Here is a 72089-nt window from a genome sequence, read left to right on the forward strand (position 1 = left end):
TATAGGGACTAAAAGTCAATATATTTTTTATAGGGACTAAAAGCCAAAATTGAGATATTTATAGGGACCAAAAACATATTTGACCCTTTAATTTATGACATTAAAATAGACAACATAAATAATCATACAAAAAAGAACAAGTCAAAAGGTTGATTTTTATATTTGTTATGATTTTTTGAAGTTGTGAAGAAAAGCAAAATAAATTAGTGATAAAAAAGAGGTTTTGTCCCTAGAAAGGTTTAAACCCACGCCACTGAACTCACCACACAAAACATACACCACTGGGCCAACGCGCCAGAAGTGATAGAAGAGTAAGCCCAATTCAATATGTTGTAAAACAAGCTAGAAAACTTTGAAAAATAAAAGAAATAAAAAGGTCTGGGGCAAGGGGGATTCGAATCCCAGACCTGAGGCATGAGAGAACTAAGTGCGTGCTGATGACCAAGTGAGCTAACGATGTATTCATTTTAAAACACGCTTCCATGTTATTATATTTTAAACTAATGCCCAGAATTCAAATTTCCCACAAAACAACTTCATCTTCTTCGTGAGGAACAACAACAACTTCACAATGACTAGGTTTCTCAACTTTGCCAAATCTTAACCAATTTTAACAAAACAAAAGTGCATTTTGATTCATTTTTCAACATGAAGCAACCACATAATTACAATAATTTAAACAGACTCAAACTAATGAATTTCTAGAAAATCAACAAGAACCCTAAAATTAAGTTTTCAAATTAAATTCTGGACACAAACAATTGAGCCCCAAAACCTTAGGGCTTTTATTCCCTACATGATTCTAAGCAGGTTGGTAACAAGTTTCAATCAAATTGATGCCTCTAACTAAGAGTTAAAAGTTCAAGTTCTTACCTCTAAAAGTGGAGGTCGTGACTTGGCTTAGAGTGATTACAGAAGTGCTTTCTTGATTTGAATAGCTTCAATGACCTCCAAGGAAGCTTTCTGGGAGCTTAGAATGGATTGATCACCTCTGCACCTTCAAACTCGATTTCACCTACAATCAAGAAAATTTATGCCTAGGAATCAATGTTCTAGGTGTTACAGAATTAGATTAAGCACTTGGATAGCTTCTATATGTGATATAGAAGATATCGGAAACAAAATGCCTCAAAATGCACGAGCCAAATGGAAAGTTCAAACTTTTGGTTCAAAGTGACTCTTTAATGGAGTTTGAAGCGAGATTTTGTGTGAGGAGTTTGGTAAGTATATGGAGGCTTTGTACATCTTCTATAAGGTATATATAAGAGGTTTCAAAGCCTGGTTTGGTAGGTTTGTGTTTAGTTTGAGTTTTGACAAGTTAAAAGCTTAGTGAGCTTTAATGGAGGTAAAAATGGTGATTTTTGGTTAGAGGGATTTTGGGAGGTTGTGGAAGTTATAGACAACTTCTAAATGATGTTTAGAAGTTGTTTGAAACCTTGTTTGACACCCATAATCTCTTGAACTCAAAATGACCTATAAAATGCAAAGATAGGAAAATGAGAATTTCAAGTGAGGTAGTAACTTGGAGAATTCTGGTGTCTTTGATGCCATGAGCAATGCTCTCTATTTATAGGCATAAATTAGGGTTTGTGGAGGGGAAAAATCAGAAGTTTGAGTTCACATGTGATACTTGTACCACATTGCTTGTTTATGAAGAAAAGAGAAAATTATGGTTTCAATGGTGAAGTACAATGCTTTAAGCATGCTTGGGAGGCTTTGATCTGATCTTAGAGAATTTGCTTCTTGGTTTTAACTTTCTTTTGCTGCAGAAGAGACATTGGGGAGGCTTAAGGAGAGTGGACTTTGCAAAAGCAATGCTTTTCTAAAATGGAAGTGGTGACATTTGTACATAAATGGCATAAAATTTCGATAATGCTTAGAACACATGGATCATAGCTCAAAAGAGTGTATAATCTTCTGAGTTTGGCCTCTTGAACAAGTTAGAAGGGCTGTACTTGGAGGATTCTTTCAGATTTGAACAGTTTTGTAAGTTAGTTCTTCATGTTCTTCATCATTCTTTAAATATTCATGGAGGCTTCTTTACAAAATCATATCTCCTAAATCAAGCCATAGATTTTCATGCTATTGCTCTCTTTGGAAAGCCCTTGCTACATAATTCAGTCCACTTGTTAAAAGTTTTCTCAAACTCCTTTGGGATCATGGAGAAAAATAGCCATAAAGTTAGGAAAAATCTAAGTGAAAACACTTAAAAGATTTCTAAGTTTTTTGGAACATAATCTTCAAAATTTCAAATCTCTCAAAATAATCATTTTTTGAAGAAATGTTCAATTTGATGAGTTGTTTATTTGATCAAGATCTACAACTTTCATGTTTAGAGATTTTTGAGTTTGTAGGCAAAATTTGGAGTTCCCAAAATTAGGTCAAATTCACTTAAAAACCCTAATTTTGACTTTTGTTGACTTTTTGATTCTTGATGAATTTCCTTGATTTTCTTTGGCCAAATGTCTTAAATAACCATATGATGATGATTTTAATCCTTAAAAGTTCATAGTTGATCATTTTTCTCAAAAGTCAATGGTTGACCCACACAGTTGAGTTTTTCCAAATGAACTGCAGTTTTGTGATTTCCAAATGAATCAAGGTCTCCTATTCAAATGAATGATATGAATGGATTATAATTTTGATTTGGATGCTATTGAATCATTTTTTGAGTCTTGGAGCCATGTCCTGAATAAAAGTCAACCTTCCAGTGTAATTAGGTCAAAACTCTAATTTGGGGCCTCAAGTGATCTTGAGAGTTCTTGATCTTGAATTGGGCTATCCTTGGACGTAGATATTGATGAGATAACCCTTTGAGTCATAGGAGAATTTTGAACTTCATTGTGGACCTCAAAACCCTAATTTGCTCAGTCACTTCTAGATCAGTCCCCTGTCTCAGAACACAAGCAACAAACAACAATTTTTTTGTATTTTTGGGTTAACAAATGATGTATGCATAATGATAATGATAATGATGATGATCCTAATATTTGGAATATGGTGGGATCTTAGTGGTAAGAAATTGGGGTAAAACACATTGAAATTACTCTTCTTCCTCCCTAAAACCAAATGGCGACGGCGGACGGCGACGACAGACTGAGTTTCTCAAGCTTCCTCCTCTCAAGAAAACGGTGTGGAGGAGAGTTTCATCATCTCAAACCAAACACATATGTGCGCCTCCGTGAATGCACCATAAAACGTATCACCTTGCTTTCCTTTCCACTCATTTCTCAAATCACCTCTCTGTTCTCTCGTGCGGCTCTCGTCTCAACTCACAATGCACATCTCTCTCCCTCTCCTCTCTATTATCACTTAAAAGAAATAAAGCACAAGTTAATGCAAGAAGATGAGGATATGGCTTACCTTCCAGAAGTACACTCTGGCGGTTCTTCGAATTTGATGGAGATGTTAAGAAAACAAGAGAGAATCCTCATCAACTGGTAAGTTTCGCTCGTTCATTCTTCGCCTTTATTCTTCTTCTTGTCTTTTGATTCGCGACTTGATTTCTGCTCCTGATTCGTGCGAACTTTTTTGCAATGATAATGTTTGAAATCACATATGCGAATAGTTAGGATGATAATGATTTTGTTGCGTGGAACGAAGATGATGATGTAACGGATTTTATGATGGTGATGAAGTTATTGTTACATGATGCAGCACGTTGAAGAATTATAAAGATTGATGAGGAATTTTGCAGGTTTCTTGAAGCGTTGTTACCAAAGATTGATAATGGAGAGTTGAAGAATTCGTTGTGTTGATGAAACAGTTGGTGATGTGTTAGGTTAATGCAGCGATTCTTTTGTAGATTCTGATTGAAGGATGAATTTGGTGATGATGTTTCTGCAGAATTGTTGAGAATGGAGAGAGTGGAGAATTTTGTTAAAGATGAAGAGAGATAGTTTTGAATGAAGTGTGTTGTGGAGATGTATTTTCTAGATCGATGATGACAAGAGGAATTCTGTTAGAGAGAAGTTTGTTACATGTTTCTGTTAGAGGTGAAATGATTTATGTTCCCTTTTTTCTGATCTCCCCTTCGTTTTTGTTATATCTTTCATGTTATATCAGAATTGTTATCTTGTTAGTGACCTTGGATCGGTTTTCTGTGTAGAGATTTTCGGTTTGGTTCTTATTTTTATGAATAATTTTATGGCGGCATGATGTGGTTTGGCTTATAATTGTGCAACTTGGTTTTGCTTTGAAGTGTGCACCTTTTCGGTCTCAACCGATTTGGTTTGTAGTGTACAGGGGAGTACTACAAAGAATAATCCAGGAAAGAAATGGATCACAAACGAACTCGATAAAAAAGGAACAGTGGCTATTATTGGTTAGACATGTGGGAGACATATAGGTGGAAGAGCCCTGGCCAGAAAAGTTCTTAAAGCAGACTATTATTAGTCGGACATGTTACGAGGCAGCGCATATTTCGTCGAGTGTTATAAGAAGTGTCAAATATATTCACCCATCATGCATACCCCCGCTCATCTGCTGAAGTCCATCATCTCTCCTTGGCCTTTCTTTCAATGGGGAGTTGAAATATTAGGCCCTTTTCCTCTGGCTCCAGAATAATGAAATTTCTTAATTATAGTTGTGGATTACTTCACAAAGTGAATTGAGGCAGAAGCAGTCCCCGAATCATGGCGGACAGGGTGCGGCACTTCTATTGGTGAAACATTATTTTCTGTTTTGGGCTCCTTCGGATTATCATCTTCCACAATGGTACTTAATTCGCCAGCGCTACAATTTTAGAGTTCTGCACAAATTTGGGCATCCAAAACAAATTCGCTTTGGTCGAACATCCACCGACGAACTAACAAGCCGAAGCTGCCAACAAGGTAGTACTAGGAAGAATGAGAAAGAAGCTAGACGAGGCCAAAGGTTTGTGGGCTGAAAAATTACATGAAGTCATTTGGTCATACCATACCACTCCAAATTCCACCACCAAGGAAACCCCCTTTAGGATGGTATACGATTCCGACGCTATGTTGTCGTTCGAAATCAATATGCCTACATGGAAAAGAGCTCATTACAATGAGGATGACAACCAAATCGACCTTCAAACCAATGCTGACTTACATGAGGAAGTTTGAGAAATGGCACGAATTTAGGAGTACACAGCAAAGCAAATGGCGTAACGACGTTTCAACACTAAAGTCAGACCCTGAGTGTTTAAGGGAGGAGACTTGGTCCTACTTAGAGTGATAGGCCCAATGAAATAAGGAAAACTGCAACCAAATTGAGAGGGCCTTTTCAGGTGAAGTAAGAACTATTACACTAAGCCTACAAGTTAGAACATTTGGACGGGACTGAAATTCCTATGACTTGTAACTCTGATAGCTTGTGATTTTATTACAATTGATTTTATGTTTTATTATGTAATAATGCACTTTCCATTATAATAAAGTAATAAAAACGAATGGAGGACACACTCTTTTCCCTTACAAGGGTAGGGATTTTAATGAGGCACCCCCGATCTGTTAGATAAATGTTACCGATTCTTAAGTCACAGTCGCCAAACTCATAGAAAGCTCCCTGGCCACATCAACGTTGGTAGAGGCGCTCTAAATGTCAGTCGCAAACTCATAGAGAGCTCTCTGAACTCGTCAACACGCATCAAAGCGCTCTGAAAGGCTATCGCAAACTCATAGAGAGCTTTTTGACCGTATCAACGCCTATCATAGCGCTCTGAATTCCCTCCGCAAACTCATAGAGAGCACTCGGGGTGCGTCAACGCCCATCAAAGCTCTCTGAACGTCCGTCGCAAACTCGTAGAGAGCTCTCCGACCACATCAACTCCCTCCAAAGTGCTTTGAATGCCCACCACGAACTCACAAGAGAGCACTTCGGTCAAACCACCACCCACTGAGGCAATCTAGACACCTGGAGAGGTCCTCAACCTCGTCAAATTGAACATTTTAACAATTCAGGGCAAGACCCGACACGCTACTCTTAGACTAAAGCCTTAAAAAGAAAATGATTGTTCTAAACTCCGCCATAAAGCCAATGGTAACATACTAGAATTTTTGGTGTTATGCAAATTCATTACATAAAGGCACGTCCAGCCTGAACCAGATCACAAAGAGGAACACACGACTCATAACATTCAAAATTTACACTTAAAAAGAGAAACTACACATTTCCAGGAGGTGTCTGCAATGAAGCCTCCTCAGTTAGGATCTTCTCACCAGCGTCTTTGGCAGGGGAAGGAGAGGGGTCATCCGCATTATCCAACTCCGAAGTAGTCTCCATCTCCATCTCAAACGACTTTGAAAAAGACAAGAGCTGACAAATCAAGAGTAGGATAAAGGAATTGGGCTTGACCTTTAGCTTTGTCAAAACTCTAGTCCCCAGCCAGAAGACTATCCATCAATGTTGCCTCCAACTTCCCAGTAAATTCTGCTACACCACAATCTCGATCTGTAAGCCGGTCCTTGAGATCCATGACAAGATGTTTAGAGTCTGAAAACTTCTAGTCCTCCTCCTGTTTCACCACCTTAAGTGTTTTAAAATCCTTTTCAACAGCGGTCAAACGCTCATTCGCAGACGCCACCAGCGCATCCCTTTAGTTCCTACGCCTCATGTACCTCATTGAACTTCATCTTTAGATTGACTTCGTTCTTTTCAGAAGAGTATGACACATCAAACACAGCTCGACACATCACAACAGTTTTCATCAGATTGGTGTCGATGTTCTTGATCAGCTGTTGAGCACCCACAAATTTCACCTTACTAACAGTCCCTTCCGCATTAAGGTGGTCGTACAAGAATCAAAACCCATCAAAAGAAAATCCTAGAAGTTAAACTCCAAGGGACGAGAAGTAGAATCAACAACCATGACGCCCACCGAGGAACCTCCTAACAACCCCTCAAGGCCATCATACGACTCTTTGGAGACGCATCAACGAACATTGCCTTCTCGTGATCAATTTTTTTCTTCAGGGGAGGAGGGCGAGAAGGAGCCCAGCAGAAATTGGGACGCTTTGAGTAGAAGTCTCTTCCACCCTGGCCTTTTCTTTTCCTAACCTCGAATGATAATTTTGGATGGTTCACTCCTTACCATATTGGCGGTCTCTCCTCGGAGCAATTTGGATTTAGCCATCAACAACATTCTTTCCTTCAAATTAATGGTCCCATTCTATCAGCAAAAATCTGAATGCATATTATCAGAGAAAAAATAGCAGGAAAATATCAACATAGACGAAAATAAAATTCCTTTACCATCATCACCCAAAGGCATCAAAATTTTCCACCACATCTTTTTCTATTTCGCGCAACTTGTCGGGGTCAAAACCTCTAATAGAAATGGGGTTTTGCGTCCAGCTGATGGGAAAACTGTATGACCCATTATCATTGTACAACACCTTGCGGAAATTTTCTCCACCTCTCACTCACATAAACTTATCTTTAAAATTATTGAAATTCGAAGAATACGCTTGACACAGGCCTCGACCATGGGTTCCCGCTAGGGATGGAAATGAGTTGAGTCGAGTTGAACTCGCCTCAGCTAAGTTTGATTCGTTAAGAATTGCCCGAGTTCGAGTTCGAGTTTATGACGGACTTTTTTTTCAGCTCAAACTCGACTCGTTAATAATTGGCCGAGTTTGAGTTTATCTCGAACTTTTTTCCAGGTCAAACTCGACTTGTTAGAAGTTCACGAACATCTCGATTCAGCTCGTTAGGTTTATTTTGTTAAGTTCAACTCGCTTATTTTACGGACTTAAAATAATTTTTTAAAGTCTATTTTTTTACATATAGATTTGACATTTTAAATTAATATTTTTATAAAAAAATATAGAAATAAAATAAAAGTTATAAGATTGGAATTTATACGATGTTAATTTTATTTGTAGAAATATTTAGCTAACTGAAAAATATAAATTATCAATTAAAACCGTTAGATTAAAATAAAATATGATACTAAGATTTAGAGAAAATATTTAAATCTACTCTTAAAGACAATATAATCTATCTCATATATAATCGAGTTGACTCATGAACCTAACGAGTCGAACTATGTATAGTTCAAGTTCAGCTCATTTAGTTAACGAACTTAGTTTTTAGCTCATACTCAGCTCATTTGGTTCATGAACCTAGTTAAACGATTTAATTTTTGAATAGAGTTTCGAACTATTTTTGAGTTAGTTTGGCTCATTGCCAGCCCTAGTTTCCGCCAAGGAAACCCATCCTTCGCTCAATGTACCTTTAGCCTCATAAAAGGTAAAGAAAACATCAAAAGTAGGAGTGATACTAAGGGCATCACACACTATCTCGATGGATCTGAAGAAGCCCCAACTATTAGGTTGAAGCTAAGAAGGAGCAACGTTCAAGACGATTAAGATTTCCGCCTCGAACATGGTAAACGACACCCCAACCCGGAAGACCCCGGGACATTCTCATAAAAATAGAAAAACTCATTAGGAGAGCCAGAGGGCGATACATACATACTTTTTCGTCGGGGGTGCACAATTCCAAAATCACATATTTTTCTTCACCGATATTCAAAATGTAACTGCCTTCTCTAAACACCTTAACACACTGATCACTCAAACAAACCGAGTCAATCTTAGTAACGGCCAATTTAAAGGAATCGCAGTTAGGCTCCATGATAACTTCAACTGAAACCTGAGGAAGAAGACACTGTGTCAATGTCGCTATAGAATGTAAGGTCGGTGAAATCTCCATACACCTCTCTATTTATAAAACCCCAATCAGTTCCAAGATAGTGGTAGGAGCCACAACCTTACCCCTTTCATCACACTTACGAATGACTACCATAATGACGCTAGAAAATAGAAATATGGAAGAAAACAAAATAAAGATGGTTTGAGGTTACCTGATGAAGTCGAGTATTCTTGGTAGCAAGAGTGAAGAGGTGGGAAGAGCAAAGACTAGAAGAAAACTTGGAAAAAGGAGCGTTCGCTTGGGAAGGAGAATGGAACAATAGGTGAACTTAAAGACGTTATAGGAGCTATATCAACAGTCCCTAAATCAATATGAGTAATGGCTGAAGCACACATTCCCCTAAGAAAGTCATCATTACTATGAAACGCTTCACACACCATCAATAAAGTCATCATTACTGTTGAAACATTTTAGAAAAGAGAAAGGTAGACACGCCAACAAACACGTGGCAGAGAGAGAAATGAAGATGTCAGTTGGGAAAGGAACTCGATTTATGTCCCTTCAAACAGACACGTTCCACGGACCGGGTCGAAACCGCCAGACAACTTAAATGTTTCGCCTTTCCCAGGCCTCATGCTTGGGAGGCTTATGTTCATCTGAGACGTGTGTCTTGAAGGAGACTTCCTGACCGCTGGACAACTTAAACGCTTCGCCCTTCACATGCCTTGTGCTTGGGGGGCTTATGTACATTCGAGACGTGTGTCTCGGAGGAAACATCCCGATCGCTGGACAACTTAAACGCTTGGGGGGGGGGGGGGGTTATGTACATCCGCGATTTGTATCTCAGATCCGCCCACCATTACCTGATCGCCCTACACATACATCACATACATGCTAATATCTCGCCCAACGTACCCAAGCCGCCCAATCGCTCTGTCTATTAGACCACCCTTCTTTGCAGGAAACACCCTCATCAAATAGAATTCTTTCCTTTATGGCCTTCCAGGCGACAAGGAAACCATGAAAATTAAGAGTTATGAATATGAGATAAATGTCATCTTTAGACATATTACTATAAGAGTAGCCTAGAGACGTTAGAAGATAAATAATGCACTAGTCATAAAGTTCATAGTATACTGCGGTTTCTTCCGACCAACTTCGAGGAAGTCATCCCATTATTCTTCAAGAACAATAGTATACAATAAAATAAGAGGTTTTAAATAACGGTCGTAATCGTATTTTGTTCGTATAAATGTTATTGTAATTTTGATCGGCATAAATATTATAACGATGATTCCGATCACCGTGGTGTAAATTAATCAAATTTATTCTTTACTATAAAATCAATAAATAACTATCAATATCGATAGTTTTTTATACCATTTTATCACGGCTGTTTTTGTTGCGATGACATTTTTAAAACAATAAGAATAAGAATGATTAATTATAAATTACAAATGTATGCAACGTGATAGCATCTTGGCTTTTATGAACATGGGTGGAATAGAATCTGTTGACCACGTTGCTTACGCAAGATGTCGTCACCAACAGTAGCTTGTGACGCAATAGCATAACTGCCGTTGACGCTAGAGTCGTCTTCCCTTTGTTTTTATATTTCCATCATTGCCCTTTCCTCTCTTCTCCCTCTCCTCTCTCTCCTCTCTTTCTTTCTCTCTCATCACCATGTACCAAGCAATTCCTTATAGACCATCTGTCTCCACAGTCACACGTGACCTTCCAATCAGCGGAGGAATCCACGACACCAACATAATCACAATGGTTTCAGAGAACGCAGTTATCATCATCGGCACACGCGGCTGTTGTCTCTGCCACGTCGTCAAGAGATTGCTACAAGGTCTCGGAGTCAACCCTCCGGTCTACGAGGTTGATCAAGACCGTGAAACTTCCGTCGTGGCTCAGCTGTCAACACACGCTTCCGCCGCAGAAACGGTTCAGTTTCCGGCGGTGTTTGTCGGTGGGAAGCTGCTTGGAGGACTGGAAAGAGTCATGGCTAGTCATATTTCAGGTGAACTGGTTCCGATATTGAAAGATGCTGGTGCTTTGTGGCTTTGACATGGTTCTTCTTAATTTTTTTTACTGATTTTGCTTGTTTTTTTTTTTTTTGGTGTTAATTATGAGTATTATAAGTTTCATTTTTAAGCATATTTTACTTGAGGGTTGGAAAAAGATAAGTACTATCTTTATGTTAAACATAAATCTGTATATCTTGTTTCAATTAGTTGATGGTGAGAACAAGTTAGAATTGGATTGAATCGGAAGATCATAAGATGAATCTATCTTTTCAAAGTTGAACAAGAAGAATGTCGCAGATTCAAATCAGATGAATCTATCTTTTTAAAGTTGAACAAAAAGAATGTCGCAGATTCAAATGATCCCCAGTATTTCTGATGTTTCTGTTATCAATCTGATTTAATTTTAACAGGATCAATTGGAAAGATATTGTCAGCTAATTAAATGTTGTTCTCAATTTTGTAGTACAAATTAAAAATATTAGCAATTGCGTACAAAAATAAGTATCAGCAATTAAATAAAATTATAAATTGCTATGAACTTATGTTTGGAAAATGTCTTCTCATGTCACTGAATGGAATGGTGCCATAATTTAAGTCCTACACGTTATCGTTGTTAGAAAACCTGGCCAAGTCAAATACACGCACATTTCACACGTGGTCCAATAACATATTGTAAATCATAATTACAAACAATATTTTTAGAATCGTATATAAAAATATATGTTTAAAATTGGACCAAACTTTGATTCTAAATATGTCAACATGGCGGAAATGGAGCCGATTTTCAGTATTGCTAATCTGTCTTCGCCTCCTAGTACCTCTATTGCTCCTTCTCAGCTTTTCCAATGACCCTTTTATAACTTTCATGTGCTACTGGCTCTACAAGTCCAATGAAGTCATCCCCATTAAGTCCCTCAAACACGATGTTTGAAAAAGGTGAAGTGATTAAATTATGTACACAATGATTTCTCTAAAGCCTACGACAAATGTTGTTTGGGGATAGGCTCTCAAGTGTTGATTTGCGAGACAAGACACGTGTGACATTAAATGCTCTATCTATCATGATGAGTTTGTTATGAGCTTTTGATATTACTGCATGCATTAAAATTGAGTCGTAGATGCGCTTTTTTCCTTAAATGTTGGTGCACACCTATGGTTGATTTGAATGAATAATTCAATTCGAAATATGTATTTTTCATTGGCTTTGTGATTCAAATCAAGAAAGTGTGATAAATCATATAACACTATCATGTGAATCACAAGAGTGTACTTGAATCATTATCAAACAAACTTATGAAAAACAACTATATATGATTTGAATCATGTGATTTCATGATTCGAACCAAAGGTATCAAATCATGAACTTAATCAAACAAGCGATTTCTATATTTAATTACCTTGATTCAAGACATTTTTCCTCTAATTCAAACCATAACTGCATGATATGACTTGAATCAATTGTTAAATTTCTCTAATATTTTGTGTCTTACCTCTATCACTTATATAAATCATTTTTGTCACTTTCTCAACAAAAAAAAAGAGTCATACAATGTCAATGATATGATACATAGTTATGTATTCAATCAGACTATATTTTTGCAAGTCTAGAAAATATTGAATGTTATATGAAAGCATGAGGTATCAAATTGTGTTACAAGATGATTTGTGCATATTTGGTATGTTTGTTTTAGGTTTTCTTTGCGGTGAAAACAACATGTGATGCTCTTTTTATTATATGCATGTTAATACTCTGTGAATTTTTGTTATAATTTGGGGTTAGAAAATGGGTGTTACAAGTGAACCATAAGTGTCACACATGAAGGCTCCAAGAAAAATTCTAAGATACTTAAAAAGATCGATAGAGTATGAAATTCTATTTCAACGAAACTTTGAAGACAAAGAAGCAAGAGTTACTTTTTTTTCAAATGTTGATTGGTGTGGAGATAAGAAAGATCGAAGAAGCACAATTGGATATTTTTTTCAAGTATTTGGTGCCCCAATTTCATGGTGTTCTAAGAAACAACATGTGATGGCATTATCATCGTGTGAAGCTGAATATATAGCAGGATCCTATGTTGCATGTCAAGCAATTTGGATCAGATCGGTACTTGAAGAAATGGAGGTCGAATTAAAGAAACCTCTTGTGTTGCAAATCGACAACTTGTCAACCATAAATTTGGTGAAGAATCCAGTTCTGCATGGAAGGAGTAAGCATATCGAAGCTAGATTTCACTTCTTGAGGTAAAAGGAAAATCGAGGTGAACTTGAAGTTAGACATTGTTCGAGTGAACCATAGTTGACCGACATTTTCACCAAAGGATTGAAGATTGACTATTTTAAGCATATGTTCGACAACTTGGGTTATAGGGGGTATGTTGATATATTATTGGAATATTATATATAATATCAAATATAATCAAATCTAATAATATCAAATATAATACAAGTTGTGTAAGCTCAAACACAATCAAAATTGTATATAAATAGTCATAGTCTGTATCATTATTTATACAATTCAAGTGAATAATACAATCTTTATTTCCTTTATTCTCTCTTTCCCTCCTCACTATTTGCAATTCAAGTGAATAATACAATCTTTATTTCCTTTATTCTCTCTTTCCCTCCTCACTATTTCCAGCCCAATCGAAAAGGGAGTTAACTGCCCTTAGGATACAATAAACAATTAACAAAGCAGTGTTTCGATAAGCCTCCAAGTGATTGTGCTGCTAAAGGATCTCCCTTCCCTTACATTTCCTAACAATCTATATCCAGTTGTCAATCTGCTTTTCTAGCCAAGAGGCAGATGTCTGATGGAATAGTGATTTTAAATGAAATTTTGGATTTATGCTAAGAGGCAGAAAAAGGATTGCTTGGTGGTTAAGGTAGACTTGAAAACGCTTACGACAATGTATTCTGGGATTATTTGTGGCCGATCCTGATAGTAGTATGACTTCTTTGGTTGAGATGCGTGAGTCTTCCTGGACTTGGAATATCGATTAACTCAAGCAATGGTGTGAGCTATCGACAATTCTGCAATCCATCTCCCCCAAAACTGATTTGCAGGATAATTTTGTGTGGTGGAAGGATACGACTGGTTTTTCACTCAGGAACAGCTACAATAGGTCGACTGAGTTATTCTGTATGTCAACATTTATTATTTATTTGGAAATTCAATTAAAGATACCAAGTTAAAATGCAATACTAACAAGGGACTAAAGAATAAGAAAAACACATGATGATGTTTATGGAAATAGATTTAGCAATTAGCATAAACAAAACCATTACTCAAAATTGTAAGTTGTTATCAATGATGCCTAATTTGTTTGAAAAACTTCTGCTACTAACATCCTCTACACCGACATTATAATTCGTTCAGTAAATCACAGAAATCAGCCATTACCTTACAAAACACTTTTACTGTTTAATCAAACTTTCCAATCAATTTTTGCGGGACGGTTTCGGCAGTAAGAATTGGATTTCCATTTCCTTGTTACACCATTAATCTGCTCTGCTCCTTCATCAAATCAGCACAACATCACTCTATTCTATTTCATTGTTAACTCCAATCAAACTCAACAAATTGCGGAGTAATAATGGCAGCAAAAAAATTTCTGTAATGGATCCTGCAATTGAAGATGTACACCATTTTAAAAGGAATAAATAATTAGAGTCCTTTTAAACGAAGTTTGAAATTTCGATGCCAACTTCTTTTCCAGAAATGTTTTATCACTACAGAAAAAAATACTGACACCAAAATGTACAAAATAAGATGTAGATAATAAGTTTAGTGAAATCACCATCCTCACCATGAAGAAGTGTGACACATGCATACTATATTACTTTAGAAGGGAAGTTTAAGAACTTACTCATTTGTACAAACCAAAGCCAAGATTGATTGGTATTCCATGCATAATCAACATGGGAGTAAGCCGCCATAATGTCTGCATTCGTAAGACAAAAGAAAATGATATTTTTAAAACTAGACATCTATATCCATTGTCCCAAAAAACAAAGAGATTCATGCTTGAATAATCATAACCTGAAATTGTTAAATAAAATGCTTGCTTTGATTCTGCAGTTTAATTGATGGAAGCGTCCATATGACCATGAACAACATACGGCAAACCAACTTCAAGCTTACTAAATCCATTTTCCGTTAACTTTAATGCCAGGGATGTGGGAAATTTGAGGGTATTTCATGCGGTGTTGTTCTTTCAGCAAAGGACATGCAGAGATATTAAGTTCTATTAAAGAGGCAGGCAGCCTTTCTCCCACTATATTCTCCAGCTTGGGACAGCAAAAAGTTGTAAATGTTTGCAGGGAAGTGAGGTGGAGAAGCCCCGTGCAATCCAACGTGTGCAAACTTGAATGGTTAAATATATGCAGGTAGGTAAGGGAGGGAGGCAGCAATGCATAACCCTTCTTTGGAAAGTACTCGACACCATCACATGGACCATGAATGGAAAGACTGGTAAGCATGTTCATTGAAGTTAGAGATGAGCTCGTCAGTAATTTTTCGCAATTCCCAATCAAAATTGTTCTAAAGCTAGGCGGCATACCCCCTTGAGGAAACATCTCCAATTTTGGACAATCAAGCATACTCACTCTTTCTAACTTTGGGAGAAGAGTATTTATGTGACAAGGCAGTGATTTTAAATTGGCACACTTGGAGACATACAATGATGTCAAGTTGGGTGCAGACAGTTGACAAAGCACGTGCATGAGATCACTGACGTGGAGGATTGATTGGCTGAGATGGGTTATGCCCTAACTGAAAGTTTGTTATGCTTAGTTAGTTAGTTACTCTTGTATATAAACCATGTAATGCCTTTGTAACAAACTAATGAATGCAATATTGATTTTCCCTTCCTTTCTTCTTAGTTTCTTCTCTGCTCTCACAGAGCTTTATTCTTCTCCATCAATGGAGTTTCTTGGCATTCATTCATCATTCACATTTACTTAGATGGTATCAGAGCAGGTTCTTCCTGCTCTGCTTTCGTTGCGCATATCTCATTCTTGAGAGGTGTTTTGTTCGTTCGCTGTATTTCCTTCTTCTTGCTATCTTTTCTTAGTTCTTTCGTTGTTGCGTTATCGCAGTTGTTCAATGACAAGAAACAATAACAACAACAATCAGGATCAACTTGATCCTTACTATATTCATCCATCGGAGAATCCATCGACGGTATGTGTATCACCGGCGTTGAGTGGAGATAACTACCATGCTTGGTCGATGAAGATGAGGCGTGCACTTGCTATGAAGAACAAGTTCAGATTTGTAGATGGATCTATAGAGATACCAAACGAAGACGATCTGAACTATGTTGCGTGGCAAAGATGCAACAATCTTGTTCATACGTGGATCATCAACTTCATAACACCTTCGATTGCTCAAAGCGTTGTGTTCATCGATAATGCCGTAGATATGTGGAATGATCTTAAGGATCGTTTCATGAGAGGAGATCGCATTCGTGTAGCACAACTCTATCAAGAAATATCAAATCTGAAGCAAGGTACGAAGAAAATTTCTGATTACTTTACTGAATTAAGGAGTCTATGGGAAGAACTTGATCAATATAGACCTATGCCAAATTGTACTTGTCGTATTGCATGTGGTTGTTTAGCTATGAGGAATAGCAGAGGCTTTAGAGCTGAAGATAGAATCATACAGTTCTTGATAGGATTGAATGAAGAGTATCATAGTGTTGTATCACAAGTGTTGTTGATGGATCCCCTACCACAAATCAACAAGGTTTTCTCCATGATCATGCAGCAAGAGAGGAAGATCTGTGGAATAACTTTTTCAACTGGTAATGTAGTGGAAGAGGGATCAGGAATGGTTAATGCTGTTGAGGGAGCAAAACAATTTGGTAGAGGTAGAGGTAGTGGAAGCTTCTCTTTAGGAAGAGGTAAAGGTAATGCAAAGGTGTGTACCTTTTGTGGAAAGACAGGGCATACCATTGACAATTGTTATAGAAAGCATGGTTATCCACCTAGTTTTGGTAGGGGTAACTCATCTACATCTTATGCTAATCAAGTTGAAGTTGAAGATTCAGAGGCAAAAGGAGGAGCTGTCACTTCTTCAGGTGAAAATGGCAACATGACATTGACCAAAGAGCAATATACCAATTTGATGGCACTCTTAGAGAAGAGTACAAGTTCTGTGAATCTTACTAAGGGAGGTAATCTCAATTCTTATGCCTATGTTGCTAGTTTCAATATTCGAAGTAATGTTGACTGGATTTTAGACACAGGGGCAACTCACCATATCAGTCATGATTTACAATGCTTTCTTAAATATGAGAAGATAGATCCTATGGTTGTTAACTTGCCTAATGGAAATTCCATAACATCTTCTATATGTGGTAGTGTGCAGCTGACTAATGAACTGACCATTGATAATGTTCTATACTTGCCTCAATTTGAAGTGAATCTTATATCTATTACAAATTTATGTAAGGAGCAAGACTGTGTTTTAAGATTTGAAACTGACAAGTGTATTATACAGGCAAGGAAGGATTTGAGGAAGATTGGTTCAGCTAAAGTCATTGATGGACTATATCATTTGGAAGCTGCCACTTGCAAAGTTCATAGAGATAAGGAGGCAGGCTTTGTTTCCAGTATTTTCACATGTAATAATAGAGCTGTAGAGTTAGCTCCTGCCATTTTGTGGCATCTAAGGCTAGGACACTTAGCTTCTGATAGAATGGAAAGTATGAGCAAGATGTATAGCTTTATTCCTAAGAGTGTACATACAGTTTGTGATGTGTGTCAATTGGCAAGACAGAAATGTTTACCATTTTCTATTAGCAATAACAATGCACATGATGTGTTTGATCTTATTCATCTTGATGTATGGGGTCCTTTTAGTACAATTTCTGTTCATGGCTTTAGATATTTCTTGACTATACTTGATGATCATAGTAGACATGTTTGGGTGATTATGTTAAAATCCAAATCTGAAGTATGTCAAAGGGTTCAAGAATTTGTAGCCATGGTTGAAACTCAGTTTGACAAGAAAGTTAAAATGGTGAGGAGTGATAATGGGACTGAGTTACATATGCCTGCCTATTATGCTTCTAAGGGAATTCTTCATCAAAGAAGCTGTGTGTATACACCACAGCAAAATGGAAGGGTAGAAAGAAGGCACCAACACATATTGAACATTAGTAGAGCACTCATGTTTCAATCTAAATTACCTAAGAAATATTGGTCTTATGTTGTCCTTCATGCAGTTTTCCTTATGAATCGAATCCCTACTAAGCTCCTGAAGAACAAGTCCTCTTATGAAGTTTTATATGGCACATTACCTGAGTTGAGCTCTCTTAAAGTGTTTGGATGCTTATGCTATGGATCCACACTGCCCACTAACAGACACAAATTTGACCCAAGAGCAAAGAAGTGTGCTTTCTTGGGATTCAAGCAAGGTATGAAGGGTTATGTGCTTCTAGATATCAACACTTTTGAGATTGTTATATCTAGAAATGTTAAATTTTTTGACATGGAGTTTCCTTTCATTGCTAAATCCAGTAGTAATGATTCTACTTGCATCTATTTTGACCAGTCTAGAAATCTGTCTGATTCTTCTATGTCTAAAGCTGTATTAGATGTTTCTCCAAGTGGATCAATGCTTTCTCCTCATTTCAATGATCAGAATGACTTCACTGAACATAATGAGTCTCCCACATTATCACCTTTCATTGAGACAGATTCTCATGATGATCCTAACTCTATCAACAAAGATTCCATTGACACTAGTCTGCCTACCTCTACTGATCAGGAATCATATCATTCCTCATTTCCCTCAAATTCTTCATCCAATGAACATAGGAGGTCTGCTCGTGTCTCTAAACCTCCTTCTCACTTAAAGGATTATGTTTGTAACTCTATTACTTCCTCCACTAGTCAATATCCTATTTCCAAATATCTCTCTTATTCTCAGCTATCTCCTTCTCATCAAGCTTATGTCATGGCTCTATCTTCTGACACTGAACCTTCCAATTACAAAGTTGCTAGCAAGGATCCTCGATGGGTTCAGGCCATGCAACTCGAGTTAGATGCCTTAAAACGAAATCACACATGGGATCTGGTTGATTTACCACCTAATGCCTCTCCCATTGGAAGCAAATGGGTATACAAAATCAAACGACATGCTGATGGTTCTGTTGAACGTTTCAAAGCAAGACTTGTGGCTCAAGGTTTCACACAAACAGAGGGGCTCGATTATTTTGAGACGTTTTCACCTGTGGCTAAATTGTCTACTATTCGTGTGCTGTTGGCTCTTGCAGCTATTCATGGCTGGCACCTTCATCAGCTAGACGTGAATAATGCATTTTTGCACGGGGATTTACATGAAGCTGTATACATGAAACTTCCACAGGGTATACTCTCTTCAAAAGATGGTCAAGTCTGTAAGCTGAACAAATCACTGTATGGTTTAAAGCAAGCAAGTAGGCAATGGTTTGAAAAATTAACCACTTTTCTTCAAACTCAAGGTTTCCTACATGCACATGTTGATCATACTCTCTTCACTAAGACTGATTCTTCTTCATTCACAGCCATCCTTGTGTATGTCGATGATATCATCTTAGCAGGGACATCTATTTCTATGATCAACACTTTGAAGAAATCACTGGATGATACCTTTGACATAAAAGACCTGGGCCAGTTGAAGTTTTTTTTAGGTCTTGAGGTTGCACGATCCCCTAAAGGTATCTTCCTTTGTCAAAGAAAATACTGCCTTGAATTGCTTCATGATGCTGGCTTAGCTGGTTGCAAACCAGTTTCCACTCCCTTGGATGCTTCTTCGCGCCTTCATCAAGATGATGGATCTGCCTTTGCTGATGTCACTGCCTATAGAAGATTAGTGGGAAGACTCCTCTATCTTACTACCACGCGACCAGACATTGCTTTTGCTACTCAACAATTGAGCCAATTCATGAGTGCACCTACCGAGTCTCACTACAAGGCTGCCTTAAGGGTCCTTCGGTATCTTAAGCAATCTCCTGCTCGTGGTATTTTTTTGTCTCAAGCCTCTGATTTGCAGCTATCAGGGTTTAGTGATGCTGACTGGGGCGGTTGTGTTGACACGCGTCGTTCCATCTCTGGATACTGTTTCTTTATTGGGCAATCCCTTGTGTCGTGGAAGGCTAAGAAGCAGCTCACGGTCAGTTGTTCATCTGCTGAGGCAGAATATCATGCCCTCGCATCTGCCACTCGTGAGCTTCAATGGCTATGCTTCTTGTTGCATGATTTGCATCAACATCCCTCTCGATTACCAGTGCTTTATTGCGATAGTCAGAGTGCCCTACACATCTCTGCAAACCCTGTCTTTCATGAGCGTACTAAACATCTGGACATCGACTGCCACTTGGTCCGTGAGAAGTTACAAGCTGGAGTGATGCGCTTGTTGCCGGTTTCCTCTCAAGATCAAGCTGCAGATGTCTTTACTAAGGCCCTTGGACCACGTCCATTTCATTCTTGTCTGTCCAAGCTTGGTTTGATGAACATCTATCAACCTCAAGCTTGTGGGGGGGTGACAAAGCACGTGCATGAGATCACTGACGTGGAGGATTGATTGGCTGATATGGGTTATGCCCTAACTGAAAGTTTGTTATGCTTAGTTAGTTAGTTACTCTTGTATATAAACCATGTAATGCCTTTGTAACAAACTAATGAATGCAATATTGATTTTCCCTTCCTTTCTTCTTAGTTTCTTCTCTGCTCTCACAGAGCTTTATTCTTCTCCATCAATGGAGTTTCTTGGCATTCATTCATCATTCACATTTACTTAGAATAGTCCTTCTTTTGGGAATGATACAAATTTGGGGCAGTTACGAATTTTAATATCAATGAGATTTTGAAGAACCTTTGAAACGGAAAGACATTCTATGTTTTCACAGTTGATGATATGCAGATTATGGAGGTTAGGAAGGGTGTCCAGTGGGAGAGTTATGAGAGAATCACAACTCTTATCTATACGAAGATACTTAAGTGACTCATGGCCGTGATTTTGCTTTGGGAAATCTAGATTACTAGAATTAGTGATGGACAAACTCTCTAAGGATAAGGGTAAACAATCTCTTGGAAACGATATCGTAGAAGAACAATCCTTGATGACTAATATTTTAAGAGAAATTGGTGGGGTGTTGGCAATGGCTTCAAAGACAGACTCTGTCACCTCTCTTCCTCCAACAAATATCTGTTCCAATGAAAGGGGTAGCTCATTCAAGGCTACTTTATTGCTTTCAAATATGGATAAATTGCAGATGGCAGGAGCCCTTGGGAGAGAAGAAACAAGCTGGTTGCATCCTTCAATATGAATTTTTTCCAAAGCAGGAAGATAAGATGGCAAATCCCCATGTAATATGGGACAATCATTAATCACAATAGACTTCAATACTGGAAAATAAGCATTTGACTCAGGAGGATGATGCCACACTTTCCAACATGACATCTTGACAAACTGCAGATATTCAAGGGAAGGAAAGTATGTCCCTGAAAAGGTATCGTCATATTCAGATCCAATAGTCTCCAGCATATTCATTTCACTGATTGTCAAGTCCTTGAGAGAGTATAATTGTCCGAGTGATGGAAGGATACAACAATTCAAACAATCAGACAGAAATACCTTAGACAAATTTTGGTAGGAAGGATGTCCAACCCATTCTGGAAATAGTGTGCCCCTGTATCCATGAATATCTAGCCTTTTCAGGTTCTTGGAAGGTTGTAACTTTCCAAGTATATCCATCTCACTTTGTGAACTTGTAAAATGGTTCTTTGCATCTTCAGACCATACAAACGATAAATTATCAAGGTACTTTTTATCCATCATATTTGCCTGTGATGCTTCAAAGTTGTTGGTCACATTCTCTAACTTCCTAATGGAAAGTGATCCGTGAAGATTCGAAAGTGTTCCCAATTCCTTGATCCCTTTCTCTTCCTGCGTTCCCACAATAAAGCAACCCAAATGTTGCAAATTAATCAATTTGCTCATTTCTCTAGGCATCTCTTCTAAACTAGTTCCCCGAATTTCCAGATGGCGCAAATTTACAAGATTTTGCATGTCATTGGGAAGCCTTGTTAGACTGTTACAGTGGTGCAACTTTAACGTTTGTAGATTATACAGGTTACATAATGACTCAGGTAACATTTTTATAGATGTGTAAGAGAGATCCAAATAACGCAAATGGATTAGTTCATCTATTGAATCAAGAAATGCATTAAGACCTTCAAAGTTGCCAAATTTCAAAACTCTCAAGTACTTCAAATTTGACAAAATGAAGCATGACGCTTTTTCTTTGTTGAATTGATCATTCCATAAATAGATTGGCGAGATTGTTCTTAGACATTTTATTCTGCCGAAAATATCAAAGTTTGTTGAGATTGAATCACTGAACTTGGAAAATGACAAATGACGAGTCTTGGTACTAATCTTCGTATCTTTCCCAATTACTTCTGTTCTAAAATAGAATTCTCCACCAAGCCATGTTGCCAAATCATGCACAAGATCATGCATTACAAAATGTTGGTTGAAGTTCCCATTGTCAGAATGTTGAAAAAATGATTTGGAAACTAAGTCATTAAAATACCCATAACCAACTTCTTCTAAAGTCTTGTTATTTTCCGATGGATGTAAAAGATCCTCCGCCATCCACAACAAGATCAACTCATCTATATCAAATTTATAATCCTTGGGAAACAATGAACAATATACAAAGCAACGTTTTAAATATGGAGGAAGATAATGATAACTAATTCTCAATGCTGGAATGATCTTACTCTTATTATCCCAAATATTATTATTCAGTATACTATTCCAATCCCTGATGTCACGTTTTTCTCGCAACAAGCGCCCAAGTGACTGTGCAACTAAAGGCAATCCCTTACATTTCCTTACAATCTCTTTGCCAATTTTTTGGAGATCCATATCCTCACTGGATTCAACTGAAGAAAGGCAAGCATTGTTTGCAAACACAGACCAACAATCTTCATCAGACAATTGCTGAAGAGAGTAAGGTTGAATAGTTTGGACCATCGAAGCAACTTTTTCAATACGGGTAGTTACGAGAATTTTACTTCCCATAGTTCCATACTGAAGAGGCTTTAAAAGATAATTCCAAGAGTCGTAATCCTCGGTCCAGACATCATCCAAAACAATCAAGAACCTCTTTCCGGTCAGCTTTTCCTTCAAATCTCGATGAAGGATATTCAAGTTATTTGTGTTACAAGCACTTTCCACTTCCTCCGCGATGAACTTGGTAACCTTCAAAACATCGAAATCATCAGAAACACAAACCCATGCTTGAACATCAAACTTGCTCTTTATACTGTCATGGTTGTACACAAATTAGGCTAAAGTTGTTTTTCCAAGGCCACCCATGCCAACAATGGGGATCACACCAGTGTTATCATCATCATCATTATGTAAGAGTAATTTGAGTATGGCCTCCTTGTCTTGATCCCTACCAAATATGACAGATCTGTCTTCTAAAGAGGTAGATGGAGTTCTCCAGGATGAGTGATGAGTTGCAATAAGTTGAAGACCAAGAATATCTTTAAGTTTGAGAATGGATTCAAGTCTGGCAACTATATCTTCCAGCTTACGAACCATATCCCTTTCTTCAAAGTTGAAAAGGCGAGAGAAGTAATTAGCAGTACTCACCTGATTCTTCTTCTTGGAAAGAGCAGCCTTGGTAGAGATGTGGTCGAGAATGTCATCAGCAACATAGAGAGCATCTTTGAGATCATCAAGCCAGTTGTTAACAGCAGAGTCATGAATCTGCTTCTGTTCAGCATCGCTAAGCACAGCTTCAACAGCATAAAGAGTATTCTTTAATCGTCGAACCAAATTGACGTCAATTTTCTTTCCACGGATGAAGTCAACAACCTGAGGAGAAGCTAGCCTGTCGAGGACGATTTCAATGAAAGCGGAGAGAAATGCTTCACCAACAGCAACCAGCGCCATGATCAAGATCGAGAAGATTAGATTAGACAGGAAGAGAGGAAGTTAGAGATTGATTTGTAAATGCAACAAAGTAATAAATTGGTCTAAAACAAAAGTGTGGAGTACTCTATAATATTGCCACTCTTGCTTGGCACATGCTGTGAACACAGTCTACGAGAGAAGTGGCATGTGTGGTCCTTGTAAGGATTAAGTAATAGGAATTAAGCAGTGCTTTCTTGCTTGGCACGTTCTACAACCTCGAATACTGATATCTTAATTATTTGAAATGATATAATCTTTTATGTAGTATAATAATAAGGGTACTGAAAGATAAAATACGACAATGTTGACAAAGGTCGCAACACGACTCTCATTCTAAAAAAGAACTCTAGCTAGATTTCTGGAGTAGTTTTCCATTTGAGAGGTAGTCTAGTCGTGGTAAAAACAAAACAGTAGTTAGCAGTACTGACCTCTTTGTTCTTCTGAGTAGTTGCAGCTTTAGTAGAAATCCGATCGAGAATGTCATCAGCAACATAGAGAGCATCTTTGAGATCATCAAGCCATTTGTTAACAGCAGAGTCACGAATCTGCTTCTGTTCAGCATCGTTCAGCACGGCTTCAACAGCGTAAAGAGTGTTCTTCAACCGTTGAACCAAATTGACGTCAAGTTTCTTCCCACGGATCAAGTCAACAACCTGATGAGAAGCAAGTCTGTCAAGAACAACTTCAATGAAAGCAGAGAGAAAAGCTTCACCAACAACAGCAGCTGCCATAAGATAATTGAGTGATGAGATTGTAATAGAAATGGGAAAATCAGAAATGGATTGTAGCTACTGCACTAAGGTCAACTGGCTCGATTTTTCTATATAGAAACAGACTACGAAACAAGACTATTACTATTATTATATTAAATTAAATTGAGAATAAACCTTTAATTAGAAATTAATAGTTAATTCAATAACGGCACTAATTGTAACCATCAACCGACCTTAGCTCAGTTGGTAGAGCGGAGGACTGTAGTTGGGACACCATGCTGTCATCCTTAGGTCACTGGTTCGAATCCGGTAGGTCGGAAATTTATTTTCCATTGGAGTTTTTCAGTGTATCATCCATCTAGTTTTGAGAAGAGAGGCGGCGAAGAGTTTCAAACCATAGGAGGAGGTTTTTCTTTAGAGGGGGAGGGAGGCTATTTTTTCTTTTTATAAAATTCTAACAAATAAAATATGTTTGCTAAGATGAAATTTAGTTTTTGTTGGATTGCTTTTTTTTATTTAAAGAAAAAATGAATATAAAACGATTTATATTTTAAATTCATCACTATTATAATGAGTTGAACAAATTCAATAACCTAACATTAATTTAAAATAGTGTGAAAGTGATATTGTACCTTTAGAAGTGGTCTAAATTCTTTTTTTTTTAATTGTTCCAGACCAACCATAGGTTTAATATCGAGGAGACTCGCTCATAAGTCTAAAGTCATATTCATTAAGGTGTTGAATACACAGTGCATTCACTATCTTGAAACTCGTACTCGATTCATGTTACAGACAGTTATTCATCATTAGATATTATCTAACGGATCCTTGCGTTGCCACGTTAGGAAGCATGTTGCATCTCTAACCGCCCCTCATATATAAGGTATCTCACATGAGACTTAAATATGCTCCAATCATAAGTTACAATATCCATATCTACTCATTTATTAATGTGTGTGTGTTAGAGTGTTAACCTTGCAGATCTAATCTCACTTTGTCGCTCTCCGTCGTACGGGAAGGTTGCTCTGCCTCACCAAGACTATATTACATTACTTTCCATCTATTTTTGATTCCCTAACAGAACAATAGCGCCATCTGTAGGAACTTTTTATTCCTGCAAATTTTCACGATTAGATTCCTTCCAATTCAAAGTCATGAATCACCATAGTGATCACGCTCAAACAAAGAAGATTACTTTTAATCTAGCAGCTGAAAACACCATAGGTTCTCTAACTTCATGATCCTTCTCAGTCTTCGTTGTTGAGTCAATTGACGGTGGATTGACCAACAAGAAAGAACCTCCACCATAACTAGTCGAGAGACAAGAGGGTGGCATGCATATTTTAAAGTTTTGAGACCCCAAAAAGGTGGATGGAACTCCTAATGCGGCACTTCCACTAGTCTTAAATGTCACTATAACAAACGACTCACTATTAGGAAACTTCATCAATGACGTGGCTCATGCGACCTGTAACGCCCCAGACTGCTTTCGGGATGATCGACTGACCCCACAAACCAACACGGGTCTTTTTCAGCATGCTTTGACCTCACTCGCACGCTTTCCGGGAAACTTCCCAGAAGGTCACCCATCCCAATACTACTCCAAGTCAAGCACGCTTAACTATGGAGTTCTTATTGAACGGGCTCCCGAAAAGAAGATGCATCTTGTTGGTATAGGTAGTACCTATGAATCCTTATAAGTCTTCCTTCAACCATGCAGTCCCATACCTGCACGGCCTCAGGATCCCTCTCATTCCGATGTGGCGACCACCCTTGCCATCTCAGGCCTCAGGTGTTACATGCGGTGCAACTACCCCTCGCCTTATTCGGCCTCAGGTGTTACATGCCCACCAGCTTCCGCATGGTTCGTCCTCGAACCACATCGTACTGGGAGAGGTCTGGCTCTGATACCATTTGAACGCCCCAGACTGCTTTCGGGATGATCGACTGACCCCACAAACCAACACCCCTTTTATACCCCAAAATAAATAAGCATATAATCAGAGAATAAGCATGCATATAATTCAAAAGGGTGTCACATCGATGTTTTCAAAAACTAAAAGCTTTTAAAAACCGACATCATTTATCTACAATATATGATACACCTGGTCATTTCAAATAACACTTCTTAATTAATCATATTTTATCAAGAATATGCATTCACAGCGGAAACTACTAAATACTCATGTGTTTCATAAAATGATCCATGTCCCATACCATGATCAAGTCTCAATAATCATATCAACATAAATTAAAACATAATTCGGAATATTTGGCTTAAGAGCCTATCAAACAACAAGTAATAACATAACAGGTTCTCAAATCAAGCGTAATACATAACCGAATAGAAACATGAGTTCAAATAACTAGTCTACCCAGTGTTACATGACCAGAGCATCGACTTACTACCTAATCTCCAAAAACTCAGAAGAAACTCCGACTAAGATCACACGCGAACTACTAACTCCAGAACCTGCATGTCGCCAAACGAGGGCAACATTAAAACAGAAGGGTGAGAATACAAATCATTATGAAGAAAGTATAATAAGATACAAGGGTTAAATCAACAATTCAAGTAATTAATCACACTATGTATAGCCATGTAGATAATAATAATTGATCGATATTTCACGTGTTATCAAGTATACAACAAGTATAAAGAGTATAATATTTCAATTCCAATATTATATTCTCAATTACGCACACAACCATAATTATCACATATTCACACGTTTAATCAAATATGCATTCAAACATCACTCATTTCAATTATCAAGCTCATACACACATCACAACTACATCAACTTCACATAATCAATTATCGCATAATTCTAATGTGACTCAATGCAAGATATGTGACGCTATGCATGTGGTACCGCAATGTGAACCCAATGTTTCACCGCTTTCCGATTCAATATCTAGAATCCAAGCCACGCTTCCGATCCGGACAAGACCAAAGCCCACCAAAATGTAAACATATAGTTTACCGCTTCCGATTCACTCTAGAATCTAAGCCTCGCTTTTGTTTCAAAGCAAACCACCTTTGTTTCAAGGCACACCATGATATGAATGTATGTACAATGTTAATCAAACATATGCAATTAAGATCATCTCTACCATCTTAATATTTAGTATATCACAATAATTCACTCTATGAATTATCCACAATATTGTACACAACATTCTCAACACATACATACCATTCACATATAAAAGGCCAATTAATCAATTACGATTCACAAAGTCCAATTAACACTAGTATCCATATTATCTCATGTCAATTCACAATTACCACATATATATATATATATGAATATACACATTATCAAAACAACATCATTGTCATAGCAATATATTATTCTCAACATAAATATTTGAGTCAAAAATACAATTACGGACAAATTTTCAAAATACCGTAATTTACCGACAAATCGAATAATTGATCTAATTCCAAATTTATTCCAATCAATTGAACTCATTGAAATTAATTCAACTATTAATTAAGTCAACTAATTAATAATTATTTTACATTAGTTCCAATTTACTCTATTATTTTCTATTACAAAACCAATATTTGATATAAGAAATATTCAAATTTACCCAATTCCGGTCGGTTCGTAAAACATCATCATTTCAACAAAATAACACGATCATGTTAATCTACTAATTAATCTTAGCTACTACGTAAGTTTTTATCAAATTCCGGACAACTAATTATACCGCTTAATACAACTATTTTGGTCAAACGGGACTGTTTTGAATTACACTTAATTAAGTTTATACTATTTTCAATTATTTATTCTACTCATTTCCAATTATATTTTCATCTCATAGCTATTATCCATTGCCATTGTATCATACCATTCCATAATATATGTATATTATATAATAGTGTGAAAATAAGAAACAATATAGGGAAATATATTGGAACCGTGTGAAAAGAAAGCATCTAGCTTAAATGGGTGTTTCAATTTCATTACATACATATCAGTATATATATGATATACATTTTCAATAAGTGATATCATGGTAATATGCTGGAATCGAAAAAGTAAGGCTTCCATTAAATATATTAAGTATAAACAAAACATGTAGCAACAAGCACATCTATTGAAATGGAAACGAAAACACACACAGCGACGGCATACAAAAAAAACGCAAATATTATAATGTAATAAGTGTCAGTGCCGACTGTCCGTAGCATCTCTCCGTCCGCCCCTAGCTGTTCCTTACCCATTAATTGCTTATTTTCTTCACTCACCGAATTTCTAATTTCAATGAAAAGAAACAGATTGGAAATAGTAAGGAAATTAATTAATATAGATTCAAATGGGGTGTGTCGTTGCCATCATCAAGGCACAGTCACTCTCCGTTTTACCATTTTCAAATACACTTCTTCAACTAGTCCAGAATTATATTTCAAACCAAAATAAATTTTCAGATTTACGAACAGTATATTACGAACATCAACTAACATTTTTATAGATTCAACAAAATAAATAACCTAAACATGTTAGTCTACCCATTAATCCCTCATACTAGCCCATAATGATTTAGGATTCTCCCCCTTACCTCTTCAATGTCTCCTCCAAACCCTAGCTCCTCTTTGTTCTTCCCCTTTCTCTTTTCCCTTTTTTCTTCTTCTTTTCTTTCTCTGTCTCTCTCTATCCGAAAATGAAAAGGAAAAATGAAAGAAAATGTGGCACTCCCTCATATCGACTCTTACTATCATATGCTATATGGGCCTAAATATAACACTCCCTATTTACTCCTAACATCATTAAATAAGCCCAATAAAATATATACTATATATTATTTATATTTTAGTTACTAATACACCAATAATTATAGACACAAATCTACACACCAAGTTAATTAATATAATCAATTATTATACTATCTAACAATCAATTAATTAATTGACACACCAAATAAAGTCAAATAAAATAGTAAAATAAATACCGATAAAATCCTCTAATAACTCAATGTCTCATATTTCCGGTCAAATCTTAATTACACGAAAAATTCTCAAAATGCTAAATATTGACTCATTAATATTTCTAATACTAAAAATATTAAATTTTTCGATTAAATATTGGTCCGCTATCCCTAACTAATACCGACTAAATTATCCTAAAACACAAAAATTTCAATAAACATCACAAATAACTAAATTAAGCAAATAATTATTAAAAACACCAAATAATATAATTACTAATATAATTAATAAAAATCGGGATGTTACAACTCTCCCCCACTTAGAATATTTTCGTCCTCGAAAATTCAGTCGACACAACCATTTCGACACCGAAACCACACTTACTCTCTCCCGATTCATACCAATACAAAATGTTCCACCTCTTCAACCATACAAGCTTTCAAGGATGCCACTCCAATACTCGAATGAAATACCATGCAAACACGTCGTTCTCTCGATTTCAAACTTAGCAAGTCTCTCCATCTGATAACCCATCCTCACTGGAATAAAATAAGTGCATCTCGTCAACCTTTCCACAATGACCCAAATCACTTCACAATTACTCGATGTTCTCAGCAACCCGAAACAAAATCCATAGAGATACTATCTCACTTCCACTCGAATAGGATAATTGTTGCACCAACTAAACAGTTTCTGAGAAGTCCAACTTAAATACACAATTTCGCCATATCCCTCTTCATACTTTACCACTAAACATTTTCCTCAAATCTCGATACATCATTAACACCATGATTAATACTCAAATTATTACGATGTTCCTCACCCAAAATTCTCTTTGTCCGAATTCTAACCATCAGAGATACAAACTCGATCACAACATCTCATGACACCATTCTCGACAATCCAAAAGTTACTAATTTTTTTTTCCTTGATTAATCAATATCATCTTGTCCACCAATTGAAAAATCCAATTTCTAACCTTTTCAAATCTTGTCAAAATATTCCAAGTAGGTTTCAACATACAAACTTAACACACGAAGACGTCGCTTCACAACCAAACTCAACCCTCTAAATCGTTCCAACGATTTCTAATTCTTGAATCCTCAACATAACTTATAAAATTATTTCCTACTCAATGCATCGGCCACAACCTTCACTTTATCCAGGATGGTAATTCAACCCAAAATCATAATCCTTCGAAATTCCACTCGCCTTGTTTTCCTCATATTCAATTCTTGTAGTCACTACACACCTCAAATCTCGATCCAAACAATAATGCCTCTTAAGTTTCAAAATAGACCCAACGACGGATAACTCTCATTCATACGTCGAATAAATCCTCTCACGAATTCTCAGTTGCCTTGAAGCATAAACCACCACTTGTCAATTTTTCATCAACACACCTCAGCTCAAAATCACATATCCAGGGAAACTCACTTCCTTCACTAAACTCATACTTAGAAAATTGAGCATATAACTTCTTCTCTTTCAACACCGATAACACAATCCTTATATGTTCAACATGATCATCTTGCCTCTTAGAATTAAATCCTCAAGAAATGTTACCTTAGGGAACCTTCTTTCTTCTTAATCGACAAAACAAGCGCAACCTTACGGCTACACACCCAGACGAATGAACCTCTTGTCATATAACACCTCAACTTGGCCCTTCAACTTCTTCCTAGTTATTTTACACACTACAAAATTAGTAAGACAAGTCTATCTCGTCCAATTACGACCTCGTCTCCTATCAACAATAGATTAAGGGTGATCAAGTCCTCAATTTGTCGATAGACAGTCGACAATCATAATGAAACATAAACCTTCATTACTAAACTACAATATCATTCCTTCAAATATTGTATTCAAAACCACCTAAACTACCGAGATCCAAAATCTCTCATGAGGTTACAATTACTCGATTTAACTCCAAACAACTCAAATCAATATTCTCATCAAATTAAACTCACAGAGACAAACTAAGTCAATTTCAAAATCTCTACCAAAAATGCTCAACGGAGAATTCAACACACAAAGAAGTAGAACAAAACTCATAGCAAGAGTATCAATAACCATACTTCTACGCGTAATAGATAAAACAAGATCCAATCTGATAGCACAATCCAAAGAATGAAAGTATGCGTTGCACCATTATCAATAATAAAGCACGTACCTCAAATTAGCTTCTCCTTAGCAGTGGCCTCAGCACCAGACAACGCAAACACTTTTCCTTTCGCTTGCTCCTTCTTTGGCTTGTCACACATGGCACAATTGTGTCCTTGCTCACCACAACTGTAGCAAATCCTACTCGAACCAACTCCACAATCAACAGTTTTGTGACCCATATCGCCACACCTGTAGCACTTAATCGGAGTAGAAGCTCCTCCCCTGCTTGCCTTCTTGCCAAAACCATATTGTTTCCTCATGTCATCATACGATTTCCCACAGAATTGTTCTCTTTCTTGTTTCAATTCCAGATCTCTCACTTCTTTCTTTCCACGCACACTTCTGGAAAATAGTTTTCCAAAAATGCATCACGGAAAAGATTCCAAGTAACTTCAATACCTTCCTCATCAAATCTCCGCACCGTATTACTCCACCAATCCTCGGCTCCTTTCGTCAGCATGTGAGTACCAAATTGTACCTTCTGTACATCAGTACATCTCATGACTTGAAATATCTTCTCCATTTCTCTCATCCATGCCTGTGCTTTGTCCGGTCCATACATTCCTTCAAAGATCGGCGGGTTGCACCTTTGAAAGTCTCCAAAAGCACGGAACTCATCCTTTCCTCCATAATCGACATTCTCTTGCAGCTCTTGTCCAATCGCACTAGTCCACCTCATCACTTCCTCAACATTAATGTTACCATTCCTTCCTGCAGTCATTGTCCTAAGACATCCAATCAACCAAACAGGCAAAACAGTATCGATTGTGTCAGATACACAAATCAAATACAACAGGATTAGACAACATTAACGCCTATTGACCAACTGGTCGACCATGCTCTGATACCACTAATGTAACACCCCTTTTATACCCCAAAATAAATAAGCATATAATCAGAGAATAAGCATGCATATAATTCAAAAGGGTGTCACATCGATGTTTTCAAAAACTAAAAGCTTTTAAAAACCGACATCATTTATCTACAATATATGATACACCTGGTCATTTCAAATAACACTTCTTAATTAATCATATTTTATCAAGAATATGCATTCACAGCGGAAACTACTAAATACTCATGTGTTTCATAAAATGATCCATGTCCCATACCATGATCAAGTCTCAATAATCATATCAACATAAATTAAAACATAATTCGGAATATTTGGCTTAAGAGCCTATCAAACAACAAGTAATAACATAACAGGTTCTCAAATCAAGCGTAATACATAATCGAATAGAAACATGAGTTCAAATAACTAGTCTACCCAGTGTTACATGACCAGAGCATCGACTTACTACCTAATCTCCAAAAACTCAGAAGAAACTCCGACTAAGATCACACGCGAACTACTAACTCCAGAACCTGCATGTCGCCAAACGAGGGCAACATTAAAACAGAAGGGTGAGAATACGAATCATTATGAAGAAAGTATAATAAGATACAAGGGTTAAATCAACAATTCAAGTAATTAATCACACTATGTATAGCCATGTAGATAATAATAATTGATCGATATTTCACGTGTTATCAAGTATACAACAAGTATAAAGAGTATAATATTTCAATTCCAATATTATATTCTCAATTACGCACACAACCATAATTATCACATATTCACACGTTTAATCAAATATGCATTCAAACATCACTCATTTCAATTATCAAGCTCATACACACATCACAACTACATCAACTTCACATAATCAATTATCGCATAATTCTAATGTGACTCAATGCAAGATATGTGACGCTATGCATGTGGTACCGCAATGTGAACCCAATGTTTCACCGCTTTCCGATTCAATATCTAGAATCCAAGCCACGCTTCCGATCCGGACAAGACCAAAGCCCACCAAAATGTAAACATATAGTTTACCGCTTCCGATTCACTCTAGAATCTAAGCCTCGCTTTTGTTTCAAAGCAAACCACCTTTGTTTCAAGGCACACCATGATATGAATGTATGTACAATGTTAATCAAACATATGCAATTAAGATCATCTCTACCATCTTAATATTTAGCATATCACAATAATTCACTCTATGAATTATCCACAATATTGTACACAACATTCTCAACACATACATACCATTCACATATAAAAGGCCAATTAATCAATTACGATTCACAAAGTCCAATTAACACTAGTATCCATATTATCTCATGTCAATTCACATTTACCACATATATATGAATATACACATTATCAAAACAACATCATTGTCATAGCAATATATTATTCTCAACATAAATATTTGAGTCAAAAATACAATTACGGACAAATTTTCAAAATACCGTAATTTACCGAAAAATCGAATAATTGATCTAATTCCAAATTTATTCCAATCAATTGAACTCATTGAAATTAATTCAACTATTAATTAAGTCAACTAATTAATAATTATTTTACATTAGTTCCAATTTACTCTATTATTTTCTATTACAAAACCAATATTTGATATAAGAAATATTCAAATTTACCCAATTCCGGTCGGTTCGTAAAACATCATCATTTCAACAAAATAACACGATCATGTTAATCTACTAATTAATCTTAGCTACTACGTAAGTTTTTATCAAATTCCGGACAACTAATTATACCGCTTAATACAACTATTTCGGTCAAACGGGACTGTTTTGAATTACACTTAATTAAGTTTATACTATTTTCAATTATTTATTCTACTCATTTCCAATTATATTTTCATCTCATAGCTATTATCCATTGCCATTGTATCATACCATTCCATAATATATGTATATTATATAATAGTGTGAAAATAAGAAACAATATAGGGAAATATATTGGAACCGTGTGAAAAGAAAGCATCTAGCTTAAATGGGTGTTTCAATTTCATTACATACATATCAGTATATATATGATATACATTTTCAATAAGTGATATCATGGTAATATGCTGGAATCGAAAAAGTAAGGCTTCCATTAAATATATTAAGTATAAACAAAACATGTAGCAACAAGCACATCTATTGAAATGGAAACGAAAACACACACAGCGACGGCATACAAAAAAACGCAAATATTATAATGTAATAAGTGTCAGTGCCGACTGTCCGTAGCATCTCTCCGTCCGCCCCTAGCTGTTCCTTACCCATTAATTGCTTATTTTCTTCACTCACCGAATTTCTAATTTCAATGAAAAGAAACACATTGGAAATAGTAAGGAAATGAATTAATATAGATTCAAATGGGGTGTGTCGTTGCCATCATCAAGGCACAGTCACTCTCTGTTTTACCATTTTCAAATACACTTCTTCAACTAGTCCAGAATTATATTTCAAACCAAAATAAATTTTCAGATTTACGAACAGTATATTACGAACATCAACTAACATTTTTATAGATTCAACAAAATAAATAACCTAAACATGTTAGTCTACCCATTAATCCCTCATACTAGCCCATAATGATTTAGGATTCTCCCCCTTACCTCTTCAATGTCTCCTCCAAACCCTAGCTCCTCTTTGTTCTTCCCCTTTCTCTTTTCCCTTTTTTCTTCTTCTTTTCTTTCTCTGTCTCTCTCTATCCGAAAATGAAAAGGAAAAATGAAAGAAAATGTGGCACTCCCTCATATCGACTCTTACTATCATATGCTATATGGGCCTAAATATAACACTCCCTATTTACTCCTAACATCATTAAATAAGCCCAATAAAATATATACTATATATTATTTATATTTTAGTTACTAATACACCAATAATTATAGACACAAATCTACACACCAAGTTAATTAATATAATCAATTATTATACTATCTAACAATCAATTAATTAATTGACACACCAAATAAAGTCAAATAAAATAGTAAAATAAATACCGATAAAATCCTCTAATAACTCAATGTCTCATATTTCCGGTCAAATCTTAATTACACGAAAAATTCTCAAAATGCTAAATATTGACTCATTAATATTTCTAATACTAAAAATATTAAATTTTTCGATTAAATATTGGTCCGCTATCCCTAACTAATACCGACTAAATTATCCTAAAACACAAAAATTTCAATAAACATCACAAATAACTAAATTAAGCAAATAATTATTAAAAACACCAAATAATATAATTACTAATATAATTAATAAAAATCGGGATGTTACACGACCTGATGTGCATTAGAATCTTAAGGTGTATGAAGGAGGGGATATTTTAGCGTTCAATGATTCCTCAACTTGCCCATGTGGAATCATATAATTACCATTTTCTTTAGGAGAAGTAAAGGACCAGAGAACCATATGCATACATTTCCTCATAATCGCCCGTGAACCGTCTACAATGGAATTCTATGGAGGTCCTTCATTGCATCTTTAGATGTAGTACGACCCATTTAAAGATGAAATATCACAATGATTCGTGCAAATCAATGTTGTTTTGACTGATATGCATGTAGCTCTCCAAATGCATGAAACCATACTAAAAGACCTCGTCGAAACCGTTGTTGCCTCCGAGAAGAGAAATAAGAAGATCTATAAAGAAGTTAGTATGGTTGACTTCGACGTACGCGGGGGCGAAACCATACGAGAGGAATCTATCACTAGGAGTCAAAATGAAGGTCTTGAGGTTGGTTCCAAAGGACAAGTTTGAATTCGTCCTACTTTATGATCACCCAACACGATTTATCCATATAGAAGCTATTTACCGACCATGGTAAACAAGAGACTCGTTGGGTGCCTTAAAACTAATGTCGACCTCTTCGCAGTTTCTTCCGGCGAGATGTGTGACATAGACTTGAGTGTGACATGCTATTAAATGAAAATCAATCTCTCTGTCTGATATGTGTCCCAACGAAGAAGGATGAACTCCCTTGAAAAAGCTTAAGCAACCATGAAGATAGTCTAGTGCTTACTCAATGCTAAATTGATCTCCAAAATGAGATACACCAAGTGGTTGTCCAATGTCGTATTATTGAAAAAAGCATTTGAAAAATGGAGAATGTGTGTTGATTACACCGACCAAAAATGGACATGCCCTAAACATTTATATTCACTCCCGGACATAGACAAGCTAGTGGAAATTCACTTGGATATAAAATTTTTCATTCATGGATGCATATTCTTGACTATAACCAATTACCCATATGTGAGCCAAAAAGAGAAAAAACAACCTTCATTACTGAACGAGACAACTATCAATACAACGTGATTCCTTTTCACCTAGATAATGTTGGGGAAACATACTTGATGATGATGAACAATGTCTTTATGGAGAAGATAGGCGAAACACTTAACGTCTATAAGAATGACATGATCATTAAGTCCAATAAGAGGAACTACATGACAAACACCTCACTAGTTTATTCTGAAGGGTTCGAAAGTATAATATAAGACTCAACAATGGAAAGTATACCTTTGAAAAGTTCATCCATTTACTGGATATTTATCATGACTATGAAATATTCGGTAGTTTGAATTTTTACGGTTGAGATTTTGTCGAGAGTTTGGTACGACTGTAATTGCACTGACAGTTTTTTGTGGTCCACAATGAATTCAAACTTGTATAAATAGGGACCGTGTGTTGGTAAAAGACATCTTAAAATGTATAAATATTAGTATATGGAAAATGTGTACTTCAATGGCGTGAAAGGGATCGGTCGAGTTTGATGTGACAATTGCTATATTGGTCGACCATATAATCAAAATGTTGAAATGGCCAGAATCTTTTATTAGTGTTTAAGTTTTTTTATTGTTTTTTGTTAAGTTATTTTATTGTCTATGCTAAGTTATGTTAATCCCGCAATAACGCAACATTAAATGGTTATCTAATAAACTGTTAAGTTAACTTATCAACAATATACAAATAATATAAGAATAATACAAAATAATAAAATATGTGGTGCCAAAGCATAAATCTTACCATTTAGGTTTACCAAACCCATTAGGTTATTTGTAAGTACTACAATTATCTACAAACACTCCTGGTCAAGCACACTAGGTGGATGCGGGGGCACATCATCAGAAGGTCCCCCACCATCGGAAGGCCCGACATCATTTAAATGTTGAACATGTGGGATGATGCGAGAGTGTGATATTGTAAAGTACCACTCTAAGTAACCATCCACACATTTCCCATGGAACTAAACCTCCACTGCATGATTTGTAATAGCATGTGCCCATCTAAAATTGTTAGACAAAAATCATTTATCAATGCCCTTAATTGACAATGCAAGAGATCCTTATGCCCAGTTGACATGGTGAAGCTCAATAAACATAGACATGTACATGACATCGATGATTAATGTCAGCCACAGTGGATATGCATCGTTTACAGGGTGATTTACACAATATTGCAAAAAATAGTATATAGTGTAAATGAAATTTAAATTAAAGAATAATATAAGGTGTTCAGTGACATGCTCTATTAATATGTAGGAAGTTGATTGATTAATCAATTATATTTATTTATTGTTTTTAAAAATATCAATTAATATTTTGTGTGAATTATTTAATTATAAAAAAATAATTATCATATTAAATAAAGATATTTGAAAAAAAAAAAAAACCTCATTATCAAAGAGTGAAAAGAAAGACTGCTGCTATAATTTAACCCTTCCATTCACCGTAAAAGAAAAAAGAAATAGATTCAGAATAATGTATGAAGATCGCATATCCTAGCACAACTGACAAAAGCTGATATTGCCATGGTTTTGAGTGTGAGTTTCTAATACTTATTACTACTTCGACGCTCAAAAAAATCCGACCTACCGGATTCAAACCAGTGACCTAAGGATGACAGCATGGTGTCCCAACTACAGTCCTCCGCTCTACCAACTGAGCTAAGGTCGGTTGATGGTTGCAATTAGTGCCATTATTGAATTAACTATTAATTTCTATTTAAAGGTTTATTCTCAATTTAATTTAATATAATAATAGTAATAGTCTTGTTTCCTAGTTTGTTTCTATATAGAAAGAATCGGACCGGTTGACCTTAGTGCAGTAGCTGCAATCATTTTCTGATTTTCCCATTTCTATTACAATCTCATCACTCAATTATCTTATGGCGGCCGCTGTTGTTGGTGAAGCTTTTCTCTCTGCTTTCATTGAAGTTCTCCTTGACAGACTTGCTTCTCATCAGGTTCTTGACTTGATCCGTGGGAAGAAACTTGACATCAATTTAGTCCAAAGGTTGAAGAACACTCTTTACGCTGTTGAAGCTGTGCTCAGGGCCGGTCCTTTGAATTTAGGTGCCTTGGGCGAATCAAATGAGTGGTGCCCCTATAATTTTTTTTAACAATAAATACATAAGGATAAAAGAAATAATTAGATAAAAATACATTTTTATTTGACATTATGAAAAAAGAATACAAGTATGAATCTTTGAATAATTGTTTATACTACATCAAAACATAAACCACTATAAAGAGACTCATTCTTCTTTTTCTTCTTCTTCTTGATCCGGTCTTTTTTCCTATAAGAAAATTGACCAAACTTTTAAAATTCTTTAAATATCACCCTCTAGCATTTTTTGTTGCAAAATCATTAATAATTTATTCATAATCAAGGTTCTTCAAAAATTATTTTCAATTAAAATCAACGTAAGAATATTTAAATCTATCTTGTGGTATAGTATATCTCAAATAAGATTTTAATAATTTTTAATTTAGAAAAACTTCTTTCAGTAGATGTAACACTGATAGAAATAGTCAATATTATTCTATAAGCTATGCATGCAATAGAAAAACAATTAAAAGTCTTTAAAGAACTCGGTAACATATAGCTTGATTTTAATTCGGTTGTTAAAACTTCTAGAATACCTTTCAATTCTTCAAAAAAAATTCACCATCAAGATCAAGAGAATCGTCATGTTTTAAACAAGTTTCAAGATGTTTATAACATGCTTTTAAGTCCCTATCAGACAATGATCAAAGTCTTTCAATACTAAACAAGAATCTAGTTTTTTTATATGTTCTATAATGCTAAAATCTTCTATCAAGTGAGTCAATTGTTTCATCTACAATATATAAGACATAGTGATTTCGGAAAGACTCTTTAGTACACTCTAGATTCAGTTGTGTGGGTTTAGATGGATTTTCATCAGTGTTGTTTTCTACGAATTTGACATTTTTGAATAAACACATAATCAATCTCCATTGCATTCTCAATCTTTTCAGCACTAGCCTTAACATTTACAAATCCATATTCTCTTGTAATATATATAGATGTTAAAAAATATTTTTTTGGTGCCCCTAAAATTATGGGGCCCTAGGCTCCCGCCCCGCGAGCCCGTGCTCAAGGCCACCCCTGGCTGTGCTCAACGATGCTGAACAGAAGCAGATTCATGACTCTGCTGTTAACAAATGGCTTGATGATCTCAAAGATGCTCTCTATGTTGCTGATGACCTTCTTGATCGGATTTCTACTAAAGCTGCAACTACTCAGAAGAACAAAGAGGTCAGTACTGCTAACTACTTTTCTCGCTTTTTCAACTTTGAGGAAAGGGATATGGTTTGTAAGCTGGAGGATATAGTTGCTAGGCTTGAATACATTCTCAATTTCAAAGATATTCTTGGCCTTCAACATATTGCAACTCATCACTCATCATGGAGATCTCCATCAACCTCTTTACAAGACAGATTTACCGTATTTGGTAGGGATCAAGACAAAGAGGCCATACTCAAATTACTGTTAGATGATGATAATCATAAGGATGGAATTTCTGTGATCCCTATAGTTGGTATGGGTGGAGTGGGAAAAACTACTTTAGCTCAATCTGTGTACAACCATGATACTATAAAGCAGAAATTCAATGTTCAAGCATGGGCTTGTGTTTCTGATCATTTTGATGAATTGAATGTTGCAAAGGCCATCTTGGAGTCAATTGTGGGGAATGCTTGTAGCACAGATAACAAAGAGTTGCTTCATCGTGATTTGAAGGAAAAACTAGCTGGAAAAAAGTTCTTAATTGTTTTGGATGATGTATGGACCGAGGATTATGACGGCTGGAATTCTCTTTTAAGGCCTCTTCAATACGGAGCTAAAGGAAGTAAAATTCTTGTAACAACCCGTATCCAAAAAGTTGCTTCTATGGTTCAAACTTTTCAAGATTACTCTCTTGAGAAATTGTCTGATGAAGATTGTTGGTCAGTGTTTGTAAACCATGCATGCCTTTCTCCAGAAGAATTCAGTGAGAATAAGAATCTCCTTAGAATTGGCAAAGAGATTGTTAGAAAATGCAAGGGATTGCCTTTAGCAGCACAATCACTTGGGGGCTTGTTGCGAAGTAAACGTGACATCAAGGATTGGGATAATATACTAAATAGTAACATTTGGGTAAATGAGAGTAAGATCATTCCAGCACTAAGAATTAGTTATCATTATCTCCCTCCTTATTTGAAACGCTGCTTTGTTTATTGTTCCTTGTATCCTAAGGATCATAAATTTTTTAAAGACAAGTTGATTTTATTGTGGATGGCTGAAGATCTTTTACAACCTCAAAAAAACGGGAAGACTTTAGAAGAAGTTGGTTATGGGTATTTTGATGACTTAGTTTCAAGATCGTTTTTTCAACATTCTGGGAATAAGAATCAGAGTTTTGTGATGCATGATCTGGTGCATGATTTAGCGATATTGCTAGGTGGAGATTTCTATTTCAGAACAGAAGAACTCGGGAAAGAAATGAAGATCGGTACCATGACCCGTCATTTATCATTTAGAAGCTTCAGTGGTCAAGTCTTTGAAAGCTTTGATATTTTTGACCGAGCAAAACATCTTAGGACGTTTTTGACAAACTATTTTAAACCCCCTCCTTCCAATATCGAAAAGGCATCATGCATCAATTTATCCACGTTGAAGAGCTTGAGAGTTTTGTCATTTCACAACTCTCCATATCTTGATGCATTGCCCGATTCGATAAATGAACTGATCCATTTGCGTTACTTGGATCTCTCAGCCACGACAATTAAAACATTACCAGAGTCATTGTGTAATTTGTATAATCTACAAACGTTGAGGTTGCACAATTGTCGAGAACTAACCTGGCTTCCCAATGACATGCAAAATCTTGTAAATTTGCGCCATCTTGATATCCGTGGAAATCGTAAGTTAGAAGAAATGCCTGTTGGAATGAGCAAATTAAATCAGTTGCATTATTTAAGTTACTTTGTTGTGGGAAAACATGAAGAGAACGGGATCAAGGAACTGGGGACACTTTCAAATCTTCACGGATCACTTTCCATTAAGAAATTAGAGAATGTTACCAACAGCTTTGAAGCATCAAAGGCAAAGATAATGGATAAGAAGTACCTTGAAGAATTATCGTTTGTATGGTCTCGAGATGCAAAGGACGATTTTAAGAATTCACAATGCGAGATGGATATACTTGGAAATTTACAACCTACCAAGAACCTGAAAAGGCTAGATATTGATGGATACAGGGGCACAAAATTTCCAGAATGGGTTGGAGATCCTTCCTACCATAATTTGACTGATTTATCTTTCTATAATTGTCATAATTGTTGCATCCTGCCCCCACTAGAACAACTACGCTCTCTTAAGAAATTGAGAATTAGTAGAATGAGTATGATCGAGATTATTGGATCTGAATATGGTGATTTTTTTTCAGAGACACTTTTTCCTTCCCTTGAACGTCTTGAGTTCCGTGACATGCCTTGTTGGGAAGTGTGGCATCATCCCCATGAATCAGCTGCTCCCTTCCCTATATTGAAGACCCTTTTGCTTATTGGTTGTCCTATATTACGGGGAAATTTGCCATCTCATCTTCCTGCTTTGGAAGTACTTGTGATTGAACAATGCTACCAACTTGCTTCTTCTCTCCCAAGGTCCCTTGTCATAACTAAACTAGAGGTTTCTGAAAGCAATAAAGTAGCACTACCAGAGCTACTACCACTTTCATTAACAGAGTTAAAAACTCAAGGAAGAGCGGTAATAGAGTCCGTGTTTGAAGCCTTCAGAATCACCTTACCAACTTCTCTTCAAAATTTATACATTGAGAATTGTTCATCTGCAATATCATTTCCGAGAGATTGTTTGCCCACATCCTTGCATTACCTGACTATTAGGAATTGTGAAAATCTAGATTTCCCAATGCAAAACCACCAACTCGAGTCACTTGTGTATTTGTATATAAAAAGGAGTTGTGATTCTCTTAGAACCCTCCCACTGGAAACCTTTCCAAATCTTCGATATCTGGAAATCAGAAACTGTGAAAACATAGAAAATCTTTCTGCTTTGAAGAATCTTCAAAATCTCGCTGATATTAGGATTAGAGGCTGCCCCAATTTTGTATCATTCCCAAGAGAGGGATTGTCTGCGCCAAACTTGAATACATTGCATGTCTCCTGCTGCGTTAATTTAAAGTCACTTCCTTGTCACATACATACTCTTTTCCCAATGTTAGAAAATGTGACAATAGAAGATTGCCCAGAAATTGAGACTTTTCCAGAAGGGGGTATGCCGCCTAGCTTGAGAAAACTTCAGATCTTGAATTGTGAAAAATTATTGAGGAACCCGTTGCTAACTTTGTTGGACATGCTTACCCATCTTTCCATTACTGATGGTTCTGAGTCCTTCCCCAAGGAGGGTTTTGCGATGCTACCTCCCTCCCTTACCTCCCTTACGCTATGCAAAATGTCAAATTTGTTCACTGTGGAGTGTAGGGGGATTCTCCATCTCACATCCCTCCAAAACTTTGAAATTAAAAGCTGTCCCAAGCTGGAGAATATGGTGGGAGACAGACTACCTGCTTCTCTGCTAAAACTTCAAATATATGAATGTCCTCTGCTGGAAGAACGGTGCCGCATGAAACACCCGCAAATCTGGCCCAAACTTTCCCACATCCCAAACATTAAGCTTAACAGCAGTTGGATTTATTAAGCTTGAACTTGGATTTTAAATTGGTAATTACTTCGCTCTGCCTCGCTTAAATGTCACTTTCCTAATTTCATGTCGCTTCAAACACATGAAAATTAAATCCTACTACCAGCCCAGCTAATTTATTCCACCTTTTCTATCTACTTTCTTTATCTTAAACATCTGTCTCCTTTTCATATTTGCAGTTTGCTGTACAAGGTCGTATGGGTGGTTGTTTGTAAAAAAAGGCCGTATGGGTGCATGCAGATTCACAACAAACATTTTTTCATATTTACAGGTAAAAATTATCTAAGCAGAGATCTCGTTATTGTTGTCGCCATATGTGAATGATATATCATATACAGTTGATGTAGTCAGCTTATTCTACCAACACAAAAGGTCAGGTTTCTCCCTAGTCACACTTTTGATGGGGGCTTTTTCAACTTCTTAATGGATAGTAACAAGATTTTTTTAGATTTAACTCCTACACATCATTCACAAATTTTAAATTGCTAATTTTATAGATTACTCTGTACAATTTAAGTAGCTGTTAAAAAGTCAAGTACTTTTTTGTATGTTTTTTCTGCACTCGTATTTTGGCGCTGAGACATAGTCTCGTTTTTATTAACATCCACAAGCCATTTCATTTTCATATTCACTTCATTTAGAGCTAGCATTTCAGATTTCTTTTCAAACTTTGGAAAAGAACGAACAAATCGAAACTCATGAGTATGTATACGTAAACATTAACTTAACACACAATCTACAAATGAAAATGTCGAAATGAATGAACGGTTGATATAGTTCCAAAACCAGTTTTATGCAATGTCTGCCATTCATAATCCTTGTACTTTTTACTTTCTTAGCACACATGTATCTTTTTTGTGCATCATGTTTATGCATGGCAATCACCTGGAATGATATCACCATATGTTATTTTGTGTAATACATAATTCTCATACTAGCCAGAAGAGTTCCTTTACTTGTACAATATATAACATATGAGAAATTGTTCTGCAAAATTGATGTAGGAGTTAGCAAAGATGCAAAGATCCACCACTTTTTTCACAGGCCTTCTTAAGCATACACATCAGGAGCAAGGAAAAGAAGAAAGGTTTGCACCAATGAACAAGGAAGTGAAACAAGATGGCGCAAGACAGGGAGAACCAGAGAGTTTTGTGCCAATGATGTTGTGATGAAGAGTTTTAATCAACTTCTATGGTTTGAGATTAAGAGCATAGAGAATATGGTGTAACAAGGTAGATTGGTGTGGGAATAAGGTAGATAGAAGAAGAAAAAAGGGCTATCTATTCAAGTTTTAAGGAGGACCAAACTCATGGTGTTCTAAAAAAACAACTCGTGAGTATTCAAGTTACGAAGCTAATTATACTGCAGGGTCACTAGCAATATGTCAAACAAATTGGTTGCAATCATTGATAATGGATGGAAGAATGATGATAATTTTGAAGTCAAGTTAATGATTGACAACAATTATTTCATTAACCTAGAAAAAAAAACCTTATCTTCCATGTGAACAGTAAGCACATTGAAATAAGTTTTATTTTTTTTGACGGACCATGTGAACAAAAGGAGAAGGTTGATTCATTCTCCAAGGCAAGAGGAAGTAGTTCATGAAGCTAAGATGAGAATAGGGAGATGGAACTCAGATTCATCATATTAATTAGATGTAAATTTACAACTGAACTCATTAGTGTATATTCACTAAGTACATACAAACGATAATTCACAACTGAACTCATTAGTGTATATTTATTTAGTTTTACAATAAAAAAAAGTTAATTTTGAATGAATTGGTTTTAAAATAATCAATTTTTGTTAAAGGTGAATTGAAGTTAAACTGATTTATGTTTAAATAAATTTATGCAAAAGTGAATTGAATAATAAATTTTAGTGTAAAAATCATCTAATTTCATTTAGACTAAAAAATTACAAATCATATTTTCAAGTAGAATATCTAAAAACTATATATAATTTTACCCGAGAGAAACTAAACATGTCAAAATTAATTTTATACACCAAGAACCAATTCTAGGTGCTCCATTGGTGAAATAAAACACACTATGTTTGGATCTACAATGAAATTTTTTTTTGAGTGAATTGATTATGTAAAATTGATTTTGATTAAAAGTGAGTTGAATATAAAGTGATTTATGTTTGTATAACTTTATGAAAAACTGAGTTGAATAATAAATTTTAATGTGAAGATCATGTTTAAATTCAACAACTACAAATTCAAACTTCAAGTAGAATTAATTATGGCTATATTTTAAAAACTGGACTGGAGATTGAACCGGTGAAACTTCTAGTTTAAAATTCAATTGTTTCAATCGATTAAACCTATAATCGAACCATTTATTAAATAAATTATTAATATGAAACTAAATTTCATAGATATGTCAAAAATAATCAAATATTCACAACTTAATAAAATAAATATTTCAAAAATCCAATATAAACTTAATACAACAATATTGATTAGTACATATAATAACATAACATAGTTGGACACTTCATTTCAACCTTCATTTAAGAATAATTTAAACAAAGTAAAGAATTACAATAAAATAACTTAAATTAATTCAAACTAAAATTAAAATAATAAAACATAATAGCTAAAATAAAGTTCAAATAATTAAGAATATAAAAATTAAATAACATAGAATACCAAAAATAAATAATACAATATACTTACTTAAACAACAACAAAAAAACAAATTCGAATAGAACTACGACAAACAATTCTGAATTGACAACAATAAACAATATTGACTTGAAAGTCAACCAGTATTGAGTTGGACAATTTAACTATTGGTGATGGTATGTGGTTGAAAGAAACACTATAACAGAGTGACAAAACTTAGAAGTTTGTATGATTGTAAAAAAAAAATACGAAATTCTGTTTTGTAATTGAAAAATGTATGTTAAGTTTGAATATTGACATATTAAACCTTTTAAGAAAATTTAAAAAATGTTCAATTTTATGATATTTTTGAACAGAGCAGTATTACAAAATTGGCTCTAGTTCTTTGGTTCGAATAATTTTGGACGGTTTAATCCGATTTTTTGTTTTACTTCAGTTTTGACCCACTAGCAGTTTTGAAAGGTTGACTCAATTGAATTCATCTCTGGTTCCCGGTCTAACCGATTGAGCAAGTTGGTTTGGTTCTATTTTTTAAAACATTAAATTCAGGTGACAAAATCACTTCTACTTTAAAATAATAAAAAATCTCCAAATCATTTTAAAATCAATTTTACATGTGTAGAATTGTTTTTGTCTCTTCCAAAAAATAAATGAAACATAAATAAGTAATGTAAAATATTTTATAAAAGTTAAGAGATCAATATTTATTTTTTCTTATAAAAATAACTTGAATCAAAATATAAATTGAAAGTATCAATTAAAAGAAACAATTGAAAAATATAAATAGAATAAATGTTTAATGCATTTTTTGGTCTCTTTACTAATTTTAGATTTCAATTTAGTCCTTTAGCTAACGATGTTCATATTTAGTCCCTTGAAAATCATTTTGTTAGTTAAGTTGATCCTTTCTATTAAATTTTGTGAAAAAACATAAAATTTTGCATATGTAACATTCTAGTTAGTATTATGTTATCTGACACATTTTTTTGTTTATTTTCAATTTATTATTATTATTTGTAATCAAACACAAACCACCCTGAACCCTAATTTCATTTCATTTGGTAACAAACTTGAAACACGAACAAAGTAGACGAAGACAACGACAAACCTTAGATTCCCAGTAGACGAACACGTTTGAAGGAAGACGGAATTCTTAATAGACGAACAAGTTTGAATAGGAACAAATACTCACATGCATTATTCATCTCTTTTCTTAAAAGGTACGAATGCTCATGTTTGAACTTGTTTAAAATGTTAACTTTTTTGCTTTTTGCATCTTCCTCACCGATCCTTTATATCTTCTTTAGCTTGAATAGGTCATGGATGAGAGGTTGGAGTGTATTGTGCATCATTGCATCAAGAGAGTATTTTACGGAGTTTAAGAAATTAGATTAAAATGAGCTATAGTATGTTAGGCAATGTGACCTTGATTTAGGGAGTTATGTTAAAGTGTTGACTGGTTTAAAGGATTTAGGGTACCCAAGTATGGAGAGTTTGTGGTATTATGATGTAATAGGCATTAATGAGATCGTTCTATCGAATGATGATTCGGGAAACAAGAGGGTGAAAACCATTGCAATGATGACCACGAATGTGCATTTATATGTTATCCATCCACTGCCATAACAAAAAATAATTTAAGAACCAGTACTTTCCCATGAATTTAATGTTGTATGACCCAATGAAAAAAAATGAATGTTTTGTATTAGAGTTGGATACTGTAGTGGAAATGGACAACTATGAGGGATGTGGTAATGTGCTAAAGGGAAAATTTGAGGAAGGGGCCACTGGATTGGATGAAGGAAATATTGAAAAAAGAAGTTGGAAAAAGGGAATAATGTAGAAAAATGTAAGTTAGATGAAGACTTTAATTTTGAAAAAGGGAAGTTAGAAAAGGGGAATAATATAGAAAAAGACAAGTTGGATAAAGACTTTAATATTGAAAAAGACAAGTTGGAAAAAGAAAATAATGTAGAAAAAGACAAGTTGGATGAAGACTATAATGAAGGAGGGACCACCGACGTTGTAGAATACTTAAATAAGGAGTGACCATTGATGCAATAGAAGACTTTAATGAGATAGGGACCACTGATTTAAACCAGGGAGAAGATATGGAACTAGATCGCAACTAGGAAGAAGATGAGCGACTTAGTTGTAACCAATAAGAAGATGTGGGACTTGATGGTAACCAAGAAGAAGATGTGGAACTAGATTACAACCACGAAAAAAATGTATGACTAGAATGCAACCAAGAAAAAGGCGGTGCTAGTGAAGACAGTGCTTTGGAAGTAAACTTTGAAGATTCAGAAGATGATATTGGTATTGTTGAACTAAAAGAACTGTTGTGGAAGGATGCAACAACTAGTTATGTTAATGCATGAGAAAATTCCATGCTTGAAATAAAGAAACTTAATGAGGTGGCAGTTAAGCACCGAATAAAAATTCCACCAAGGTTCTAGAGAAAATATAGGTTTAGAACAACTCCAAGATGTAATAATTTGGTGAACAATATGTCAAAGGAATTCAACTTAGTATTTGTAACAGTTAGGGTCAAGCCTATTATCACTACGATTAAGAAATCATAGTTTATCTTATGCTGAGGTGTGAGTCAAATAGGTAGGAGGTTGCAAATATAAAGGTGAAATATAAAAAAAAAAGATAGCAAATGAGTCACAAAAAATAAACATTTGGATAGTGGGGATAATTAAGAAATTCTAAAATTGTTAATATTATGTTGTATTTTACAATTGGACTATGAAGTAATTTGTGAATTCTACATGTTTTACAGGCGTTTTGGTGAATATGATTATGAGGTTAAACATATCTCAATAATAGAGAAAAATACATTATGTGTTTGTTAAAAAATAAATGCTCTTGTATGAGATGGATGGTGATGGGTTGCCATGCAATCATGCAATTTCATGCATGATGGATCAACACTTGGAAATTAAAGATTTTGTGTCTGACTACTTCAAAAGGGACTATTGTGAAGCTTGTTATGCACTAGTTATTTATCTATCCAATAGAGAAACTATTGAAGGATAGAAAAGCACTTAGAAAGGGGGGTTTGAATAAGTGTAGTTTTAAAACTCTTAAGTTAAAAACAATTTGCACAATGATTTTTATCCTGGTTCGTTGTTAACTAAACTACTCCAGTCCACCCCCTTGGAGTGATTTACCTCACCTGAGGATTTAATCCACTAATCACACAAGATTACAATGGTTTTCCACTTAGATAACCTCTAAGTCTTCTAGAGTATCCTGATCACAACCTGATCACTCTAGGAACACAATGCTTAGATACCCTCTAAGACTTTCTAGAGAATCCGATCACAACTTGATCTTCTCTAGTTCTTACAAATGAATGTAAATAATTCTTACAAGAGTATTATAATGCTTCTTAAAAGCTATAATCACAACTGTGATATTTCTCTTAAAGTTTAAGCTTAATCTCACTAAGATATTACAATAGTAATGAAGTGAGGTTGAAGACGAAGTTTGAGAGCTTTTGAATTTGACAGCATTTATGTAAGTTTGTGTGAAGTGTTCTATTCAGCTTCTCATCAGAACTTCTATATATAGGCACTTGAGAAGATGACCGTTGGGAGCATTTAATGCGTTGCATGATCCGTACAGCATTGCATTTAATGTTTCACTCTTTTGTCAACTACCTCGAGCCTTGCTTTTGCTGCATCTACTGACATTGCCGTTAATAGCTTCTAACGTTCCTTTTGTTAGTCAGAGTAGCCTGCTATCCCGTACTTGCTTCTGATCTGATGTTTGTATGAATAACGTTTGAATTTCATCAGAGTCAAACAGCTTGGTGCAGAGCATCTTCTTGTCTTCTAACCTTGAAGTGCTTCTAGCGTGATACCATGAGAACTTCAGTGCTTCTACTTCTGATCTCAAGTTCTTCTGTTGCTTCAATATACCATGTTCTGATTCTGATTGACCATCTTCTGATGTCTTGCCAGAGCATGTTCTGATGTTGCATGTTGAACCTTCTGAGTCAGTGCTTCTTGCGCTGATTTTGTGCATACTCTTTATGTGATTCCTGAAATGGAAATTGCATAGGATTAGAGTACCACATTATCTCATACAAAATTCATATACATTGTTATCATCAAAACTAAGAATATTGATCAGAACAAATCTTGTTCTAACAACTCTACGGACAAAAACACAGTTTGTTTGCATGCTACCACCACCCATGAAAAAGAAAACTTGGAAGACCCTAAAAGAAAAGAATCTGGGAGGTTGGACAAAATAGTGAAAGATGAGACATAGTTGAAACGGGAAAATTTTGGAATCAAGTGCAGTCGGTGCTATGTGGATGGAAATAACTAAAGGTGGAGAAAAACACAAGAAAGAGGGGATTGAATTGTGTTCTTTAACAACTAAAACTTCCCTTTCTTTTTCTTTAATGTCTTTTCTTTTTTCATCTAATCATCTATTGGATTACGCTTTTGATGTTGGGTAAGCATGAAGATGTAGAACTACATAACCAATGAGATGTTCATTTTAACTTCTAAAGAATATCAGAACTTCGGACTTGCTCAGTACAGTTCTGAGGAACTTTTGCTTGATTGTTCTAAGTTAAAACGAATAGTGCAAAAAGTAAAAGACACATTCATTTTATCCTGGTTCACCTTCTGAATAAGGATACCTCCAATCTGAGGTGATTTACCTCTCTGTCGCTACCGCGAAAATTAACAGAGTCGCCACTAACATATTTATCCTGAAAAGGAAGGGAATGCCAGCAAACCACAAAAACAAAACAACGGTCTCACGACCAGAGAAAAAGGGTAAGGGAGTCGGTTACGCGAGGGGAAGGTATTAGCACCCCTCGCGCCCATCGTACTCGATGGTATCCACGCCTGTGTCTAAAACTATGGGTGTGTAACAAATCTACGCTAATCTGGACTAAAATGAATGCAGAATGTAGGGAAAAGAAAGGATTATGCTCGCACGGGCCCTACCCCGCTGCCTACGTATCTGTTTTGCAGAATCAGAGCTACCGTAGCTCGGCTAACTAATTTCTGTTTGTTTTGTGTTTTTTAGGTGAACGAGTTACATTCGCACTCTGCTGCTCGACCTTTGGAGACTTATGCTTGGGAATGGAGCGGAAATAACAAGCTCTTAAGAAAAGAAAATCAAAGAGTGTGGTTTGTGTTTTAAAGAATGCATGAGGAAAACCTAAGCTAAGGGGGAAAGCTTGCTACCTAATGTTATCATACAAAGGGTACAAGTCTAAACTAAACTAACAACCTACGAGGGAAAAGGGAGAGCACACAATGATATCACGCAAACGAGCATCCGCTCGTAAAGCAAACAAAACCAACGGTACTACCGAATGGTAGAAAAGCGGTCCCGCCATAGCCAAGGGGAGCAACTCAACCCAAGTCAACCAAGCATTAGACCTCGCGAAAATGATCGGGCCATAGACAAGAGGGCGGACCCCTCTCAGCAACCAAGCCGTCACGGATCGTAAAGGAAAACGGTGCGTGCGTACACCGAGCATCAACGTCGAGCGACGCGAGCCATAGGAAAGGCGGGGGTCCGGCTACATGAACCCTTTTCCTGACATACTCGATAACAAGATCTTGTGCAGGTTCAGAAGCGAGCGACGCGTAGCGTGCGCATACTGAACGGACTCGATGAGACTAGGCGGGGGTTGATTGCTAACCCTTTCCGCATGCCTTCCATGAGGAATTAACGGAGTGCCATATAGGACTTATTACACCGTGACTCCCTGCCGCAAAGCACAAATGTAAACACACCAACAAAAACAGAGCCTCTTTCGAGGGCTTGGCCAGATGAATGTCTAGGTCCTACTTCTCATGTTATAGGATGATGCGAGAAAGCGATAAAGTGCGAGAGAAATAAAATGAAACGGGATCAATACCAAACGGATGATGATCCGTAAACTAAGGCGAAGCAAGGCAAAGAAAGTGGAATCCCGCGAGCGAGCTAGCAAAGCAAAAGCAAATAGTCAGCACACCGATTAGCCACAAAAGCGCACAACGGTCAACGTATGCATCAAGCATGACCACAATACACCTGCAAGAGGAACAAGCAAACCAAACAAGCAGATATAAAGCAAAAGGGATCGTGTCTCCTGGATGAGAACACGATACGAGTGAATAGGATTGTGTCCCGCAAGTGAAACGGAACACACAAGTAACAAGTGCCGATCGGTGACTATCCAAGAGCCTTGCACACTAGCACACAAGTTAGAGATAACAAACATCGCAATCGGAATTGCGTTATTACCATAAAACGAAAGGAAATCGACTAGTAAGGTAAACATGAAATGGACAATGAAAAATCAAAGAGAAATCAAACATGAATGATCTACAAATTAATGAAAACAAAGCATCTAGTAAGATAGTACATCTCCTAAGTTTTCTGACGATATAAAGAACGAGCAAATCGGAGCTACGAGCAAAAAGTTATGCAAGTTCGAAGTTAGAAAAGAAAAACACAAAAATTACACACAGGAACCGGTTCCCACCTAGGGACAACCCGGTTCCTAGTACTAAAAACCAGAGGCAGAAAACTGGGAACCGGTTCCTACCTAGGGACAACCCGGTTCCTGGCGCAAAATTCAGAGGGGAAAAACAACGCAGGAACCGGTTCCCACCTAGGGACAACCCGGTTCCTGGTACTAAAACACAGAAAACCAGCAATTTTGGATTGAGTGGGAACCGGTTCCCGCCTGGGACAACCCGGTTCCTGGCGTAGCAAAACAGGTTTTTATGCATTTTTAAGGCTCCGGAGCCATTCGCACTCAATCCAAAACTGTTCCAACTTGAAATTAGAGCAGACAAACATTGAAAATTCATGCTATACGTAAATCCGCGAATCAAATGAGTCACATATCAATAAACATGCTAAGTGCGATGCGTCAAGCAAGGCAAATATTAAGCAAAAGCACTACACATGCATTTGTGCAAACACTTTGAGTGCGACACAAGTAACATACATGAACATCAACAATTAAGCACACAAAATCATCCAATAATCACGGATTCGAAAACGGATATCACAATTCATCATCAACGAGCAACAATTATATGCAATCAACATAAAATCCAAACACAATTCACATGAATACGACTAATTCAAGCAAAAACGAACAAATTCACCGATCAATCATCATCAATCATCCATTAATCAAGAACAAGAGGTGGATCGGGATTCGAATTCACATAATAATCAACAATTAAGCACTTAATTCGAGATCCTAAAGCTTACCGAATGAAGATCTAACCGAAGCGCGAACACGAACACGATACGAACGCGAACACGACACGAACTCGAACGAAATCCGGAGGGAACACGAAATGTCCAAATTGCCCTCGGTGCGTCTTATTTTGGCTCGTTTTTAAGGAAACTCGACTCGGCTTTGAATTTCGGAACGAAACTAATGCCACTGTGAAGATGACCAAATTTGTGACTCGACGCCGAGAGAATCGTCTCAATCCGATAAGCGATGAAAAAAATACGCGCGTTTGAATGACGAGAAACGTCGATTCGTCTGGCGCGACTGTGCAGAATTTTGTGCGTACCGCTCAAAGAACTTGATAAAACCCTATCTTCGGCTCAGAATCTGAACAGGCATGTGTGACAAAGAATCGAAGCTAACGAAATTTCTGAGAGAATGCCGCCGGAATGGACTTCATACGATAAAAATCGAAGAAGTTATGAATTTTCTAACACGGCGTGACATACCCGAAAACACACTTTTTACCGAAACAACGCGACGATCCTTAAAATTCTGGGAATTCTCCATGCATAATTGGCCCTCGGTCCGAACATATGAAATCTTGGTAATGATGCCACGGAGTTCCAGTTAAATTTTCAAGCGAATCCGACGAGCGGATTAAGAGATATGAATTTTCCGAGGCACGAAAACCTACATTCAGCACTGTTTTTCACTGCGAAACCTCAAGTGATTTGCAAATTTGACGACCTTCCTCAAAGAATTGGCTTCCGAGCCGAACACGAAAGTTGTAGATATCGTCATAACAGCGGAGACAGTGCGGGAACTTAGCTCATATCACCTTCCAAATAGTATTTGTGAATTTTCTCGTACTTTCACTGTTTTAAACCATTCTTCACACTTTACTTCCTTAACATCTCAAGAACTCTTTATTATTTTTCTTCAATTTTTGGATGACGAAATAAACGTCATTATTAACTTATAGCTCAAATAAAGAGGGCAAATTTTGGGGTGCAACAATCTCAACAGAGGTCTTAATCCACTATAACCAAACTTGATTACACCTTCACGAGCCTCCGCCGTGACTAACTATCTTGCACAGCCAACTGCTGTGACTAACCATCTGGACAATGACCCGTTCAGTGATCTCCACGAGATATAACGTTCATTAACTCAGGAACCCTGCACAACAACACATTGTGACTAACTCCTTACACAACTACCTTATGTGACTAACCTTGCACAACAACCACTGTGACTTGATCGGTAAAATAGCAAGTGTACTATTTTGCCTCTTGTAATAATAGGGAAAATTCCCCGAATGTCGATCTCAGGGACTGCACAGGAATAATGAGTTCAATTCAAGGTTCAATTAAACAAAAACTTCAATAGGGTTTTGTTTGGTAATTATAACTTAACGAAAAATAGAATAAGCAGTAAATGAAATTGACTTTGTAACAAATGTGAGTAACATGCTAGGGATAGTGGATGATTGACAATGTAACAACTCTGAAATTTCTATTGCAACAACTTATTTTAAATAATCAATTACCGGTTCTTAAGGTTGTTTGATCCTAAGTCCTTAGTGAAAAAACCTTTGATCCTTCATCCTAAACCCTAAGTCCTTAGAGGTTTACAATGAAATCAAGCAATTAAGTTATCAAGAATATCCAGTTACTATAAGGTATTCCTAGTCCTAGGTAATATCTATTATAGCATATTCTCATGAAAGCATTATCAATGGTGGTCCGCCTAAATGATAATCATAGATCAATTCCAATTTGTCCGAAAGGAAAAGCATTAGAAACATCAAGAGAATAAATCAACAATTAAAAACATGATTGTTATTGCAATTGCAAACTCAGAGTCATTACAAAGTTAAATCAGAGCCACCCCCTAGCATTGGGGGGTTTAGCTACTCATAGTATTCAAAGAAAACATAATAATGAATAAAGACATTACAAGAAATTGGAGGAGATTGAATATTCATTTGCTTCCGTTCATGAAGATCTTCTTCTCTCCCAAACCCTTGCTTTCTCCAATCTTCTCTTGTATTCTTTTCTCTAATCTGTCAAAAAGTCCCTTCTTTCTTGCCCTAAAGTTGTTTTTATAATCAATCTTTCATTCCGGTTGAAACCAAATGCCAAGAATACCTTTAATGATCCCATTTGAGTGAGGAAGCTTATAAACACATATTCAGCCCGCGCTCATCAACACGGGCCGTGTTCCTGCACACGGGCGCCCGTGTTGATCCTCTGACTTTGGTTCAAACTCGCATTTCCAGCCACATTTCAACACGGGTGGCCGTGTTGATTAACACGGTCCGTGTGAGCCCTTAACTTCATAATTTGGCTTTGTGTTCTTCATCAAAGTTGTAGCCCTTTTCGTTAGCGAAATTTTTCCACTGAAACTGCGTCATTCCGAGTTACGAAGCTCTAGTTATGATCAAAATACTACACGCATATCACGATGAGAAACATGCTGAAAATTTCCATATCTCACACTTGCTAACACGAGCCGTGTCAGCCCCGTGACTTTCATCTCTTTTGCATTTTCTTTGCCACGCTTCATCCCAACATGGCCAGTTTCAGGTGACACAGGTGGTCGTGTCAGACCTCATGTAGCTTGACTTTTCACTTCCTTCGAAACTCCCCTTTTTGTACTTTTTGGCATTGATTTGTCTCGATTTATTCCTTTAAGCCTACAAACAGTAAAATATACAACCAAAGCATAAAATGTCGAATAAAGAAATAAAACACTCAATAACATAACTTAAACATACTTAAAAACAACGGTAAATATATGTGTGAAAACCACTGATCAAACTCCCCCAAACTTAAACCGTTGCTTGACCTCAAGCGACAATTACAAAAGTTAATGACCCTCAAAGCACACGGTGTTCATACGTGAGATATCCGTCTGTATTGATCAAGAAACCGTTGGTTCAGCATTCACATGACGCGACGAGTTTTGTTACCACATTAAACCTCAAGCTCCCGTTTCGGATACCTCTCCAACTATGCTTTGCACTTAAGTCTCTTTCCGATTTTCCTCCTCTTTCATTCGGACAATCATATTAAGGCACTGCATCTCTTATAATACTCATCACCTGCATGAGACGAATCAAGGCTTCTTATTTTCTTTTCGTGGCACCAAACTAGCAGCATTGGCTACTTTTTATTACCGATGAAATTTTCAAACTTTGCAGTTATATATTGTCCTTTTGGACGACGTTTGGGGATCAATCTCCTTTGGGCTGAATAACCGGGTGAGGGTTACCCAACTTAGCGAGCCGATTGCCTTTTACCGCCTTTTCATCATTTGGTGCCAACTTTATATCTCTTTTTTTTTCCTCAACCAGTCACCATGCAAGTGAATCTGAATTATGCCCGACTGTATCAATAAACTACTCGAGAAGTACTTCTCAGGAGACAAGTACTATGGTGCAAATCTACACGTTAGACTCGTATTTCTTTTAGAGAACCAAGGGTGTTTAAACAAACCTCTTCTTGTCACATTATTCCGCACTTCCTGTCCTCAAACAAACCTCGTTTCATCTCTATATACTATTCCTGATCACTCTTTAGGATCAAAACTTCTTCAACAAAAATTAAAATTTCGGTCAAAATTTGGGCAGAATTCACTTTATGGTTTCACATCATACCAATAACATAAAAATAACATAAAAATAAAATGCAAAGAGAAGAGCCTCCCCCAAACTTGAACTAAACATTGGCCTAAATGTTTCAGAACGAGCCTGAGAGAGGTGACTCACAGAGGGTAATGCACTCTAATAATCACTTCCAAGCTTTCACCAGAGACGTCCTCTTTTATTTCCTGAAAATAACAAAAACAAACAGAAAAATTAATTATTAAAACCGTGGGTTGCCTCCCACGAAGCGCTTCGTTTAATGTCGCATGGCTCGACGGTCCATTACCCTTTATTATGGAGGGTATTTCCTTTTCCAAACCTTGTTGCTCATCACTTCCGCAACCACGAACTCATGAAGATGAAAAGCATGGATATCCGTTCTCTTCAATTTACTTCCCACATTCTTCTTGACTTCCTTAGCTTTCTTAGGACTTTTGACAGCTACATAAGTTGGTTCCACCCGAGAGGCTATGCTTGAAACTTTTTCTTGGATATTTTTAGGATTTTTGTCTTCTTTTTCACCTTCTGTCATACCAGCTGAAGTTTTCTCATTCACACCTGCCCTATTTTTCTTAACTCCTAACATCTTCAAGGTTACTTCTTCATCAAATGATTTCAGCGTTAGTGTCCCTTTTTCAATGTCGAAGTTGCAGCGGCCTGTCGACAAAAATGGTCTCCCAAGAAGGATAGGAGTTTCTTCGTCTTCCGGAATATCCATAATGTGGAAGTCAACAGGGAATACAAACTTATCAACTTCCACTAGCACATCTTCAGCTACCCCATAGGATTTCTTAACGGTGTGATCAGTGAACCTTAACTGTGTCTTACTTTCACTAATCTTTTCTAATTCAAGCTTTTTGAAAATGGACAAAGGCATTAAACTCACACTAGACCCAGAATCGAGGAGTACCTTCTTAAATGCTATATTCTTGATAGTGCATGGTATCGCCACCGCCCCAGGGTCTTTCCTCTTTATTGGGATCTTTCTTGCTGTCGAGACTATACCACACTTCTCCGTTGCAATTTTTGGTTCTCCTCCTAGTGATCTCTTTTTCGCCAACACCTCCTTCATAAATTTCTTATACAGAGGCATGTGCTTAAGTGCTTCAAAGAATGGTAGATTTACCTCTAACTTTTTGAACAATTTAGTAAACTTCTCAAAGTCTTTCTCTCTTGAACCCTTCTTTGACACTCTGGAGGGGAAGGGTAGTTTTATCACCGGTTTAGCGTCTTTCTTATTTTTTTCTTCAATTGGTTTAACCGGTGGTACCACAACTTCTGGCTCTTTTGGATTCTCTCTTATTTCCAGATCCACCTCTATTACCATGGGGTCATCTATTTCCTCTTTTTCTTTTTCAGGTTCTGCTACTCTCTTACTTCTTGTAGTAACAACATTAATCTTCTCTTGGTCTTTCGGATTTTTCACAGTTGAGCTCGGAAAGGTACCTTGTGCCTGTAGAGTGAGATGTTGTGCTATCTGACCCACTTGAACTTCCAGATTTTTAATTGAGGCGGTGGTGTTTCTGTGGTTGTTTCTTGTTTCTTCTTGGAACTGAGAGCACAGCCCAGCCAATCTTTCAATTGCCACTTCCCACTCTGCCTATTGGGTGCCTTGTTGTTGTTGATCTTTCCAAGCAAAATTTGGATGATTCTTCCACCCTGGATTATAGGTGTTAGAATACGGATTGTTTTGCCTCAAGAAAGCATTATCAATGGTGGTCCGCCTAAATGATAATCATAGATCAATTCCAATTTGTCTGAAAGGAAAAGCATTAGAAACATCAAGAGAATAAATCAACAATTAAAAACATGATTGTTATTGGAATTGCAAACTCAGAGTCATTACAAAGTTAAATCAGAGCCACCCCCTAGCATTGGGGGGTTTAGCTACTCATAGTATTCAAAGAAAACATAATAATGAATAAAGACATTACAAGAAATTGGAGGAGATTGAATCTTCAATTGCTTCCGTTCATGAAGATCTTCTTCTCTCCCAAACCCTTGCTTTCTCCAATCTTCTCTTGTATTCTTTTCTCTAATCTGTCAAAAAGTCCCTTCTTTCTTGCCCTAAAGTTGTTTTTATAATCAATCTTTCATTCCGGTTATAAACACATATTCAGCCCGCGCTCATCAACACGGGCCGTGTTCCTGCACACGGGCGCCCGTGTTGATCCTCTGACTTTGGTTCAAACTTGCATTTCCAGCCACATTTCAACACGGGTGGCCGTGTTGATTAACACGGTCCGTGTGAGCCCTTAACTTCATAATTTGGCTTTGTGTTCTTCATCAAAGTTGTAGCCCTTTTCGTTAGCGAAATTTTTCCACTAGAACCGCGTCATTCCGAGTTACGAAGCTCTAGTTATGATCAAAATACTACACGCATATCACGATGAGAAACATGCTGAAAATTTCCATATCTCACACTTGCTAACACGATCCGTGTCAGCCCCGTGACTTTCATCTCTTTTGCATTTTCTTTGCAACGCTTCATCCTAACATGGCCAGTTTCAGGTGACACAGGTGGTCGTGTCAGACCTCATGTAGCTTGACTTTTCACTTCCTTCGAAACTCCCCTTTTTGTACTTTTGGGCATTGATTTGTCTCGATTTATTCCTTTAAGCCTGCAAACAGTAAAATACACAACCAAAGCATAAAATGTCGAATAAAGAAATAAAACACTCAATAACATAACTTAAACATACTTAAAAACAAGGGTAAATATATGTGTGAAAACCACTGATCACTGACCTTAGATGATGAACCGTTCAGGGATCCCAAAAGGATATAACATTCACCAGTCTATTGGAAGTCACTTCTCGTAGTGCTTCTTATTCAAGCAAATTCTCTCCTATCTTAAGCACATATATTTACGACACTCTGACTAGAAGTCACTTCTGGTGCCTAAACAATCTATCAGAAGTTCCTAAAATATTACACACTACGAGCAACAACTCTATGTGTTTTACATTATATTACAGGTTATAACAGAACTTGTAGTCTTCTTCTTTTATCTTCTGATTGAGATCTTCTCCTTCTTATAGTAAGCAGATTAAGAGACTCAGCTCTTATGCTGGATGCTTCTTGCTTGATCTCTTTTATCTTCTATAAGCATATAAAGAGCAACAACTCTTATTTAAATTGCTTCTTGTGCTTTTTCTTCCTTAAGCAGATTCAGAACACCAGTTCTATTTTATGTGCTTCTTCAAATTTATCTTCCGCTCCTCCTTCTTCAATACTAATCATAAAGTTTGTTACATCTTGATGGCATGTTGATGAACATCAGTATACATGAATCACTATCGAGCAACAACTCAGTGCTTTCAGCTACTTTTGTTATTAAACATGAACAATAGAGGCATTGATCAAGTATAAGTATATTTCATAATCTCCATTGGAGCATGCTTCTTAACAGCAGAATCAACTTCTTTTTCATATGTCTTCTTCATTTAGGCTGATGATTAGTGTATACCAACACTATGGATTAATTCATCACATACTGAGTATGTGTTTCCTCTGTGTAACTTTTGATGCATGATTTCACATTTCTTCATTTATACTTTCAAGCTTAGTTTCTCTCTATAGATTTTCTCTCAAGATTTCTCTTTTTCTGCACTCTGTAGCTGCGCCATGGGTTCACACTTTGGATGCATATTCAATGCATTATTGATGTACAAAATGATCATTTGATGGCACACACACACTTTTCAAGTTTGAAGTTTGATTCTGTTTATAGCTTGATGAGTGGTTACCGTTGGAATCTAGCCGTTGAGACTTGGTTGAAGATTTTCTTTGAATGTTCTGTCTCGTATGATCCTTTAGTGACAAGTGTCGTTATCTGGCAGACCCTTATCTTCAACAAGATGATTACAGTTGGCGGCGTGCTTCTTTGGATTAGCTTGTCTTCCCAACACGCTGCATGTGGGTTTCTTCTTCAATCAACCTTGGGAGTTGTTTTATTTAATTGTTGTAACCGTTTTGCTAATGATGATGTTTGTAACGATTCTCCCTTAGATTCTGAGACTTTGTTTTTCTCCTTTCAAGACTTTTTTATATAACAGCCTGTCTTCTTGTACTTTGTAGACAGAGAATAAGTGTCATGCAATTGTCTCTTTATTTTATCAAAGCCAATTATCTTTGGAGCTTCTGAAACATCTGACTATTGAGTTATGAGTATCTTCCATAGATGTTGTAGCAGACGATGATGTTGCTTATGCTTCTGACAGTGCTTATTGTTTTGCGTGGTGACTTGATCTTCTGTTTTCAATTTTAGTTTCTGCATTGCAACATCAGAACTTCTAATCTTCTATACTTGTTGTACCGAGACTTCATGTATAAGATAATTCTTTGTAATTCCTTGAGGCTTGTCTGATGTACTTTGTGATTTTGTGCTTGTTGTATGTAAGCATTGATATTGCTTGTTCTTCTGAGTGGTCTTGTCTCTGATTGTTTCTTCTCTTGCTTCGGATTTGCGATCTTTAGCTTGTTTGACGTGTTCTTAATCAGAACGTCTGATGAATGATGTTTAGCTTCTTCAATCTTCTGGATGTAGTTGTTGTACTCTTTTTCTGATGAATCTTGTATAAGATTTATAACATAATATCTGCATACTAAATGAAACCATTTGTAATAAAATTGTTACTCACAAAATATATGCTTGTTATCATCAAAACTAGATTATGAACATAGATTCTCAATCTTGTTCTAACAATCTCCCCCTTTTTGATGATGAGAAAAACCATGTATTTTGATGGAACAATTTTAGGAGAGGATAATAATGAAGCAAGTAAACTTCATCTCATATCTCGTTTTTCATGTTCAATCAAGCAACTGATTTATTCATCAAAATCTAAACTCTTTCTTTCTCCCCCTTTTTGTCATCATCAAAAAGCTTTTAAGAAGGTTGAATCAGACTTAGAAATAATTTCTCCTCCTGAGATGTATAGTCTCCCCCTGAGTTAGGTAACCCAATGAATTAATTTCTGATTTATGGCTCCCCCTGAATTAAGTATTCCTATTTGTTCTTGATTTAGCTACTCTTGAGCTCTAACAATCTCCCCCTTTGTAATAATCAACAAGCATTTGTAGCATGTAAAAATACCATTAGAGAATAAGCACTTATATGTTTTAGTCAAAAAACAGGTGATTCTGAGTGGTCTATTTCTTCTTTTGCCTTTCAATCTTAAAATCCATATCATCGACGATTTCATCACACAACCACTTGAAGAAATTACAACATGTGATTTATGTAATTTTTACAACCCTAAAATGTTTCCCAAGCTTCACACCGTTCATGTCTGTCACTATACGAAGAACACACTCCTCTTAGCAAAAACATTGTCTTCTTCTTTCTCCTGAGTATAGACCCAACAGTCATAAAACTTTTGTTGTTTTAGATTTAAGAGAAATTTTAAAGAAGATGAATGTTGAAGAAGATGAAGAAAAAATCCTAGAAAACGCAAGAAACATCGAAATACATGATTTTTTAAATGAGGCTTATTATATGTTTATAAAATGTTTGTTGAGTCGGTATTTTAACTTTTGTTATGATGTCATGCCACATTATCACACCTTAACATTTTTCTTAATATTTAATAGAACTGATTAATTTGACTAATGGAATGATTTTTAAGGGATTAATATGTAACGTTTATTAGGCTAAAGAATAATTATTATTTTTAATTATCATAAATATTAGTGAAAAATATATAGAATAGTAGTTATATTAGAAAAGTTAATGTAAAATACTTGATAAAAGAATAATATTCACTTATAAAATCTTAATATTATAAAAATAACACAACATAATATTAATTAAAAAAAATTTAATAATATAAGCAACAATTTGTAAATATGTTAAAAAATTTGGGAAAAAAAGTTATGATATTAAAAATGTTAGCTTAAATAAAAAACGTAGGAAAAAAGTAATTAATAATCTATTAGTATAAATAAATATGATGATAGGAAAATATAATGAATAGAAATGAAACAAAAAATAATAGAGAATAAAAAATGATGGAAAAAATGAATAGAAAGAAAAGAAAAATATTATAGTATGTAGTATGATGATAAATAGATATTCTCAAGAAAATTATTGAGAATATCTTATCTCACTCTACGAGTCTCTTATGCACGATGTGTGTGGTCTAAAATGCTCCCCTGTTTCCGTAGATGCATTTAATTTTTTTTGTTTAAATTTTGTTTTGTTCCGTAGATGCACATACAAAAGCTTCTGTAGATGCATCTACGGAAACATTTTATGTTATATTCGCGCCAGACTCTTCTCCTCTCCCATTCTTCACATTTCTCATTTCAAAACTCTCAAACTCTCTCAACCTCAAAAACTAAACTTCCACCAAAGTTGTTTTTTTCTCTCGAGTTCGGCCGTTAACGTCAACATCAACGATCAACACATTCCTTCAACTTCAAAACTCAATTTAATCGGTAAGCTTTCGAGTTATTTTAGAGTATTTCCCGTAATAGAGTTTCAATCGGTTTTTAGGTGTAGAAATCATTAGTTACTTTTAGAAACACAGTTTAGAGACAATGTAAGTATTGTTTGATGTGTTAAACGGACGATCAAACCACCAAAATGAGGTTTTTTAACCCTCTGCAACAGTGACCAGGCGCCATTTATTGCGTTTTAGAGGTTTCAGAACGTTCCGTAGATGAATCTACAAAACATATGAAACATTAGGTCTTTCCGTAGATGTATCTACAGAAGAAACTCGGTCTTTTGAAACGTAATGTACTTCCGTAGATACATCTACGGAAGAATTCCGCAAGTTCACATAGGGAAGTAATTTTTTTCCCACTTTTGTTGTTATAGCTAAATTGTATGTAACTCGATTTTATTTGTAATACAATGCATACATTATGTCCGACCATCCAGACAGACTTATATGTGGGAAGGTTGCACAGTGTGCCTCCATGCACCGTGAACAGATGTAGGTAGTGTCACATGTGACTGATGAAGCTGCCGTTCCAGATAGAGCTGTCAAAATGCGCTACCAGGCCCTAAATAGGCCGGCCCATGCGGGCCTCGGGCTTTTCAGGGCCGGGCTAAAAAAACTCATATTTAAATGGGCTCTATTTTTACTATCTAGGTCCAGTCCTATTTGGGCTGCAGGCTACCCGGCCCTAAACGGACCTATTTCTAAAAAATAAAGTTTTCTCCTTATTTTTCTAAGTATCCATAAAATTGCATGCAATAATACTTTTTATATATATATATATATATATATATATATATATATATATATATATATATATATATATATGACTTCTAAATAACCCATATAAGTTATAATTAAAATGTAAAACAACACATTAACTTAATTCCAACTATTTAAAATACATCACAAATTATCCAATGTAGCACACAAAATTAAATAACTTGTGTCAACAAGTTTTAAGATATAAATATTCATGACAATTATAATTTTATAACAATTATAACAACAAATTGTCATAAATTTTATAACAATTATAATTTGATTGACGGGTATTATTTTATAGCAAATATATATATATATATATATATATATATATTGTGAGATATTGGATCGAACTCTAGTATTGTTGAAGGGTAGCTTCTTGGTTCGACAGTTCGACAGAGTTAAGCATGAAGTCGAAGGATTGTTCACATGCTGGTGTCGAAGTGTGCATGCTGTAGTCGAAGATGGGTCTAGCATGCAGATGTCGAAGATGCTAGGGTTGTTAGCATGTTAAATTAGGTTTTAGTGTTTAAACCCTAATTTGTTAAGTTAGCTTGTTTATTAAGTTGGCTTGTGTAATGGGCCTTGCTGAAAAAGCCCATTAATTAGTATGTTAGGTTTTATTATAAATAGCATACTAGTCTCTCATCATTGAAAAGCTGCAAATCCTAATTTGGGTGAGAGAGGTTATTTGTTATTCTTGTAAACTTGTAATCTTGTTTTAAGAGAAAGTGAAAGAATAGCAGTTATAACTAATTCTTGTGTTCTTATTCTCTTCCCTAATTCCTATTATACCTTGTTCTTGGCATCGTTTTTCACGACAAATTGGTGCGGTGAGCGTGGAGAAGATGCCTTCAACAAAGTATGAGATTGAAAAGTTCACCGGAGTGAATGATTTCGGTCTGTGGCGCTTGAAGATGAAAGCCCTACTGGTTCAGCAGGGTTGTTTGGAAGCGTTGAAGGGAGAGGCAGCCATGAATGCAGAATTGACGGCAGCGGAGAAGACGAATATGATCGAGAAAGCACACAGCGCAATTCTGTTGAGCCTTGGTGATAAGGTTCTCCGGCAGGTATCAAAGGAGACGACGGCATCAGGGTTATGGGTGAAACTTGAAAGTTTTTATATGACCAAATCGCTGGTAAATCGACTCTACCTGAAGCAAGCTTTGTATTCATTCAAGATGATTGAAGACAAAGTATTGGCTGAGCAGTTGGATATGTTCAACAAGCTGATTCTTGATCTTGAAAATATTGATGTGAAGATCGATGATGAAGATCAAGCGCTGTTACTATTGTGTTCTTTGCCTCGATCACATGCTCACTTCAAAGAAACTCTCTTGTATGGAAGGGAGTCCCTGACGTTTGAAGAAGTTCAATCAGCCTTGTACTCTAAGGACTTGAATGAACGAAAGGAGCATAAACCTTCGACTGTTGGCGAAGGTTTGGCCGTTAAAGGAAAACTCTTACGAAAGGATGGTAAGTTCGACAAGAAGAAAGGCAAAAGCCAGTCGAAGACTTACAGTGGCGAAGCATCTGGCATTCGATGCTACCATTGTAAGAAGGAGGGTCACACAAGAAAGGTGTGCCCTGAACGCTTGAAATATCATGGAGGTAAGGATAATGGCAACGCTGCCATTGTTCAAGATGATTTCGAATCATCTGATGTTCTTGTGGTTTCAAGCAGTGACTCTAAGAAGGAGTGGATTATGGATTCAGGTTGCACTTGGCACATGACTCCAAACAAAGACTTGTTCGAGGAATTATGTGATCAAGATGGTGGATCAGTATTGCTGGGAAACAACAAGGCTTGCAAGATTGCAGGTGTTGGATCTGTGAGATTCAAGCTCCATGATGAGTCAATAAGGTTGTTGACTGAAGTCAGGTATGTTCCTGATTTGAAGAGAAATCTGATTTCTCTTGGTGAATTCGACAAGAAAGGATATGTTTTCCAAGGAGAGAAAAGTATCCTAAGAGTCATGAAGGGTTCGAAGGAAGTCTTGAGAGGCGTGAAGAAACAAGGCTTGTATACCCTTGAGGCTGAAGTTGTAAGTGGTTCGACAAATGTTGCATCCACGAAACCTTTGTTGAAAACAGAAATCTGGCACATGAGATTGGGCCATGTCAGTGAAAGGGGTCTGGTCGAATTAGGGAAACAAAATCTGCTTGGTGGAGACAAAGTCGAAAAGCTGAAGTTTTGTGAACCCTGTGTACTTGGAAAATCTTGCAGAGTGAAGTTCAACAAAGGCAAACAAAGAACACATGGATCCCTTGATTACATCCATGCTGATCTTTGGGGGCCTGCAAGGTGTCCATCACATTCAGGAGCAAGGTATTTTCTATCCATAGTAGATGATTATTCCAGAAAATTTTGGGTATTCATCCAGAAGACTAAGGATGAAACTTTTGAGAATTTCAAAAGTTGGAAGACTCTGGTTGAAAATCAGACTGGCAGAAAGGTCAAGAGGTTGAGAACCGACAATGGCCTTGAATTTTGCAATGAGGCATTCGACAGTTTTTGTGCTGCCTCTGGTATTGCAAGGCATAGAACTACTGCAGGTACTCCACAGCAAAATGGTTTGGCTGAAAGGTTTAATCGAACTATTTTGGAGAGAGTCAGATGCATGTTGACTAGTGCGGGGTTAACAAAGGTGTTCTGGGCTGAGGCTGTTTCGACAGCAACATATCTGATAAACAGATGTCCTTCGACAGCGTTAGATATGAAGACACCTGAAGAAGTTTGGTCGGGACATCCACCAGATCTCGACAAACTGAGAGTATTTGGCTGCGTAGCCTATGCTCACATTAGGCAAGACAAGGTCGAACCTAGAGCTCTGAAATGCATGTTCATGGGATACCCTGAAGGAGTCAAAGCTTATAGGCTATGGTGCCTAGAGCCAGGTCACAGGAGGTGTATCACCAGTCGAGATGTAGTTTTCAATGAAGCTGAAATGGCTTTTAAGAAAACTGGTGATGTTGGTCGAAGTACAGAAACATCGGACGAAGAGCTGGAACAGGTAGAGATTCCTGTTGAGGTGGAGCATGTTGATGCTGAATTGCATATCCCAGATGAAGTCGAAGAAGAAGCAGAAGATGCTAAAGTTGAGGAAACTGACGATGACTACCTATTGTCGAGAGATAGGTCGAGAAGAGTCATCAAGCCACCTCAGAGACTTGGATATGCAGATCTTATAGCTTATGCCTTAATCTCTGCAAGTGAGGTTCTAGACGAAGAACCTAGAGACTATAAGGAAGTTATGAGGAGTCGAAATAAGACTGAATGGCTGAAGGCCATGGATGATGAGATGAAATCTCTTCATGATAATCATACTTGGGAACTGATCAAGAAACCTGTTGGGGCAAGGTTAGTCAGCTGTAAATGGATTTTCAAAGTTAAGGAAGGAATTGAAGGAGTGACGTCGAAAAGATACAAGGCAAGGTTAGTTGCAAGGGGTTTCACTCAGAAAGAAGGTGTCGACTTCAATGATGTGTTTTCTCCTGTTGTGAAACATAGGTCCATTCGAATGTTGCTTGCCATGGTGGCACAGTTCGATCTTGAACTGGAACAAATGGATGTGAAGACTGCGTTCTTGTATGGTGATTTAGATGAAACGATCCTAATGAGGCAACCTGAAGGGTATGTCGAAAAGGGGAAGGAAGATTATGTGTGCGAGTTAAAGAGATCTTTGTATGGGCTGAAACAATCTCCTCGACAGTGGAATAGGAGATTCGACAAGTTCATGGCACGCATAAGTTTCATTAGAAGTCAGTTCGACCACTGCGTTTACTTCAGATTTCGACCTGGTAATTCATTTGTTATTTTGTTGCTTTATGTGGATGATATTCTATTAGCAAGCAACAATGTTGAAGATGTGATGAGGGTGAAGGCTGAACTCAATAAGGAGTTCGATATGAAGGATCTGGGAGCTGCTTCCAGGATTCTTGGAATTGACATTCGAAGAGATAGAAAGAAGTCGAAGTTATGTCTATCTCAAGAGGCATATCTACGGAAGATTCTTGAAAAGTTTGGTATGTCGAATTCAAAGCCAGTTGTGACTCCAACAAATCCTCAATTCAAGCTGAGTATTGATCAGTGTCCCAGTACTGATGTCGAAAGAGCCTATATGAATAGCATCCCATATGCTAATATAGTCGGTTCTTTGATGTATGCTATGGTCTGTAATAGGCCCGACATAGCATACGCAGTAAGTCTTGTAAGCAGGTACATGGCGAATCCTGGAAAGGCTCACTGGCAAGCATTGAAGTGGATTTTAAGGTACATAAATGGGTCTCTGAATAGAGTCCTAATTTATGGTGGAGCCTTGGGTGAAGATAGTAAAGAAGTAATAGAAGGATATGTCGACTCTGATTATGCAGGTTGTATGGATTCCAGAAAATCTATTTCTGGATATGTTTTCACTATGTTTGGCACTGCAATTAGTTGGAAAGCAACACTTCAGAAGGTTGTTGCTCTATCAACCACTGAAGCGGAGTATATTGCCCTAACTGAAGCTGTGAAAGAAGCATTGTGGCTTGAAGGTTTTGCGAAGGAGCTGAAACTTCAAGGTAGAGGTATCACTGTTAAATGTGATAGTCAAAGTGCAATACACCTGTCAAAGAATTCAGCCTATCATGAGCGAACTAAGCACATTGATGTGAGGCTGCATTTCGTCAGAGGAGTAATCGAGCGTGGAGAAGTCCAAGTGCTGAAGGTTTCGACTGAAGACAATGCTGCTGATATGATCACCAAGACATTGTCGAGTTGCAAGTTTTTCCACTGTATGCAGTTGATAAAGCTGCATGAAGAAAGCTAGTTTGTTCCTTGACGTTGTAGAGTTAGGTCCAAGGTGGAGATTTGTGAGATATTGGATCGAACTCTAGTATTGTCGAAGGGTAGCTTCTTGGTTCGACAGTTCGACAGAGTTAAGCATGAAGTCGAAGGATTGTTCACATGCTGGTGTCGAAGTGTGCATGCTGTAGTCGAAGATGGGTCTAGCATGCAGATGTCGAAGATGCTAGGGTTGTTAGCATGTTAAATTAGGTTTTAGTGTTTAAACCCTAATTTGTTAAGTTAGCTTGTTTATTAAGTTGGCTTGTGTAATGGGCCTTGCTGAAAAAGCCCATTAATTAGTATGTTAGGTTTTATTATAAATAGCATACTAGTCTCTCATCATTGAAAAGCTGCAAATCCTAATTTGGGTGAGAGAGGTTATTTGTTATTCTTGTAAACTTGTAATCTTGTTTTAAGAGAAAGTGAAAGAATAGCAGTTATAACTAATTCTTGTGTTCTTATTCTCTTCCCTAATTCCTATTATACTTTGTTCTTGGCATCGTTTTTCACGACATATATATATATATATATATATATATATATATATATATATATATATATATATGTGTGTGTGTGTGTGTGTGTGTGTGTGTGTGTGTGTGTGTGTGTGTGTGTGTGTGATTTGTATTAACTCTATCCTCCTATAAAAATTACATCAAAATTTTTTAATTAGAATACATTATGGTATGTTTTCTATACTATCTGCATAAGTATATTAGGATGAAACCTTTTAATTTGAAATTAAATCAAACCATCAATTTTTGTTTGATATGTATACCTTTAATACATAAAAAAATTAAAATACATAATACGCAAATTGTTTATAGCATACCTTTATGAATTAGGAAAGGATAATTTATAATTAAATTAAAAATTTAATTTTTTTTCGGGCCGGCGGACTACCCATGACCCATACGGGCCGACCCATATTTTTAGGGCTTTTCGGGCCGGGCTTAAAAAGGCCCGGATGTAAATGGGCTAAAAAAATAAGGCCCAAGCCCTAACTTTTTTGGGCCTGACGGCCAATGCCGGTTCTCCGGTGCCACCTCCTAAGCTGTACGAGGAGGCTGAGGGGCTTGCCTTCTATCCGGAGGGTCCTATAGATGTATCCCTGTTGACAGGGTATGCAGATCATTCAGCCAGACATATTTGGGAAGGAGAGGTAAAAATTCGTAGACTTTGCTTATTAATTACTTCTGATTAATTATTTCTAACTTTACTTATTCTTAATAGTGTTATTTTGGAAAATTTCAGGATACGGATACCCAGAAGTTCTACAACCACGACCAAAGATTGTTGCTCTCGTGCAGACTGACGAGACATGGTTCCAGGATGTCCTCTCAGCTTCTGGACTAAGGGACCTCTGTCAGGTCGGGTTCCACATGATACATGGTGGGATACTGATGGCATTTGCAAGGAGGTGGCATCCAAAGACTTCGTCATTTCATCTTTTTCATGGTGAGGTTACCATCACTCTTGACGATGCCGCATGTCTCCTCATATACTTATCAAGGGTACCCTCTTTGGTCTCGATAGGCTGACAAAGGAGGAAGCGAAGGAGATGATGATGGAAGAGCTCAGGCTGATTCGAAGGACGCGCTTAAGGAGGTTTAAAGGACCCGCGGGGCGAATGTGAGGTTTCACTTCTTGGCGCGACAGTACGAGGTCGAACTTCTTGCGGCATAACAGACTGTTGGTGACCCAATAGAGGAGGATATACACAGGAACTGGGTGCTGAGATGTTACTTCCTATTCTTGTTAGGCACCCAGCTGTTTGTGGACACGAGCTCTTCATACACAGACGTTGTTTACCTGAGGTACTTATCGGATACCGCAAGTATCCATGAGTACAACTGGGGAGCGGCTACACTGGCGTATAACTACCATAGACTCAGAGAGGAATGCTTGTGGAAGGCAAGGACTATGGCAGGCAGTTGTACCCTCTTAGTGGTAACAATCTTATATCATTCTAATTTTTCTCAAATTTTATTATATATTTGTGATATATGTTTGATCGTCGTTATTTTTTTTAGGGTTGGATATTACAGCACTTCCCTGACATTATTGGATGGGGAGAGGTTCCGAACTACATTAAGGATATGCCGCGTGCTAGAGCCTTCATCCCCCTCAGATGGAACCAGGTGTCGGATCCTTACAGGCGCTATCTGGACCGAATGGCTGTCGAGGACTTCTGCTATGACTGCTATGCTTGCTCACCGTGAGACGGTTGTGTGGGATGAAATTGCCCTATATTTTGGATGATTGGCTGCCAGTTCGACCATCATTGTTCGTTATCTACTAGGACGCATCATGCGGCTGTCCGACTACTTCAGACGATACCTCGCCACCCTTTTGTCTCTGCTCCTATCGTCATTACCTGTCGGCAGATAGATGAGGTCTTTGAAGATTGGGAGCATGACATGGTTCTAGACGAGGTCCAGACGACCATATTAGAGAGAGACTGGAGCTGCCCAGACGGGTACATCACCTGGTACTACAGGGTGTCACACCCATATATGATTCCCATTGCACCAGGATCACCACCCAAATCAGCTCACAAGGTGATTTTGCAGACTCATCAGTCTCAGTTGAACCATACTGACGATGTTCTTTCTCGCTATCGTGAGATACTTGACGCATTGCTGCTAGTTTCTTGCTTGAGAGGTCTGATCACAGGCGTGTACTAGATGGTATCATGGGGATGGCATAGAGGGCATTTTTGTACCGTCGAAACTGTGCCAAGACAGGTGGGGCACTTGAAAGTAGAGGCAGAGTAGCTAGCAGAGGACGTGGACGCAAAGGCGGGGCCAGAGGCAGGGTAGAGGCGGAGGATGTAACATCCCGATTTTTATTAATATTTTTATTAATTATATTAGTAATTATATTATTTGGTGTTTTTAATAATTACTTATTTATTTAGTTATTATGTGATATAATAATTATTTAAGTATTTAATTATGTGAGTGTTTGTGTTGTTTGACTTAATTGAGTTATTAGAGAGATATAACTAAATGAGCCTAAGTGATAGAACATAATGGATGGATTGGTGGGTTAAGCCCAATTAACATAAGAGAGATAGTAAGAGTAGAAAGTTAGGATTTTAGAGTTGGAGTCTCATAACTCATTTTGGGGGAGAAAGAAGAGAGAAGATAAAGAAGGGAGGAACACTTGAGAGAAGAAGAAAAATTATTCAAGAAGCCTCAATTTTCGCAGCAAGT

General features: G+C 36.7%; 2 protein-coding genes, 2 long non-coding RNA genes, 2 other non-coding genes and 1 pseudogene across 6 annotated transcripts; 3 read left to right on the top strand and 4 right to left on the bottom strand.

Annotated features, from left to right (window-relative positions):
- Nucleotides 1–10226: 10226 nt before the first annotated feature.
- On the top strand, nt 10227–12089 carry LOC131623217 (glutaredoxin-C9-like). Its single transcript, XM_058894215.1, has one exon. It carries the CDS (start codon nt 10303–10305, stop codon nt 10690–10692), a length of 390 nt encoding a protein of 129 aa, XP_058750198.1. The 5' UTR covers nt 10227–10302; the 3' UTR covers nt 10693–12089.
- Nucleotides 12090–13961: 1872 nt separating this feature from the next.
- On the bottom strand, nt 13962–24409 carry LOC131644929 (putative disease resistance RPP13-like protein 1; annotated as a pseudogene).
- Nucleotides 24410–24578: 169 nt separating this feature from the next.
- Nucleotides 24579–24669, top strand: TRNAY-GUA (transfer RNA tyrosine (anticodon GUA)). Its single transcript is given in 2 exon segments — nt 24579–24615; nt 24634–24669. It is a non-coding gene; the product is annotated as a tRNA-Tyr (tRNA).
- Nucleotides 24670–26540: 1871 nt separating this feature from the next.
- On the bottom strand, nt 26541–29050 carry LOC131623226 (uncharacterized). Its single transcript, XR_009290172.1, has 2 exons — nt 28923–29050; nt 26541–26823 (listed from the first exon to the last, which is right to left on the bottom strand). It is a non-coding gene; the product is annotated as an uncharacterized LOC131623226 (long non-coding RNA).
- A 3490-nt stretch (nt 29051–32540) lies between these two features.
- LOC131623232 (uncharacterized) lies at nt 32541–35041 on the bottom strand. The gene is made up of 2 exons (XR_009290173.1): nt 34914–35041; nt 32541–32823 (listed from the first exon to the last, which is right to left on the bottom strand). It is a non-coding gene; the product is annotated as an uncharacterized LOC131623232 (long non-coding RNA).
- Nucleotides 35042–38177: 3136 nt separating this feature from the next.
- Nucleotides 38178–38268, bottom strand: TRNAY-GUA (transfer RNA tyrosine (anticodon GUA)). Its single transcript is given in 2 exon segments — nt 38178–38213; nt 38232–38268. It is a non-coding gene; the product is annotated as a tRNA-Tyr (tRNA).
- Nucleotides 38269–38301: 33 nt separating this feature from the next.
- LOC131644930 (putative disease resistance RPP13-like protein 1) lies at nt 38302–44859 on the top strand. Its single transcript, XM_058915550.1, has 4 exons — nt 38302–38634; nt 39726–43337; nt 43497–43588; nt 44322–44859. The coding sequence occupies exons 1-2, from the start codon at nt 38480–38482 to the stop codon at nt 43312–43314; spliced, it is 3744 nt and encodes a 1247-aa protein (XP_058771533.1). The 5' UTR covers nt 38302–38479; the 3' UTR covers nt 43315–43337; nt 43497–43588; nt 44322–44859.
- The last annotated feature ends 27230 nt before the right edge of the window (nt 44860–72089 follow it).

The sequence above is a fragment of the Vicia villosa genome, linkage group LG1 (assembly GCF_029867415.1).
Source record: "Vicia villosa cultivar HV-30 ecotype Madison, WI linkage group LG1, Vvil1.0, whole genome shotgun sequence".
In the NCBI taxonomy this organism is placed as follows: Eukaryota; Viridiplantae; Streptophyta; class Magnoliopsida; order Fabales; family Fabaceae; genus Vicia; species Vicia villosa.

Bases quoted from the DNA above. Each gene is read 5' to 3' on its own strand.
- LOC131644930 (XM_058915550.1), top strand. From the start codon at position 38,480: ATGGCGGCCGCTGTTGTTGGTGAAGCTTTTCTCTCTGCTTTCATTGAA. The intron at 38,635-39,725 runs AGCTGTGCTCAG...AAGGCCACCCCT, and splicing joins AACACTCTTTACGCTGTTGA to GGCTGTGCTCAACGATGCTG.
- LOC131623217 (XM_058894215.1), top strand. From the start codon at position 10,303: ATGTACCAAGCAATTCCTTATAGACCATCTGTCTCCACAGTCACACGT.